The sequence below is a fragment of the Homo sapiens genome, chromosome 8 (genome assembly GCF_000001405.40).
Source record: "Homo sapiens chromosome 8, GRCh38.p14 Primary Assembly".
Taxonomy (NCBI): Eukaryota; Metazoa; Chordata; class Mammalia; order Primates; family Hominidae; genus Homo; species Homo sapiens.
Window position 1 is genome coordinate 121,108,476 of NC_000008.11, and position 72,089 is coordinate 121,180,564.

General features: G+C 38.8%; 2 long non-coding RNA genes and 1 pseudogene across 2 annotated transcripts, besides 4 other annotated features; all 3 read right to left on the reverse strand.

Annotated features, from left to right (window-relative positions):
* Positions 1-4,683: 4,683 nt before the first annotated feature.
* On the reverse strand, positions 4,684-5,460 carry GNPNAT1P3 (GNPNAT1 pseudogene 3; annotated as a pseudogene).
* Positions 31,574-36,568, reverse strand: LOC124902010 (uncharacterized). Its single transcript, XR_007061080.1, has 2 exons — positions 36,302-36,568; positions 31,574-31,819 (listed from the first exon to the last, which is right to left on the reverse strand). It is a non-coding gene; the product is annotated as an uncharacterized LOC124902010 (long non-coding RNA).
* Positions 37,074-37,368: a silencer, noted in NCBI's record as "tiled region #14891; HepG2 Repressive non-DNase unmatched - State 22:ReprW". NCBI's record gives its function as "represses a minimal TATA promoter and a strong SV40 promoter by Sharpr-MPRA in HepG2 cells {active_cell/tissue: HepG2}" and the evidence as "EXISTENCE:reporter gene assay evidence [ECO:0000049][PMID:27701403]".
* Positions 46,543-47,144: an enhancer, noted in NCBI's record as "OCT4-NANOG-H3K27ac hESC enhancer chr8:122167258-122167859 (GRCh37/hg19 assembly coordinates)". NCBI's record gives its function as "activates a minimal SCP1, AML or CMV promoter by ChIP-STARR-seq in primed H9 embryonic stem cells {active_cell/tissue: H9 hESC(primed)}" and the evidence as "EXISTENCE:reporter gene assay evidence [ECO:0000049][PMID:30033119]".
* Positions 47,145-47,745: an enhancer, noted in NCBI's record as "OCT4-NANOG-H3K27ac hESC enhancer chr8:122167860-122168460 (GRCh37/hg19 assembly coordinates)". NCBI's record gives its function as "activates a minimal SCP1, AML or CMV promoter by ChIP-STARR-seq in naive and primed H9 embryonic stem cells {active_cell/tissue: H9 hESC(naive and primed)}" and the evidence as "EXISTENCE:reporter gene assay evidence [ECO:0000049][PMID:30033119]".
* Positions 47,777-53,850, reverse strand: LOC105375731 (uncharacterized). The gene is made up of 3 exons (XR_928596.3): positions 53,508-53,850; positions 52,743-52,859; positions 47,777-50,412 (listed from the first exon to the last, which is right to left on the reverse strand). It is a non-coding gene; the product is annotated as an uncharacterized LOC105375731 (long non-coding RNA).
* Positions 48,507-49,038: an enhancer, noted in NCBI's record as "H3K4me1 hESC enhancer chr8:122169222-122169753 (GRCh37/hg19 assembly coordinates)". NCBI's record gives its function as "activates a minimal SCP1, AML or CMV promoter by ChIP-STARR-seq in naive H9 embryonic stem cells {active_cell/tissue: H9 hESC(naive)}" and the evidence as "EXISTENCE:reporter gene assay evidence [ECO:0000049][PMID:30033119]".
* Positions 53,851-72,089: the final 18,239 nt, after the last annotated feature.

Consider the following 72,089-nt stretch of genomic DNA (forward strand, 5'->3'; position numbering starts at 1 on the left):
AAGCAACACACATTCGTGGCTGGTGGAAATGCAAAATGCTACAGCCACTTTGGGAGACAGTTTGGAGGTTTCTTCCAAAGCTAAACATACTCATACCATATGTTTCAGAAATTGTGATAATTGGTATTTACCCAAAGGAGATAAAGACTAAGTCCGCATGAAAGCGTGCATACAGATATTTCTAGCAGCTTTATTCATAATCACCAAAACTTGGAAGCAACTAACATGTCCTTTGGTAAGTGAATGAATAAACTCTGGTACATCCTGATCATGGAATATTGCTCGGCATTAAAAAAAATATAGCTATCAAGTCATGAAAACACATGGTGAAAACTTAAATGAATATGATACTAAATGAAAGAAACCAATCCAAAAGACTAATATACTGTATAATTCCAACTATATGACATTCTGGAAAAGGTAATACTATGGAGACAGTAAAAAGATCAGTGGTTGCCAGGGCTTAGTGGAGAGAGAGGAATGGAGAGGCATAGCAAAGAGGAATTTTAGAGCAGTGAAATTGATCTGTATGACATTCAAATGGTGAATTCATGTTATTATGAATTTCCTAAACCGACAGAATGTACAGCACCAAGAATGAACCCTAAATGTAAACTATGGATGTTGACTGGTAATATGTCAATGTAAGTTAATCAGTTATAACAAATATACTACTGCAATAGGGGATGCTGGTAATGGGGGAAGCTGTGACTATGTGGGGGTAGGAGCATATGAAAAATCTCTGTACCTTCCTTTCAATTTATTTTGTAAACTTAAAAATGCTCTAAAAATAAAGTATATTTTTAAAAAATTAACACAGCTAATTTCCAACACAATCTCATTACAGATAAAAAATATTTACAAGTAACCACTTCTAAGTCATTTAAAACTCAAATACAAATTCCTAGAAGGGGTAATTTAAACTGAAATATTAACAAAATCATAAGTAGGTTTCATTGCAATGCACCTTTCCTTGACATAACCTGGCCTCTAAGATTTCATAGCAATGAGATATCATAATTATGTATGCATGCATAGATTCTTTTATTCATTCACAGATATTTAATGACTGTGTATTGTCTGTCAAGTCACAGGCACTATACATGGTGAACAAAAATAGGTGTAGTTTCTGCCTTTACATCTAGTGGCAGAGACAACCAATAAAATCATCAAGAAGACAAATGAGAAACTGATGTCGTGAAAGGTGCAAAGATGAAGTAAGCTTTGCTACAGAAGTTAGGAAAGGTGTCCCTTAAAAATGAGACAGTCGAAGAGACGAGATGGAGATAACTGCATTGAAAACCAATCTGACAGCCTCTCATTAAAATAGCAAACACTAGAGGAAGACTAAATTGTGTGGAATGGTCATAATTTTGGTATGTTTTAGACATGTGAGGTATGTTCTGTTCTATACTAGTGCTGGTAGAAATTAACACTCAGATGTGTTTAAAAATATAGTGCATCATAAAAAACAAACCACCAGAATAAGAAAAAGATCTTAATGATTTAAACTATGACAGTTTGAAAACATTCAATAGGAGGATTGCAAAAAGTCAATGAAATTTCCAAAGTATGAAGCAAAAAACAGACATGGAATATACATAAAAATATTAGAATAAATAGAAATAGTCCTATTAGTCAATATACTGTAAATAAAAAGCACAGAAAGAAAAAAATGAAGAAAACAAAAATGAAAGATTTATTAAATTATAGAAAAATTTCCCACAGTTAATACAGAACACACTTCAGATTCAAGAACCCACCTCAGGTCTGTTAGTAAGGAACACTTCTTTCCTATTTGTGATATTTTTTTCTAAGAAAAAAAATTTACTGTTACTCAAAGCTTCCTTTTACCTGTTCCTTTGCCCCAGGGGACATGGAGTAATTTATATTATTGATAACTTTGTGATGATAAAACCGACAATTGCTCAGCTCTGTCTTGCTTTTACTCAGGAGCAAATTCTCCATGTCAAGTTGGCTGGTATCCCCCTTGGCTCCTCTAGGGAGATACTCTGTCACTGTGAGGGGTAGAATAGGTTGTCCCAGTGCAGCAGCATTATACCCTCCTAATTTTGTCTAAATGTTAGGAAGCCACTGGACTCTGATATTAAAGTGCATTCTCTAAAGATGCCATAATACTGTGGCCTGTAACTAGACTTTAAAAAAAAAATCTATTGACTGAGAATCTGCATAGGAAAAAGTGCTATCAATCAGTCTCTTAAGAGACCACAAATTTAAAAAAGACACACATCCCTGTGTACATTCTGATTATTTATCCAAACACCAAAAATTAAGAAAAGCGTCTAAAATTTTGCAGACTAAAATAAAAAAAAAATCACTACCAAAGAAGCATTAATCAGGCTAATATTATGATCTTCATCAATAATACTAGATGTGGAAGTAGATGAAAAAATTTCTTCAGATTTATGAGAAAAAATATTTTCAATCTTGAAATTCTATATCCATGAATTATGAATCAAGTGTGAGTGTGGCATAAAGGCATTCATGATTCATGAAGTTTACTTTTCATTCACTCTTGTCTTAGGAAGTTACTTAAATATAGACTAAAAAAATCAGGAATATAAACAAAAATTCAAAGATATCAGATCCATGTTACAGCAAGTCTAATTTAGCATTAAAGGGATGTAGGTTTCAGGATAATTCCTGTCAGACCCAATAACTCAGATTGATGTAGAAAGATGATGTTATGGGAAAAGGGGTGAAATATTTTAAGAAAAAATGTGGGGTTGAATAAAGTAGAAAGTCATTTAAAACATGGAAAGCTGAAGATTTGGTAAATGCAAATAATGTTCTTAAAAGACAATAGAAATCAACAGAATGAACAAAGAGATATTCAGAAAACGTCATGATTCAAATATAAAGCAAACATAACTTTTAAGTAAGTGTTGGGCATAAAAAAAAACAGTCCTTTGGACATTAATGGTAAAACAAATTTCTTTTGAGTGCTCCAGGAATCATAGCATTGTGTATAAGAAAGGAAATAAAATCCTAGCATATGATGCCTCTTAGCCATTAATAGTAATCTCATACTTATTAATATAAATGTTTTTATGATGTTTTAATACTTAGAGTAATTTCATGGATAAAGTTGAAAGCTTGATTATAGTTGTAAGATGAAGAATAAGTGTCCACCAAGTATAAGTGCAGTTGACGGAGAGTGGAATAGAATGAGTGTTTTTGTGTTGGGGAATGAGTAGGGTGAGAGGAAATGTGGAGGGAAGTAATCTAACATCTTCACCCTGTGGGTCTGGCTTTGGTTGAAAACCCAAGTCTCCTACCAACCAGCCTCTCTGACCTCCAATTTCTTCATCTACCAAATGTCCATGCTATTAATTCCTTCCTCCAGGTTTGTTGTTAAGATTGTATTAGGACAATAATTGCAAAAATCACTATGAATTACAATTTCCTACAGAATTATAGTTATTAGTTACACAAAGAAAAAGCACCATTTTTATATTGCATAATTTTCATCTCTCTGCTTTTCTAAAAGCATTGTTGTAAGCCTGATGGGGAATACAGAGATGAAAAAAAATATCACTAGAAAGAAAAGAGTTCCTATTCAAGAATCTTCTTTCTAGTGATATTTGCTCACAAACTTGAGAGGGAAAAAAAAGTATGAATCAAATGCATGAAATTAAAATTGTTTGGAAAAAGGATATGGATTACTTCTGGTTGAGAACCTCGAAGAAAGCATCATGCAAAAGACAGGAACACTTGAACTATATCCCGAAAGATGTTTGGACATTGCAGAAGTTTGGATTACAGCCAGATATTCCAAGTATAGAGAGCAGGTGACAAAAGGTGCCTCAGGATACTTGAAGGTGAATGGAGAATGTAATTACTAATTCATGAGGGATTAGTAATTCATAAGGGATCTGGCCCCAAGATCCAATCACCTCCCTCCAGACCCCACCTCCAATACAGGGGATTACAATTCAACATGAGATTTGGGTGTAGCCTACAAACAATATTAATACGTTTTTAAATATTGTATTCCACTCATTGATATTACATTTTTGACAAAAGTGTTACTCAGAACAGAGGCTTCAGATGCCCATGAAAAGAAACAGTGGGGTTGAAATACATATGCTGAGATTTGCTAATTCACTGTTAAAAAGTACCTTAGATGTCCCAATATAATTGCTCTTCGGTATTTTTAACAAATGAATAATTATATTTCACAAATAAGAAAAATGGTGCTTTTTATCTACATAGAACTATACAAACTTCTAGTAAAACTTTTAAATTATTTTACTTTGAATCTTGTCAAATGAAGCATTTTCATTTCTTCTACACTTCTTTAAAAGGCTGAACAAGTTTGCCTGCATTAGTATCAACACATGTTGGACTGTGCTATGTTTAGTTGTAATAACTAATTTATCCATCCTCACTTAATATGTGGGAAATGATATAGTCCTAAGTGTATTGAGATATGTTTCTTTGAAACAAAAATATTTAATTTTTTGCATGTGATAAGAAACAGCCTTATTCAACATACACTTTTTAAAAATGAGCAATACAGACAGCAGTCTTATGACTCTTTATTACCCATAATCTTGACTCCCATGAAGCCAAACTTCAGAAAAATACATTCAATAAAAGATTCAAGCTAAAAATATATTCCTTCTGTTGAAAATCATTCCCTTTATAATATTCATTTGTAATCTAAATTCACATACATCCCACCAGCCCAAAATGATCTTCTAAATGTCATTATACTTGTAGTATTGCCGTGTTTTTTTTTTTCAGTCCCATACTTATGGAGGTTACTGGGCTGCAGCAACACATTATTTTAACTCTAAGAAGAGTATAGACTTATAGCATTAGCTCCTTTAACAATTTTCTAAAAAAGATTTTTAGTTTAGAAACCTCCAGCCCGCGCGGTTTTCCTCAGATACAATATATCCAGACTTTTTATACAAACCAACATTTTGTGGTAGAAATTCAAGGGAAATCTTCTAACAGTTCAGTTTCTAGCTTAGCAAAGTAAGAGTTGGTAATAACAACATGCCAAGCTGCTTTTCTCTGCATTCATCACTAATGATAACATCTTCTATTCTTCCTCTCTTAGAACAGGAATGGATGAATTTTTGTTCTATTATCAGAGTTGCTGTAGCAACAATCTGTCCTAGAGTTGCATCTTCCACAACTGCAACATCATAGTCCCCAGATTTCTTTATATGCTCAAAAGATTTCATAAATTGTTCAGGGTTCACAACTCCAGTCTCTTGTCAGCTGACCCCGTATCTTAAAACACACACACACGCACACCTCTATTTAAGTCAGCAGTACAATAGCAGGTCTCAAAACAGGTCTCCTCCAGGACGCGTTGGGGAAATGGCTGGAGAAAATCTAGCTGTATTCTGACTCCAGGCTACTTCTCTGAGTACTCTGGTCAAATACAGGGGTTTCATCAGGTTTCATTTTTGCAGTAAGGTCTTGTTTTCCCATCTTTGTTTGTTTGTTTGTTTGTTTGTTTGAGACGGAGTCTCGCTCTTTCGCCCACGCCGGACTGCAGTGGCGCTATCTCGGCTCACTGCAAGCTCCGCCTCCCGGGTTCACGCCATTCTCCTGCCTCAGCCTCCCGAGTAGCAGGGACTACAGGTGCCCGCCACTGCGCCCGGCTAATTTTTTGTATTTTTAGTAGAGACGGGGTTTCACCGTGTTAGCCAAGATGGTCTCGATCTCCTGACCTCGTGATCCACTCGCCTCGGCCTCCCAAAGTGGTGTTTTCCCATCTTAAGCTCTAGATTACTATTCTCCATAGAGCCCGAACATCATACTAGACAGGTAGCTCTGTCTCCCCTATTCAGCGAATCCTGCCCGTAGAGGCCCTGTAGCCGATGCTCCTGGCCAGGTGCATTGGACTCTATGACTCACTTTTACACGAGGAATATTAGTATTTAAAGCAACAACTGAAACAATGGGGGATGAGTATTATATAACACACGAATTAAGAAAGAAATTACAGACCTCCAATTTTGGAGAAAATAATGAGTCAAACATTGTTTTGTTATGAGCAAAACATACTCTGCTTTATTATTTATTTACTCTTCCTCAACTTGAAACTTTTAAAAGTTAGATAATATATGTATTATAATCATAAAATGTTTATGCTAATTATACTTACATAATTGTATTAATTAATTTTATATGTACATATATATTTAACCCTAGACATACTAAACGCATATCTCTAGGGGTTGGTTCTACTAATTTTTGTTTAAGGAAAACTGAAAACTTCCATGTAATTCTCTGTATTTATGGAACATGACCACAGAACATACTCTAAGAAATTTCCAAATGAACTAAAGAGTTAAATGATATGGATTGGCTCTCTGTCCCTACCCAAACCTCATCTCATCTTGTTAACTGATTTATATTTATTTATTTATTTTTGAGATGGAGTCTCGCTCTGTCACCCAGGCTGGAGTGCAGTGGCGCAATCTCGGCTCACTGCAAGCTCTGCCTCCCGGGTTCACGCCATTCTCCTGCCTCAGCCTCCGGAGTGGCTGGGCCTACAGGTGCATGCCACCACACCTGGCTAATTTTTTTTTTTTTTTTTCAGTAGAGACGGGGTTTCACTGTGTTAGCCAGGATGGTCTCGATCTCCTGACCTCGTGATCCGCCAGCCTCGGCCTCCCAATGTTAACTGATTTATATAGGAGTACAGCTAGTTACGTGTATAGAATAGAATTGGTAGGGGACTTCAAAAAAACAAAAAATTGAGACGTTTTTATAGTAAGGTGGAGATAGACTTTTCTCATTAAAATATTTCCTTTATATTTGTTATAAGGCTGTTAGAAAGCTGGAAAAATAGAAAATAACTAAAGATATTTGTTCAATGATGAACATTAGGATTTATAATCCAAATTTCTTTTAAATAACTGCAAAACACAAATGAAAAAGAAAAGCTTGTTGAGAAATATAATGAAGTCCTAATCCTAGAGCAAGGGAGGAAACAAATCTGACAATCAAAAAGAGATTGACTGTGGTTTATTAGGTGCTATAGATTAAATATTTGTGTTCCCTCCCTGCCCACTCTTCAATTCATATGCTGAAATCTTAACCTCCAAGGTGGTGGTAGTAGGAGGTGGATTCGAGAGGTGATTTGTCATGAGGGCCAAGCCCTCATTAATGGGTTTAAAGCCCTTTTCCCTTTCTGCAATGTGAATACACAGTGAGAAGACAGTTGTCTGTCTGTGAAATGTGAAATGAGCCCTTATAAGATGCCAAATCCGCCTCCATCCTGATCTTGAACTTCCTGCCTCAAGAACTGTGAGAAATGTTTATTGCTCCTGAGGCAGTCAGTCTATGGCAATTTGTTGTAGCAGCCTGGATAGGCTAAAGCAAACATTGGTGCTGAAAAGTGGAGTGCTGCTATAACAAGTATCTAGAAATGCAGGACTGGCTTTGGCACTGGGTAAAAGATCGAAGCTGGAGAGTTTGAGGTGCATAAAGAAAAAGCTTATATTGCCATGAATAGATTCTTAGGGGCAATTCTGATGAGGACTCAGGAGAGGAGGAGGGGTTTGGAGAAAGCCTAAATCTTCTTAGAAAATACCTAAGTGACCGGGCGCAGTGGCTCATGCCTGTAAACCCAGCACTTTGGGAGGCTGAGGCGGGCAGATCGCCTGAGGTCAGGAGTTCGAGACCAGCCTGGCCAACATGGTGAAGCCCTGTCTCTACTAAAAATACAAAAATTGACTGGGCATGGTGGTGGGCTCCTGTAATCCCAGCTAGTCAGGAAGCTGAAGCAGGAGAATCGCTTGAACGTAGGAGGCAGAGGTTGGAATGAGCCAAGATCATGCCACTGCACTCCAGCCTGACAACAGAGCAAGAATGTCTCAAACAAAACAAAACAAAACCAAAAAAACCCTAAGTGACCCTGAACAAAATGTTAGTAGAAATATGGCTGATAAAGGTCATTCTTATGAGATCTCAGACAAAAATGAGGAACATGTTTTTGAATCACGAAGGAAAGGCCGTCTTTGTTATAAAGTACTAAAGAACTTGGTTGAATTGTGTTCGTGTCCTAGTGTTTCATGGAAAGTAGAACTTGTGAGTGAAGAAATTGGGTATTTTGCTGAGGACATGTCTGAGCAAAGTGTTGAAGGTCTTTACTGAATTCTCTTGACTGCTTATAGAAACCTGTGAGAAGAGGGGAAATGACTTAAAGATGGGATTGTTAATCACAATGGAAACAGAAATTTAAGATTAGAAAATTTGTAGCCTATCCATAATATAAAAATCAAGAAAGCATGGTCAGAAGAGAACTCTCAGGGTGTGGATAAATGGCCATCTGATAGAGATTAGTTAGTCATCTGAACAGCAGCCAGAAGTTATTGTTCAAGACAAGGGAAGAATGTAAAGGAGGGACCCCTGTGCCTCTGGGACTTTGGGGACACACTTCCCAGTGACAGTCACATTGCAGGCTTTGCTCCCTTCACTCCAGCACTGTACTCCTCATCCACCCCAGTTGTGGTTCTGGTGAGTCTGGATGTGGCACAGGCCACAGTGGTTGTGCCTCTGATGGGTGTAGTCTCTGCAAGTGTGTAAAGTGCATAAGCCTGGGGGTCATATGCAGGAAGACAGGTTCCTGGGTGATCTTGGCTGGCCCAACCAATCCCCTTCTTGCTTGCAACTGTTGGGCAGAATATACTGAGAATGCAACATCCTGAGATAAGAAGGAAGAGTTCAATACAGCCTGGACTATCTTTGCATCCCTCCTGGAAGAGGACCTCCTGCAGCACTTTAGGCCAGCAATCCAAGTAGCCCCTAGGGTATAAAAACCCAGAGCAGAATGGTTTCAGGGTCTTTCATCTGTAGTGCAAAGCAGCGCACTTGCAGACAAGATCTCATCCATCTTGGAAAGCTTTCCTGAGCCTTGGGGGAACCAGTTTACCATGGATCCTAGGCTTTCCATTGATTCTTATTGCCTATCTGTGAGTAATAAAGTTGCTTTGCCTGATGGGCTGTGTAAGTGTTCTGTCTCACTGGATTTATACTCTGCCAGTTGGGTTTGTGCAAAATCTCTGGCAGCTGCATTTGTATAAAACCTTCTGCCAGATCTAAGAACTTTAGCAAATATTGGTCAAGTGTTAAGAGTCCTCTCCTGGGATTGATCATTGGTGCTTGGTGTTCTTCTCCCAGGGATTGATACTGATGCTTAACTGCATGGCTAACTCCACCTAGATATAAAAGGACAGTGCCTCCTAACTAAGCTCTGGGCTCAGGAACTCCTGCCCTGGATAGCCTCTGGAGCTAGGCACAGAGCTACTGCAGGGGCAAAGCTCCAGGTAAAGAGCTGCTACAGGGTCATCTGCCCAAGCTGTGGGGAGTGGGCTGGACAAAGCCATGGGGACAGGGTTGCCAGACCCTTGAGGGCCTAACTCCTATCTGGAAAAGCTGTGGGGGCAGGATCACCATCTCAGTGTGTCTATAAAGAGGGACTTCTGGCACAGTAGGATTGGAGGGCCGAGCATTGAGTCAAAAAAGATTATTCTCAATTTTTAATGTTGTTTAAGGTTTAATGTTGTTGCCCTGTTAGATTTTGGACTTACTTGGGATGAGTCACTCCGTCCTTTCTTTCCTCCTTTCTGTTAGAATGAGAATGTCTGTCCTGTGACTGTCCCATCATTGTATTTTGGAGGCACATAACTTGTTTGGGATAGCAATCCCATTATTGAGTATATACCCAAAGGAATATAAATCATTCTATTAATATTATAAAGACACATGTACATGTATGTTCATTGCAGCACTATTCACAATAGTAAAGACATGGAACCAACCTGAAACCCCATCAATGGTAGACTGGATAAAGAAAATGTGGTACAAATACATCATGGAGTACTATGCATCCATAAAAAAGAATGAGACAATGTCCTTTGGAGGGACATGGATGGAACTGGAGGCCGTTATCAGTACCAAACTAACACGGGAACAGAAAACCAAATACTGCATGTTCTCACTTATAAGTGGGAGCTAAATGATGAGAACACATGGACACATAACGGGGGACAACACACACTGGGGCACATCAGAGGGTGGAGGGTGGGAGGAGGGAGAGGATCAGGAAGAATAACTAATGGGTACTGGGCTTAATACCTGGGCGATGAAATAATCTGTACAACAAACCCCCATGACACAAGTTTACCTATATGACAAACCTGCACTTATACCATTGAGCTTAAAATAAAAGTTAAAAAAAATTGCCTCAAAATGAATCATACCTAGAGACTCACACACATCTAATCTAGGTGATATTCACATGAGACTTTGGATTTGGATTTTTGAGTTGATGTCATGTGACAACGACATAAATTTGGTGGGGGTTGGGGGGAAAGGGAAATAATGCCATACACTGAAGATGTCCTCCCAAAATTCAAGTGTTGAAAACTAAATCTCAATTTGATGGTATTTGGAGGTGGAACCTCTGGGAAATAATTAGGTCTTGAGGGTGAAACCCTCATGAATGGGGTTAGTGCCCTTATAAAAAAGGTGCCAAAGAGATCCTTTACCCCTTCTTCTATGTGAGGTCATAGCAAGAAGACAACTGGCTATAAATCAGGAAGTGAGTCCTCACCAGACACCAGATTTGCTGGCACCTTGATCTTGGACTTCATAATCTCCAGAACTTTGAAATCTGAATGTTTGTTGTTTATAAGCCACCTAGTCTATGGTAGTTTGTTATATCAGCCTGGATGAACTAAGACAGATGTTAAATGTCTATCGCAGGCAGAAGAAGGCTTCAAAGGTGGAAGAAGATGTGAGCCTGGGTGATTGAAAAATAGATGTGCCATTACCCTGAAATAGGACTTCTTCAAGGCAAAGGCTGATACAGTGGTGGCTACAGTCTATGTTGTGATTTGATGGAACTTTTCACTTTTCACCATTCAAACCAGTATCCAGAGGTACAGTTGCTGCATAACTTCCTCATTATCCATAGGACCAAACTAAATGTCTCTGGTTTGAAATTTTGACTAGAAATTATATACATCTGCCAGCAATTATTGTGGGTGTAACTGAAGTGCACACTGCTCACTGCCCCTCAATAACATCATTTTCAAATAATAACATTGGAAAGAGGTACTTTCCTAAAACTTTCAAGTGATCTACAATCTCCCAGACTACTTTTACAATGGATTTTTTTTTTTTTTACTAGATGTGTTATTTCAATTTTGGCCGCTAACCAAAAGGCAGGACATTGCTGGTGAATTTAAGCTGTTCAATTATACACAAAAAAGAATCTGAGCAATGATTTTGCTGTTTTTGTTTTGATCTTTGACACAGAGCTGCAAAATGTCCTCTTTAGTTACCTAGCAAAGCAAGCATCCTGGAAAAAAAAAAAAAGTGTGGTTGTGCAATGTTTGAATGGCGTGATATCCTCTGCAGATGCATTAGGAGAGGCAAGAGCAGCCTCCCACATGACTAGGGCAGAAAACACTTCTCAGCATGAAGGCCATAACGTTCTTATTCATAATCAAGCACACCGTTTTATTCAGAAAAATATTTGAAAATAGGAAAACCTAAAAATCAAAAATCAGTTGCCCCAAATAATGTCTCAGGTATGTATTTTCAAAGGATATCTGGAAACGCTATGTAAAGATTAGAAACAGTCTGTGTGTAGTCCATAGACTGGATATTATGTAACATTTATCTCAGCCAATGATGTTATCAGAGCTATGCTAGTTGGATGTCACAAGCAGATTCATAATTTAGTTGCTCTCACAAATTTCCTTCCCTTGGCTGACTGTGTTCCAGCTGGCAGGTCATAAAATGTGTAACCCAAGCCAGCACAGCATCATCACTTGGCTGGCCTACTAAAAGCTTCATGGAGAAAGTAATACTATGCCAAATGGGAGATCCCCAAATTTCAGTCTAACAACAAAACTTGTGTCTTCTCCTTAGATGAGAGGAAACATTTTATTCTGGAAATAGCAAAGCTTTTGGAGTCAGACCACTGTAAATCACAATTTCCAGTGAAATGTATATAATGATACTTATAATATTGCTTTAATAATCAGACAAAATGAAATGGAAAGCCTTGCTTATACTAGAATTTCAATAAAGTTTGTAAGCCCTGTGTCTTAGTCCATTTTTGCATTGCTATAAAGAAATACCTGAAACTGGGTAATTTATAAAGAAAAGAGGTTTAATTGGCTCATGGCTCTGCAGGCTATACAGGAAGCATGATGCTGGCATCTGCATGGCTTCTGGGGTGGCTTCAGGAAGCTTACAATCATGGTGGAAGGCAAAGGGGGAGCAGACACATCACACAGCAAAAGCAGGAGCAAGAGAAAGTGAATGGGGGAGGTGTTACACACTTTTAAATGACCATGTCTCATGAGAACTCACTCATTATCAGGAGGACAGTACCAAGCAGATGATGCTAAACCATTCATGAGAAATCCACCCTCATGATCCAGTCATCTCCTACTAGGCCCGCCTCCAACACTGGGGATTACATTTCAATATGAGATTTGGGTGGGGACACACATTCATAGTATATCACCCTGTGACTTTGGGTGAGTTGCTTTTAACTACTCTGTGCCTCAGTTTTTTCATCTATAAAATGGATATCATACTACTTAGAGAGTACAGTGAAGATTGAATGATGTAATAAATGACAAGCTCTTAGAATAGCTGAATAGTAATTGCTCAACAAATGTAGCCATTGCTGTCATTATTATTCATTCTCTGTGTGCTAATAAGATATTCCACATGAAGATAATAACATGAGCTCGGAGGATGTAAGGTATTATGCATCTTTTTTGTTCAGGGGATGGTGGATAAGTAGGAGAATAAAGCTGAGGTGGGAGGTGCACAATACTCCAATAGTAATAAGGAGAACAAATAAAAGGACTGATGAGAATACTAATAAAGCAGTTTAGATTTCAACTGTGATGGATCTTGAAGATTATGTCAACTAAATTAGGCTTTTTTATTAGAAAAGATGGAAAACCAGTAAGGTCTTAACTTAGCAAGTCATACTGACCGTAACTGTATTTTGAAAGATGACTAGAGGGGATGTGGATAATTACTAAAGGAAGGCGGTGAGAAGCAGAGAGGTATTTAGGAAGTTATTGCAGAAGGTAAGTTACAACAAAGGAAAGACAGCAGGATGGAAAAATAAAAACAGCTACAGGAAATGATGCAGGGATGAGATCAATCGGTTGGTTAACTGGATGTAGGGGCTAAAGGAAATACCTAAAGCTGTTTGGAGGTTTCTAATTTGTGAAAATGGCTAAATGATAGAATCAGGATGGAGACTGCGAAAACAGGATAGGATAAGAGATTTTATTTTATTTTTTTTGACACAGAGTCTTGCTCTGTCGCCCAGGCTGGAGTGTAGTGGCGCGATCTCGGCTCACTGCAAGCTCCACCTCCTGGGTTCATGCCATTCTCCTGCCTCAGCCTCCCGAGCAGCTAGAACTACAGGCGCCCACCACCACACCTGGCTAATTTTTTTTTTTTTTAATTATACTTTAAGTTTTAGGGTACATGTGCACAACGTGCAGGTTTGTTACATATGTATACATGTGCCATGTTGGTGTGCTGCACCCATTAACTCATCATTTAACATTAGGTATATCTTCTAATGCTATCCCTCTCCCCTCTTCCCACCCCACAACAAGCCCCAGTGTGTGATGTTCCCCTTCCTGTGTCCATGTGTTCACATTATTCAATTTCCACCTATAAGTGAGAACATGCGGTGTTTGATTTTTTGTCCTTGTGATAGTTTGCTGAGAATGATGGTTTCCAGCTTCATCCATGTCCCTCAAAGGACATGAACTCGTCCTTTTTTATGGCTGCATAGTATTCCATGGTGTATATGTGACACATTTTCTTAATCCAGTCTATCATTGTTGGACATTTGGGTTGGTTCCAAGTCTTCGCTATTGTGAATAGTGCCGCAATAAACATATGTGTGCATGTGTCTTTATAGTAGCATGATTTATAATCCTTTGGGTATATACCCAGTAATGGGATTGCTGGGTCAAATGATATTCCTAGTTCTAGATCCCTGAGGAATCGCCACACTGACTTCCACAATGGTTGAACTAGTTTACAGTCCCACCAACAGTGTAAAAGTATTCCTATTTCTCCACATCCTCTCCAGCACCTGTTGTTTCCTGACTTTTTAATGATTGCCATTCTAACTGGTATGAGATGGTATCTCATTGTGGTTTTGATTTGCATTTCTCTGATGGCCAGTGATGATGAGCATTGTTTTCATGTGTCTTTTGGCTGCATAAATGTCTTCTTTTGAGAAGTGTCTGTTCATATCCTTTGCCCACTTGTTGATGGGGTTGTTTGTTTTTTTCTTGTAAATTTGTTTGAGTTCATTGTAGATTCTGGATATTAGCCCTTTGTCAGATGAGTAGATTGCAAAAATTTTCTCCCATTTTGTAGGTTACCTGTTCACTCTGATGGTAGTTTCTTTTGCTGTGCAGAAGCTCTTTAGTTTAATTAGATCCCATTTGTCAATTTTGGCTTTTGTTGCCATTGCTTTTTGTGTTTTAGACATGAAGTCCTTGCCCATGCCTATGTCCTGAATGGTATTGCCTAGGTTTTCCTCTAGGGTTTTTATGGTTTTAGGTCTAACGTTTAAGTCTTTAATCCATCTTGAATTAATTTTTGTATAAGGTGTAAGGAAGGGATCCAGTTTCAGCTTTCTACTTATGGCTAGCCAGTTTTCCCAGCACCATTTATTAAATAGGGAATCCTTTCCCCATTGCTTGTTTTTCTCAGGTTTGTCAAAGTTCAGGTAGCTGTAGATATGTGGCATTATTTCTGAGGGCTCTGTTCTGTTCCATTGGTATATATCTCTGTTTTGGTACCAGTACCATGCTGTTTTGGTTACTATAGCCTTGTAGTATAGTTTGAAGTCAGGTAGTGTGATGCCTCCAGCTTTGTTCTTTTGGCTTAGGATTGACTTGGCAATGTGGGATCTTTTTTGGTTCCATATGAACTTTAAAGTAGTTTTTCCCAATTCTGTGAAGAAAGTCATTGGGAGCTTGATGGGAATGACATTGAGTCTATAAATTACCTTGGGCAGTATGGCCATTTTCACAATATTGATTCTTCCTACCCATGAGCATGGAATGTTCTTCCATTTGTTTGTATCCTCTTATTTCATTGAGCAGTGGTTTGTAGTTCTCCTTGAAGAGGTCCTTCACGTCCCTTGTAAGTTGGATTCCTAGGTATTTTATTCTCTTTGAAGCAATTGTGAATGGGAGTTCACTCATGATTTGGCTCTCTGTCTGTTATTGGTGTAAAAGAATGCTTGTGATTTTTGCACATTGATTTCGTATCCTGAGATGTTTCTGAAGTTCCTTATCAGTTTTAGAAGATTTTGGGCTGAGACAATGGGGTTTTTTAGATACACAATCGTGTCATCTTCAAACAGGGACAATTTGACTTCCTCTTTTCCTAATTGAATACCCTTTATTTCCTTCTCCTGCCTGATTGCCCTGGCCAGAACTTCCAACACTCTGTTGAATAGGAGTGGTGAGAGAGGGTATCCCTGTCTTGTGCCAGTTTTCAAAGGGAATGCTTCCAGTTTTTGCCCATTCAGTATGGTATTGGCTGTGGGTTTGTCATAGATAGCTCTTATTATTTTGAGATACGACCCATCAATACCCAATTTATTGAGAGTTTTTAGCATGAAGGTTGTTGAATTTTGTCAAAGGCCTTTTCTGCATCTATTGAGATAATCATGTGGTTTTTGTCTTTGGTTCTGTTTATATGCTGGATTACATTTATTGATTTGCATATGTTGAACCAGGCTTGCATCCCAGGGATGAAGCCCACTTGATCATGGTGGATAAGCTTTTTGATGTGCTGCTGGATTCAGTTTGCCAGTATTTTATTGAAGATTTTTGCATCGATGTTCATCAAGGATAGTGGTCTAAAGTTCTCTTTTTTGGTTGTGTCTCTGCCAGGCTTTGGTATCAGGATGATGCTAGCCTCACAAAATGAGTTAGGGAGGATTCCCTCTTTTTTTATTGATTGGAGTAGTTTCAGAAGGGATGGTACCAGCTCCTCCTTATACCTCTGGTAGAATTCAGCTACGAATCCGTCTGGTCCTGGAATTTTTTTGGTTGATAAGCTATTAATTACTGCCTCAGTTTCAGAGCCTGTTATTGGTCTATTCAGAGATTCAACTTCTTCCTGAGATCCATCAGTGTGCTGTATTCAGGAAACCCATCTCACATGCAGAGACACACATAGGCTCAATGTAAAGGGATGGAGGAAGATCTACCAAGCAAACGGACAACAAAAAAAGGCAGGGGTTGCAATCCTAGTCTCTGATAAAACAGACTTTAAACCAACAAAGATCAAAAGAGACAAAGAAGGCCATTACATAATGGTAAAGGGATCAATTCAACAAGAAGAGCTAACTATCCTAAATATATATGCACCCAATACAGGAGCACCCAGATTCATAAAGCAAGACCTTAGAGACCTAAAAGAGACTTAGACTCCCACACAATAATAATGGGAGAGTTTAACACCCCACTGTCGACATTAGACAGATCAACAAGACAGAAAGTTAACAAGGATATCCAGGAGTTGAACTCAGCTCTGTACCAAGCAGACCTAATAGACATCTACAGAACTCTCCACCCCAAATCAACAGAATATACATTCTTCTCAGCACCACACCACACCTATTCCAAAACTGACCACATAGTTGAAAGTAAAGCACCCCTCAGCAAATGTAAAAGAACAGAAATTATGGCAAACTGTCTCTCAGACCACAGTGCAATCAAACTAGAACTCAGGATTTAGAAACTCACTTAAAACCGCTCAACTACATGGAAACTGAACAACCTGCTCCTGAATGACTACTGAAGCATAACGACTAATGACTACTAGTCATAAAGCATAAAGCATAATGACTACTGAATGACATAACGAAATGAAGGCAGAAATAAAGATGTTCTTTGAAAGCAACGAGAACAAAGACACAACATACCGGAATCTCTGGGACACATTTAAAGCAGTGTGTAGAGGGAAATTTATAGCACTAAATGCCCACAGGAGAAAGCAGGAAAGATCTAAAATTGACACCCTAACATCACAATGAAAAGAACTAGAGAAGCAAGAGCAAACATATTCAAAAGCTAGCAGAAGGCAAGAAATAACTAAGATCAGAGCAGAACTGAAGGAAATAGAGACACAAAAAAACCCTTCAAAAAATCAATGAATCCAGGAGCTGGTTTTTTGAAAAGATCAACAAAATTGATAGACCACTAGCAAGACTAATGAAGAAAAGAGAGAAGAATCAAATAGATGCAATAAAAAATGATGAAGGGGATATCACCACCGATCCCACAGAAATACAAACTACCATCAGAGAATACTATAAACACCTCTACACAAATAAACTAGAAAATCTAGAAGAAATGGATAAATTCCTCGACACATACACCCTCCCAAGACTAAACCAGGAAGAAGTTGAATCTCTGAATAGACCAATTTTTTTTTTTTTTTTTTTGTATTTTTAGTAGAGACGGGGTTTCACTGTGTTAGCCAGGATGGTCTTGATCTCCTGACCTGGTGATCCACCCGCCTCTGCCTCCCAAAGTGCTGGGATTACAGGCATGAGCCACCACACCTGGCCCTGGATATGAGATCTTTATGGATCATACAATGGTCAAAATCATTGGTGTGAGACATTGACTAGAACTATTGCTTAGGAAGGAAGAGGAAAAAACAGAGCACAGAACTTTGAGGACTTTTTACATTTAACAGGAGGTCAGAAAATAAAAGGGGTCATGGAACAGCACTGAGAATACAGTCAGAGAGGCGGAAGAGACAAGCAGACTGGAAATCCAGTAGCAGAGTGGAAATTCAAAAGAAACAGCAGGCCAATGTTATAGTTTTAGGAATATTTAATAGTCATTAATAGACAGGTATTCTATTCAAAATGTGTATTTAGTACTGAAAATAATCTGATCTTTCCATTTTCTTTTCCTGTGTTCTTTCTCCTTATTCTTCAGAACACCTCATAGACTTTATAAACTCACTTTTCTTCCTCAGTTCTCTACCAAGCCGTTCAGTTTCTAGACGATGCAATTATCAAAGGGAAGGCTCTAAAACAATATGTGGGTGACGTAGGTGTATCTGAGTCTCATGACTCCTGCCCACGATAATTCAGAACAGATCTCTGCTGTGTAGTGCTGCATATCTGGGCACAAACTGAAAATTCAGTCCAGTGACTAGAGATTTGTGTGTGCGTGTTATAAGTGATTCTTATTTTTTAAATACTTGAATCACTCAGTGAATTGTTTCTCTGTTTCAAAGTTGCGGGTCCTATGAACATAATCCTCAGGAAGAACTGCTGAATGCACAAAAGTAAAAGTCTTGCATGGTTAATTCAGTGTATTAAATGTGTGGTACAATCTTATGCCTAAGTGTGATTGCTTCTTAATTTGTCTTTCATCCAACTTGCTTAACAATCTGCCTATTCTTTAGTTACTTGAAATAATGTGATAAGCTTTTGTAAACTGTAAAATCCTACGTATCTAAAATGTCCCTACTCTTTCTTGTTTTGTGTTACAAATAAAGTCATGTTCACATCAATAATCCAAAGTATTTTAACTTAGTCTATACCACTAAGCTTCCTACCTTAGCATGTAGAATCTATTCCTTGGCATGTATTCAGCATACAGGATCTACTAAATCCTCTTTTTTTCAGATTTATTGTGGGCTGCTTATCTCATTGCCACTGCTTTTGTGCCCATGTGAGAATAACAGTGACCATGCTTGGAGTGCTATCTCCCAATTACAGAGTGACTAGACCATCAAATGCCAAAGTGGTGGTAGATTCAAAGTAGAGGTGACAAAGATGACTTTTTTTCCACTCTGTGCCAAGATTTGTCAACTTGGCTCTAGATGAACATTGTTTTTGACGAGAGTCTCCAAAAAATGTGTCTCAGCATAATATCTTCTCTGCCCACACCCTTCTAAATACTAGGGAGGCAGGATAGTAGTACAGGGGCTGGAAAGGGGACAGAAACCATTTCATACTTTTGCTTTTTAGTATCTTTCTCTCTCACTTCCCCTCTTCTCCTGGCCCTGTACCAAAATCTTCCTCTTTCTCTGGTTATAAACAAAAGATTTATGTAACCCACTGGTCTCAAAAAATATTCTTGGGACCAGGCTTGGTGGTACACACCTGTAGCTACTTGGAAGGCTAAGGTGGGAGAGTTACTTGAGCCCAGGAGTTTGAGGCTGCAGTGCATTATGATCATGCTTGTGAATAGCCACTGTGCTCTAGCCTGGGCAACATAGGAAGACCCCATCTCTAATGATAATTAATAATAATAATATTCTTGGGGTGAGGCTCTCTACACTAGCAATGCCAATGTCCTAACAATTTGTTTAATATGCCCTGTTATACTTACATAAATATAATTTTGCTATAAAATATAGATAGATAATGATGATACAGATATAGATGTTTATCTCTTTCCACTGAGGCACCAAAGCCCAATTCAATGGGTGCCAGGAACAATCCCATAAGTTGGGTGCATATGCTCAACTTCTTGTTCATGGCATGCTAAAAGAATTGCAAAACATTCTGCCCACCCTTATCCCACTCATTCTTGGCTGCATGTTAAGAAACTGATAGAAGTAAGCAAAAGGGACAATTCTGAAAAGCATTGCATCTGTTTTATTTCTTTTTGTTCCATGTTCATCAAGGAGGGAAGTGTTCTTTTATCTTACCTTAAGCCAATGAAAAGAATTTCAAGGGGACCACTTAGAGTGGTTCACAAAAGCCTCTTGGAGTTTGGTAAACTTCTGCATTATGTATCAAGTCTAAATGTCATAAGATATGACTGGATTTTCTTAAGAGCAGCATTGGGACCAACCTGTATTTCTACAATGAAAGGGAGCTGGCCTAGGTCAACTGTCCAATTTGACTGTCTGGAGGTTCCATATGACCCCAACAGGAGGGGAAGAATTCTAGAACCCCAGTTTTGTAAAAGGAGTTATAAAAAGCTTCCTAAGGGGGCACATTGACCATATCATGGGAACTGCAGGAAGAGGTTCCCAGTAGAGGATCTTCAAGGAGCCTGCACAAGCAACCAATGAAACAAAGAGCTAGTAATTGTGCATCTGACATTAATGGGCATCAATGCCTGAAGACAACTCTGCAAGTCTGTAATACAGTGCTTTTCCTCCATGAGCCTGGCTAGGTAGAAAGCAGCAGCTGTAGATATGGGGAGAAGGTAATAAAGAAGCAAATTGAAGTCAGTCATATACCCATCTCCCTTCCCACTCCAAGTTTCTAGGCCTGTGGCGGGCATAATTAGGGAGATAGGAAAGGTTAAAATTGAATATCAGTTAGGAATGTTGAGAATAAACTCATAGGGCATATACTTTAAAATTACTTAAATTATTAAGAAACTGGAAAACCCTATGTGGCCTGACTAAGATTTCAACCAGGGAAGAGAAGAACAAATTGTACAACATCATTTGACAAGAAGAATGTGGTAGACAGAATAATGGCCTCCCAAAGATATTCATGACCTAATCCCTGGAATTCATAAATATGGTGTATTACATGGAAAAGAGGGATTAAGGTTGCAGATGGAATTAAGGTTACTAATCAAACGACCTTAAAATAGGGAGACCATCCTGGATCATCTAGGTGGGCCCAGTGTATTCACAAACATCCTTAAATATTTGTGAGAGAGGCAGAAGAGTCAGTGTCAGGGTGATTTGGTTTAAGACTCAACTGACCAATTCTGGCTTTGAAGATGGAAGGAAGACGTGGGCCAAGGAATGTAAGCACCTTCTAAAAGTTGTAAAGAGCAAGAAAATGGATTTTTCTATAGTTCCTCCAGAAAAAAAGAGAATATGCAGCCCTGCTTGTACAGAAAGGCCTATTTAGAACTCCTGAGTTTCAGAATTTAAGATAATAAATGTGTGTGTTTTGACCCATTAAATTTGTACCAGTATGCTAAAATAGCCTTAGGAAACTAATTCAGGAAATGAAGAAAAATAACAAAATTGGTTACTGCCACTTCTTACTATATCTAAGCTACATATGTGTTAAAGGACCATATGGCCTGTGCCAGTTGGGTGAGAGAAAAAATTCTGGCAAGGGATATCATCTATTATACTTTACCATTTGGCGAACTTGATTTATCTTCTAAGCAAGCTTCTCCGTAATTCTTACAAAATGGATTGGTCTGTTTGCTTTAAAATTCGAACTGCTACTAAGGAAGGAATCCTCCCCTGACATGGTCGACCTCATTTTGTTGAAGTTTCAAAACAATTCTCCAAGCCAAAGGCATGACAGAGGAGAAATGAGAATGCCCACTATTAAATTGTTTTTGGAATGGCGTCATCCCTCTTTATGAGGCTGGCTGATTTCTGCCTATTTGTAAAGGAGAATGCTGAAAGGATCTGAGTCCTGGGAACTAAAGACAACCAAACCTCTGGGTCCAGGTTTCAGAGAGGAACAGTCCGTTAATTTACAAATTTCCTGTGGTTTTCTTCTGGAGAGAATGAGCATAACGGCAATTGTTAACACTAGAATGCCAGAAATAGCTGGTGATTTGGTTAAAAATAGTGAATTATCCTTAGCCCTCCCTCTGACAGTCTCAGTTTAGAATTGCCACCAACAGAATAAATGAGGAATTTCTCTTACATTGTTTTCTTGGGAAAATATTTATACAAGATCCTCCTTGGTCCTCCTGTGTGTCCACTTCTTATACAGTACACATATCTTTCCTATATTTCTAAGTTCCATTCTCTTGACTCAGTGCTTTGCCTTTTGATTGCAAGTGTCTGTTTTGGCTAGTAAAAATAAAAGGCTACTTTTTCCTTTTTGCATTCCTATAGAAATGCTAATTCTTGAAGTTGACTTGCAGACACGTCCAGAAATGTGAGAAATAAAGAAAAGCACAAAAATAATACTTCCAAGATTTTTTTCTTTCTATACAGAAAGTTTTAGCAGTTTCTAGCATCTCTGGCAATTAACACCACCACCACCATCACCACCACTAACAGAAACTTAATTCTCTCATGCTTTCTAGAAAATATGGGCTCCAGTCCTCACGTTTTCCTCAACAACCATATAATCTACAACCTTCTATCCATAATATGGTCAACTCTGCCCATTGGGGTGGTCTAGGGTTCAGGTACCATGAGTAAGAGTGGGTTCCCTAAGATAGTTTCTTAAGATTCCAGTAGCCCAATCCTAATAATTACTGAACATTTATATGTTTACACTTGCACTCTCCTAGGAGCACCAGACACCTCCTTTGTTTAAGTTTATTTACAGATCCTATTGTAAAGTGTCCTGAATTTGCTGTTTCTGACTTATTTCACATGGTTCTACAGTCTCCATGGATATCTCACCATATCAAAATAAAGAGTTTTTACTATTTTTTATTCATCCACTATTTGCACAGTTCAACGTAGCAGATGTTGGAGCAATCAGCTTCTTTCTACTCTATCGCTATACCCCGTTAAACCATATCACAGGTCTGAAACATTTAACTGTGTGATATATTTAGTTAAAAGCCTTGCACGTGATAAATATGCAGTAAGTGTTCTCTTTGATTATTTTATCTTCTTTATAAATTCTTGACAGTGGGAAGAGGAGCTTCAGCCTCTTCTCCATATAACTTGTAAGTTGCTGTAAGGAATTCTTACCCCAGTTGAATGGCATAAAATAAACACAGTGGAGGTGTTGCTGAGCACAGGCTCAGCTGCTCGATGTTTGTAAAGCTGAATGACAAGGATGAGAAGTGGTAAGAACAAAGCAACTTTATTCCAGAGCTTAGCATTGGGGAAGTGGCCAGTTTTGCATCCAAAGGAACCACTTCAGATTTCTGGGCAGAAAGCAGGGGCTTAAGAAGAGAAATTTTGGTACACAGGGCATGCAGGAGGGGTGAGGAGGTGTGGGGTCTACGTGACTGGCTCTAATGGCTTATCTTAGTAATGGGCCATCTGATGGTCTGGCCAGCACCACTGCTGGCAGAATTGGGTTGTAAAATTATTATTGTAGTGAGGCAATCTCTTGGTGGGGGAGAATTCTGGAGGGTGACTGGTTTGTTTTAAGATTTGGTCCCTGGAACTTCTAAGCAAACAGATAATTAGTTGATCTCGCAGTGCAGGGAGTGCCTGGTGGAGAGGAGGTAAAGGTTACAATTGCATTTCTAAGGTGCTAAGTAAGAGGTAGGTGAGTGCACAGGGGAAAAGAGAAGGGGTAAAAATAATTTTTAGGAAAATGGTGTATTTGGTTACAAAGGCTCATTCCTTATTCATGTAACAGAGTTTCTGGTGGGCTTCCACAAGATTGAGAGACCTACACTTGTTCCATCTTGTGACTAAGTTGTCAGATTGGGTCTTCTGCATTTACTTGGCAAATGGGGAAGAAGAGGTAGAGAAATGATATCTACTTCTCACCTACGCTGACCTGAGCTACCACGTCTTCTATTTCTATTCCATTGACAGAAGCTAGTCACGTGACACCACCTAGATGCAAGGAGGACTGGAAATTTAGTTCCTGGATATGGAGCCACTTCCTAGTAACAACTCTATATATTAAAGGGGAAGCGTGGATCTTTGGTGATCCTTTATAGCCTCAGCCATAGAATTCAACTTACATTTGTTCTAAGTATGTATGTGTATATAAACATAAATACACATCACACATCAGATCTTTTATACTTTTTTAAACCTCATATCAATATAGCAAAAAGCAATGTGTTTTATTTTACAAGCATTGTATAAAACCTTGAAGCTCATCCAAATCTGTAATTATCTGTTAAGCCATTTTCCTCAATTCAGGATATAAAATATGCTCACATCTGTTGTAGATTCAGTTATTGGCTTTGAGTTTTTATGCTTTTGCCATGCAAGTTTTTCTGTTCCTCTATGGAAGGAATACACTTTTCTGCCCCATCCCTTTGAGCTCAGCCACAGGGCTTCACGGCTAATAGGAGGTTAGAAAACATAACACAAGTAGGGTCTTAAAATATACTTGTGCATTTGAATCTCCCCTCTGGCGCCTCTACCACTACTATTTGAGGAACATGCCATGGCTAGCCTGATAGTCCAAGAAGGACGTGAGGCATGTAGAATAAAGCGGTTTCAGCTCACCTGCAGATCTGCAATGAGAAGCAAAGTGGCCTAGCTGTGCTCAGCTTAGATCAGCTGAACTCCAGTGAGCACATTAACCTGTAAGAATGCTTATTGCTGAATGCTATTGAAATGCCATGCACTGCACAGCCTTATTGTAATAATAACTAACTGATCCAACCTATTTCAGTTTTAAAATTTTTGCTCAAGAGCCAACATTCCCACATTATCACAAGAATCATCTTTTCCTCTTCTAGAGGCATTCTCCACTTTCAATTTCCCGAGAACACCTGGACTTATATAGTTTAAATGGTATTTGATTAGTTGTCCTTCAAATGCAAAGTAATGAGAGATTGGAGAGTGAGATCAGTCTACTACTGCTGTAGTTGCCACTAGGTGTTGCTGCTGAAGACTGTCTAGCACAGTTCTAAAAGTATCTATGATAGCACTGTTGATGTAGATTCCTGCACTGACCATAGGGTTCTTGAGATTTAGGTTTTAACAGTATAGATTATTCTATAATTATTCATACTTACCTCCTTAGCCGCTGTCTCTCAAGCATACCACCATGTCAATGTGGCTACAACCTCAACACACTGTGTTGTAATTGGCCTGCTCTCAAAACCCTTGGTCCCATGTTTGAGAGCAGGCCAACAGCTAAGACTCCTTATGCTCCTTTTGGCCTTTCCTGCCAGCCAAGTCCATCTCAAACCATCAGACATAATCTAATAATGGTGAAGGTCAAGGAAAAGACATGCTGATAGTCATCTTCCTTGAAGTGATTGTCATCTCTGCATGTTTCTCCAGCTTTCTCTGAATTCCAGCACTATAAAAGCAAACAGTATTTTAAGAATTTGTATTTATTCAGGCCACAAAAGTTTTGTTACAACCTTCCTGCAATGCATTCATATATTTACTACTACTCAAGTAAATGCCCCATACTAATAAGTCAGCTCTTTGCTAATGTGATATCTCCATCTGTGAGCAAAAGGCTGACTAGTGTGATTTATAAAGTTATATCTCACCTTTCATCATATTATATGGAATATTCTATTCTAAATATTGATCAGTTAAGGGGAAATTTTTCAGGGGATAAAACTGTAGCTGGGGGAAACTAAGGTTTTTAGAATGGCAGGGCTTAAGTTATCGCTCAGCTTACAAACTGTCAGCTAAAGCCAGTCTTCGGATAAGGAGCTTGCAGATAGATTTTGCTGAGCTAATAAATGACTTTGAGTAGGACATGCCTTCTCAGTTTTAAATCCCTGTCATATCCAGTTGTCTTGTATCAGACAGTGCCTCTAGTAGTTTCTCCTTTCCTTTATCTATGGGTATCAAACGACATTTGAATTTAGGATCTCTATTATAGATCAGCACTCTCATTTCACAGAGGAAGAAAGTGAAGTATATCTTGATGATGTAGTTTGATGACTGGTGGAGTCCACCTCTGAACTCTGAGCCTTGGATGATATAATGGAATTCAGAACTCATACACATTGAAAAATGAGTTGACAAGAATTGAACTCAGAAGCTATTATTTTCATTCCAAAGCAAAAATCAGTGCATCCAGGTGTCAGGCAGATTGGAGTGCAAGGATGATGGAAAAGTTATGGCCAGAAAAAGGAAGAACAAGCCAATGGGAAAGAAGAGCAAGACTTCATTTTTTTCCTCTAGGACTAAACAGCTGCTGAGACATGGTAAATGTTTCCTTTCTGGAGCTAACTCTGAATTAACTAAAGGTGCCAAAAATATACATAAAAGGAAAAACATGTAGACATTAAAACTGACTCTCTTTGCCCAAGTAAAACAGATGGCTGGAAAGAAGTCAAATAAGCTGTGTTGAAGACTGAATGGGTGGTCCCAGGAGAGATGGAGACATTGTCTTATTGACTAGTGCAAGCTTTGGAAAATAATCAGCTATTAAAAAAAATTGATTCAGTTTGCTCTTCCCAGGAGGCTGTTATCAGACTGGCTGAATAAGGACCTAGGGAAAGAGATTGTCAGTGGAGCTAGTTACCAGAAAGAAAGCAAGGAGAATAAATAACAGGGCAATGAAAATGGAAAGAAGAAACATATAATACCTTACATCAGGTATTATAGGTATATCAGGTATTCCTATTTGATAAGAGAAAGAGGAGAAAAATTTGTATTAATGGCCACACACCAAGTGTGAAAGAGAGAAAAGAAGAAATTGAATTTGCTCAGATCTTATAGTGTGCACATGAATACCATGCATTTTAAAGGTCTCAGTGGAAGGTAGGCTGGGAGAGAGAAATAATCTGTGAATGGAGAGGAATATTGATATTAAATAATTTGCAGCTGGGAGGAGAAGGAGGGTGAAGAGAATGAGAGCTAGCCTCTAGGACAAGGTGCTGAACAGGGATGGTTGGATAGTTAAGATATCAGGAATCCATATTAGTCAACTCAGGTAAAGAGATACAACTTGTACTTATCAATTAAAAAACTAAAATTAAAAAAGCGGGGTTCCAACTTCAAATGAGAACTGGATTTATCAGAAAGGACTGGGACAGCAACCTAGATACTGACACTTGCCCTAAACTACAGGGTTTAGAGCATAATTGCAAACTGGTGACCTCTGGTGAAAATTGGCTTACAGATATATTTCATTTGGAACCTAGGATTTTAAAAATATATGAATTATGGATTCTGAGTGGATTTTGACTGTTCTCACACAAAATTATAAGTGTGTGAGGTGATGCATATGTTAATTAGCTCGATTTGATCATTCCACAGTGTATCCAGATTTCAAAACAACATGTTGTACCCAATTAATATATACAATTTTTGCTTGTCAATTAAAATAAATAAATTTAAAATGTTTAGAAAAAGTTCAGTTTATAGAAGGAATGTTCCTAATTGTTCCCAAGCAATGTTCCGAAGCAAGTTCTTCATTAAATTTTTTAAAGAGAAAATAAATGCATGAGTTATTTTGCCAACATTTTGGAATCGGAAGATTTTTAAATATAAAAATCTGAACTTTTATTTAGAAATTAGAAAATCAAGCAACACCAGTCACATGATTTGTGGGGCCCAATAAATAGCACCCCTGTTTTCCTCACTTGAGTTTACGAATAGACTAAAAAATTAGAGAAAAAAATGATTAAGGCCGGTGAAGATCAAAATATCTCATTTACTATGGACAAAGTCTAAGACAAAAGACATGGCTTAAATGAGCAGAAACAATGGGATTCTTAATACCAAATCCCAGAAATAGGCTTCTTCAGCCAGTCACAGGCAACACCAAACAACTGCAGGCCTTCTTATGTGGCCTGATTCTGTAACACATACCGCATAGAGGAGCAGACAGGTAAATGCCAGAGAGAAAGAGCAAGAAAAAGGCTGGGATATGAAGTCCAGGTCCTCCTCTTAACTTGAGAGGCCCGATCCTTCACTTATCTCTGGGTAGGAGTGGATGAGAGCATGGAGAGAGGCTAGTGTGTCCCTCTATTTAAAGAAAAAGGAAAAGAGGTTTCCTCCCTACCCTTGATCTACATTCCCTCTGTGACAGTCACTCCTGGCTCTGCCGTCATTGAGTGCAAGTTCTCTTCACCACATCCAGTCCCCACTACTCATTATTACATTTTAGCCAGCATGCTTCTCTCACTTACATGACCTGCCTTGCCTCTCTAGTATTTGCTTGCACCGTTATTATTGCCAGGTGTTGTAAAGGTGGCCATCACACCACACAGCAGGTTAGTGAAGCAAAGTGGTTCCAGCTTCAACTTCTTGTTGCTAATGGATCCAAGAGGTAGAGAATAGAGGCTGTTTGTGGCCTTCAGTACAGGCAGCTGAAATGGACTGAGCAGAGCAAGAGTATGTGAGAGTAACTACATTTCAAACTCAAAACCCACCCATGTTAGAATAATTAACTTTGCTGGAAATGGGAGCTATAAGCATATTGGAGAAACATACAACTTTAAGCAAAACAGAATTGAGAAGAAGAAGGAGAAATAAATTGGAAGACTCAAAGGCTCATAGCCCTGTTTACTTGCCTCTGATTGCCCTTACCTCACTGCATTCCAGTGGTCTTCACATTTATCTCATCCATGATTGCATTCCTTATGGCCTGCAAACAAAAGACACTCAATCAATTTTTATTAAACACACAAAAAGTCACGAAAAATGTCTTAAGGAAGAGGCTGTTTGGGGTAAGTACTAAAGACATGTCTTATCAGTCAGGAGGCTATTGTTGATATTGTACAGAGAGGGCAGAAGTACTCCCTTCAGAACATAGTAAGTTTTGAACAAGCTTCAATTCCTTTGAGAAAGCTTCAATTCCTTCGAGCAAGCTTCAATTCCTTCATAAAATTTTCCCTGATCTTTCTACAATCTAAGCCCAAAGAGCATTGATCAAACCCTCATCTATCATCTATGACACCATTGTTGCTTACACCTTATGAATATTTATCATGTTGTAAAATGTACTATAATAGACTAAATGATGATTTAGATATTAGAAACAAACATACTCCTTTTTAAAAAATTTATGTTTAAGAGGAGGGAGATGAATAATACACAAACAGATGAGCATAGACAACATGGCAGGTTGTTACAAATGCATTAAGGCAGTGCTGTAGACTGAATGTATACTCTCGAAATTCATATGTTGAAAATCTTACCTCCAGTGTGTTGGTATTAGGAAGTGGGGCCATTGGGAGGTTATTAGTTCATAAGGGTAGAAACTTCATATGAGATTAGCGTTCCTATAAAAGGGAATCCAGAGAGCTTCCTTGTCCATTCCATGAGGAGACAGTGAAAAGACAGTCATCTGTGAACTAGGATGCAGGCCCCCATCAGACACTGAATTTGCCAATCCCTTGATTTCCCAGCCTCCGGAACTGTGGGAAATCTATTTTTGTTCTTTATAAGTAACCCAGTGTATGGTTCTGTGATAGCATCTCAAACAGACTGAGAGAGGCAGCATAAAAGAAGATATCAGACAGAAAAATAGTATTCTGACTTGCTCTGGATAACCTGTTGAATACAGGTGTTAGGAAAAAATGATTGGAAGCTGATATGGTTTGGCTCTGTCTCCCCACCCAAATCTCATCTTGAATTGTACTCCCATAATTCCCACATGTTGTGGGAGGGACCTGGTGGGAGATAATTGAATCATGGGGGCAGTTTCCCTCATACCATGGTTTGATAAGGGGAAACTCTTTTTGCTTGGCTCTCATTCTCTCTCTTGCTGTCGCCATCTGAGACATGTCTTTCATCTTCTGCCATGATTGTGAGGCCTCCCCAGCCATGTGGAACTCTAAGTCCAATAAACCTCTCTTTCTTTTGTAAATTGCCCAGTCTCAGGTATGTCTTTATCAGAAACATGAAAACAGACTAATCCAGTAAATCGGTACCAGCAGAGTGGTGTGTTGCTGAAAAGATACCTGAAAATGTGGAAGTGACTTTGGAACTGGGTAAAGGCAGAGGTTGGAACAGTTTGGAAGGCTCAGAAGAAGACAGGGAAATGTAGGAAAGTTTGGAACTTCCTAGAGACTTGTTGAATGGCTTTGACCCAAAGCCTGATAGTGATATGGACAATAAGGTCCAGGTGGAGGTGGTCTCAGATGGAGATGTGGAACCTGTTGGGAACTGGAGCAAAGGTGACTCTTGTTATATTTTAGCAAAGAGACTGGTGGCAGTTTGCAAGTAATTTGTGGAACTTTGAATTTGAGAGAGATGATTTAGGGTATCTGGCAGAAGAAATTTCTAAGCAGCAAAGCATTCGAGAGGTGACTTGGTTGCTGTTAGAGGCATTCAGTTTTGTAAAGGAAGCAGAGCATAAAAGCCTGGAAAATTTGCAACCTGACAATGCAATAGAAAAGAAAATTCCATTGTCTGAGGAAAAATTCAAGCTGGTGGCAGAAATTTGCATAAGTAACAAGGAGCTGAATGTTAAACCCCAAGACAATGGGGAAAATGTCCCCAGGGCATGTCAGAGGTCTTCACTGCAGCCCCTCCCATCACAGGCCGAGAGGCCTAGGAGAAATGGTTTCATGGGCTGGGCCCAGGGTCCCCGGGCTGTGTGCAGCCTAGAGACTTGGTGCCCTGTGTCCCAGCCACTCCAGTTGTGGCTGAAAGGGGCCATGGAGCCCAGGCCGTGGCCTCAGAGGTTGCAAGCCTCAAGTCTTGACAGCTTCCATGTGGTGTTGAGCCTGTGAGTGCACAGAAGTCAAGAACTGGAATTTGGGAACCTCCTTCTATATTTCAGAAGATATATGGAAACGCAGAAGGCCACCATCCTCCAGACCCCAGAATGGTAGATCCACTGATGGCTTACACCTTTCACCTGGAAAAGTTGCAGACACTCAACATCAGCCTGTGAAAGCAGCTGGGAGGGAGGCTGTACCTTGCAAAGCCACAGGGGTGGAGCTGCCCAAGACCATGGGAACTTACATCAGTGTGACCTGGATATGAGACATGGAGTCAAAGGAAATCATTTTGGAACTTTAAGATTTAACTGCCCTGCTGGATTTCAGACTTGCCTGGGCCTGTAGCCCCTTTGTTTCAGCCAATTCCTCCCATCTGGATTGGCTGTATTTACCCAATGCCTGTACCCCCATTGTATCCACAAAGTAATTAACTTTCTTTTGGTTTTATAGGCTCATAGGTGGAGGGGACTTGCCTTGTGTCAGATGAAACTTTGGACTGTGGATTTTTGGGTTAATGCTGAAATGAGTTAAGACTTTGGGGGACTGTTGGGAAGCCATGATTGGTTTTGAAATGTGAGGACGTGAGATTTGGAAGGGGTCAGGGGTGGAATGTTATGGTCTGGCTCTGTGTCTGGACCCAAATCTCACCTTAAATTGTACTCCCATAATTGCCACATGTTGTGGGAGGGACTTGTTTGAGATAATTGAATCATGGAAGTGATTTCCCCCACACTATTCTCATGATAGTGAATAAGCCGCATGAGATCCGATGGTTTGATAAGGGGACACCCGTTTTGCTTGGCTCTCATTCTCTCTCTTGCTGCCGTCATGTGAGACATGCCTTTTACCTTCTGCCATGATTGTGACGCCTCCCCAACCATGTGGAAGTGTAAGTCCAATAAACCTCTTTTCTTTTGTGAATTGCCCAGTCTCAGGCATGTCTTTATCAGCAGCATGAAAATGGACTAATACAGAAGCTGAGTAGGAAACTGTTACGAACAATGATGGTGGCTTGGACCATGCAGATAGTAGTGGATATGGGTGAGAAATTGTTGAATTTTTTAATATGTATATTTTTTGATGAACATAAGATTTGCTGATGGTTTGAATATGGTTTATGAGAAGCAGAAGATGGTCAAGGATCCTAAGATATTTAGTCTGATTATATGATTGAGTGGAGTGCTCTATTACTAGGTGGACAAAGAATGTGGCTGGAGTGAGTTTGGGTGAAAGGAAATACTATTTTATCCATGAAATCTAGCACAGTATTTGACACAAAGGATATATTCATTTATTTTCTTAATGTTTGATGAATGAACAAATTACTTGAAAACATAAAATTTTTATTTCTTGTATTCCACAATAATATAAGTTCCAGTGGAGACATAGATTTTTCTTTGTTATCACTGAATCCTCAGCATCCAGAAAAAGCCAGGACAAAATGTTGAATGAACAGATTCTTGTTCTGTTCTTCCTACTGATACTTCTGGTCTCTGTATCTGGTTCTGGTTAGTCTGGAGGAAATATAAAAGCAAATTAAAATGTATTTTTGGCATTTTTTTCTTGTCACTTAATTGAAGAAAATTTGCTTTGGAAAAAAAAATTGATATTTCTTCTCTCCACTTGATAGTTGTTAACACTGGCAAATGTAACAGTTTCATATATCAAAACCTCTCCCTGAACTCTTGATCATTACGTGTCTTTTTTTCCATTTTGCTAGAATTTCATTTAAAAAGTCACTAGAATGTCAGGGAATGCTTCCAGGCACTCAACTGTGTTCTTGCAGTTTAAAATAACAAATTGCTAGCTCTGTATTTAAATCTTATTATGATGCTAAACAAATGATTTATTGAACTGATTCTAATTTTCTGTAGTTTAAAAATCACTTTTAAGCATCCATCTTTGTCCTGGACAGTTGCCAAAGCTAGCAAATGCATCTCAGCTGGGGAACAAGTTGCCACTTCTTCCTTCAGATCCTCTTTCACACAGGAGACCTGGCTCACGCATGGCCAGGACCTAAAAGTCAAACCTGTCCTTGAGTCTTCCTTTTGTTGTAAGGCCGATCTTACTAAATTGCCTTTTTCAGAACACACAAGCTGTGAAAATAAGTTTTGGAAATTGTAGTATACTCCCCCTGAGCGATTAGTAATGTATTTCAATTCCCTGTAGTTAAAAGAAATCAACTTTAAACCCAGAGCTTCCCCAAGTCATGTAACTACAGAATGCTTTCATAATGCAACATCATTAATAAATTCTGAGAAACAGATAGTCATAAAATTCAGGTTTGTGAATGCCCTTCTAGAGACAAAATTCTGGTTTGTGAATGCCCTTCTAGACACTTAATGCCCTTCTAGAGAGCTGAGACTATAGAAGACCCTTCTTTCTCATTAGCTCAAGGTTTTGGAACTCCTTCATTTTATTCACTCTCCCCTGGGGAAAATGAGAACTCTAGATTCTCTTGTACTGAGAATTCTACCATCTACAAAATGGAATAGGGGGAAAGAAACATTGGTTTAAAAAATAGAAAGTTAAAATTTTTTCTTATTTCTGTCATTTGCTACTTATGTGATTTTGGGGCAAATGTTTTATATTATCTGAACCTCGGTTTTCACATTTTAAAAACTGGGAATGGACTGGGCGCGGTGGCTCACACCTGTAATACCAGAACTTCAGGAGGCCGAGGCGGGCAGATCATGAGGTCAGGAGATTGAGACCATCCTGGCTAACATGGTGAAACCCTGTCTCTACTAAAAATACAAAAAATTAGCTGAGCGTGGGGGCGGGTGCCTGTAGTCCCAGCTACTCCAGAGGCTGAGTCAGGAGAATGGCGTGAACCCGGGAGGTGGAACTGGCAGTGAGCGGAGATCACACCACTGCACTCCAGCCTGGGTGACAGAGCCAGACTCTGTCTCAAAAAAAAAAAAAAAAGCAAAAAAACAAAAAAACTGGGAATGGTAAACTATACCCTACTCACCACACATGAAAATTCAGTGTATACCATATACAAAAATTAACTCAAGATGAATTAAAGACTTAAATGTAAAACCCCAAACTATAAAAACCCTGGAAGACAACCTAGGCAATACCATCCTGGACACGGGAATGGGCAGAGATTTCATGACAAGGCACCAAAAACAATTGCAACTAAAGCAAAAATTGACAAGTGGGATCTAATTAAATTTTAGAGCTTCTACACAGCAAAAGAAACTATCAACAGAGTAAACAGACAACCTTCCAAATGGGAGAAAATATTTGCAAACTCTGCATCTGACAAAGGTCCAATATTCAGCATCTATTAAGAACTTAAACAAATTTACAAGAGAAAAACAAAGAACACCATTAAAAAGTGGGCAAAGAACATGAACAGACACTTTTCAGAAGAAGACATACATGCAGCCTACAAGCATATGAAAAAAAGCTCAATATCACTGATCATTAGAGAATGCAAATCAAAACCAAAATGAGATACTATCTCACATCAGTCAGAATGGCTATTATTAAAAAGTCAAAAAATGACAGATGCTGGTGAGGTTGTATAGAAAAGGGAACATTTATACACTGATGGGAATGTAAATTAGTTCAGCCACTAGGGAAACAGTTTGGCACTTTCTTAAAGAACTCGAAGCAGAACTACCATTTGACCCAGCAACCTCATTATTGGGTATATATCTGAAGGAATATAAATCATTCTACAATAAAGACACATGCATGTGTATGTTCATTGCAACACTATTCACAATAGCAAAGACATGGAATCAACCTAATGCCCATAAATGACAGAATGGATAAAGAAAATGTGGTACACATACACCATGGAATACTATGCAGCCATGAAAAATAAGATTATGTCTTTTGTGGGAACATGGATGGAGATGGAGGCTATCATCCTCAGCAAACTAATGCGGGAACAGAAAACCAAATACCACATATTCTTACTTATAAGTGCAAGCTAAATAATGAGAACTTATGAATGCAAAGAAGGAAACAACAAATACTGGGGTCTAATGGAAGGTAGAGGATAGGAGAAAGGAGAGGAACAGAAAAGATAACTATTGGGTACTGGGATTAATACCTGGATGACAAAATTATCTGTATAACAAACCCCCATGACATGAATTTACCTATGCAACAAACCTTCACATGTACTCCCAAACCTAAATTTAAAACATTAAAAAAATTAAGTGTATACTAGAGAAATCTATAAACTGCTAAAGATTAAACTCAATTATAAAATTTCCGGAAAGGTTTTCACTTGTTAAAAAAAATTATTTATGACACTTGTTAAAGGTGGTAAGGCAGATTTTATTCAAAGGGTGTAATGGCCATAGATGTAGGAACTTCTACAAAAGTGTCTTGCAATGGGAGAGACAGATTGGGCTCATTTCTGACTCCAACAAGAACAAGTGGAGATTGGTAACCAAGTTGCAGGGTGGAGGTCAATGGTAAGAAAATTTCTAAAATGAAACATCAAGTGCAAGTGGTTTGTGGCTAAACTTACTTGATGCGATTATTGCAACATCAGGTTTCTGTTACACTCCATAAAGAATGTTCTAAACCAAACCCCACTCCCAAGCTAGATTACATGATTCCATGAAACTGTTTTTCCCCTTCTATCTAGTATTCAATTAAATATCTTTTATAATTTATTTTTCAATGTCTGTTTGTCTCTCTAGCCTTTACCTGTGTAAAGGTAGGTATGTCCAGGGCATGGTATGTAATGGGTAGAAACTAAATAAAATACTCAAAACTGTCTTTGCAAAAATTGTAACAGTGAGAGAATTATAGAAGTGGAAGAGATCTCATCTAGCCCACCCCATCTTGCCTTTAACCTCCAAACTGCCCTTAATCATTCCTGGCCTTGTTCCAAGCTAACTTTGGGAGAAATTTAGTTTATAGTTTAAATAATAGCCCTTCCCTCAAACTAAAACACCTTTGTAAAGCTAACGAAAGACCACCAGGTTAGGAGAATGAGGGGACCTGAATTCTGCTAAGGTGTAGAAGTAATTACCAGCCATTATGCCAGAGGTCACAAGATTTGCAATTTCCCCAATTACTCCTGCAGATAACATCACTATTGCAGAATTTAAGATAGGCCTTTTGAGATGTCTTTTCAGGTTTTTGCATTTCTGACTACCAATGGCTCCACCCAGACCCACTAATTGGTCCTATCACCCTATCCAGAAGCAGACTCAGAGCATGCAAAGGCCGATTTTCATACCCCTTTGATTGTATTCCCAACCAATCAGCGGCACCCATTCCCTAGCCTTCCACACTATACTTGAAAAACTCTAGCCTCTGAATTTTCAGGGAGGCTGATTTGAGTTATAATAAAATTCCAGTCTTTGGTTCAGCTGGCTCTGTGAGACTTAATATCTTTCTGTATTGCAATCCCCTGTCTTGATAAACTGGCTCTATCTGGGCAGCAGGCAAAATGAAACTATCAGGTCATTACATATGCATTGATTAAAAACAAAGGAAAACTTTGAGCACAATCTCTTGGCAACATCTATCATTCACATATTCCTTAATTATTTCTCATCCAGCTATCCTCTTCTGTGACAATATCCTGCCTAGTTTTACACACGTTATGTGTGGTTTTCTTTTGTTGTATTATGTGCAAGCTTGCAGCATCAGGCCTGGCACATGGGGGGTGCTCTATAATGATAGATTCAGTTTCTTTATTTTTAAATAATGGTAAAAGATAAATTTAGCCACATTAAAATTTTCAAGAGTTTATTTGACTAGACAGCAATTCATGAATTGGGCAGTTCCAATTTGACCTCAGGTGGTTTGGGGCTCCACTGAAGAGGTGTGAGGGGAACATTTTTATAAGGTTTTCACAGAAGCAAGACAAAGAAAATGTGTGATTGGTTAAGGTAGGACAGTAGTTTTAAATCTCTAGTTACAAGTTATATTAGTCAGGGTTCTCCAGAGGGACAGAACTAATAGGATAGATGTATATATAAAGGGGAGTTTATTAAGGAGTATTGACTCACCTGATCACAAGGTCCCATAATAGGCTGTCTGCAAGCTGAGGAGCAAGGAAGCGAGTCTGAGCCCAAAAGCTGAAGAACTTGGAGTCCAATGTTCAAGGGCAGGAAGCATCCAGCACGGGAGAAAGATGTAGGCTGGGAGGCTAAGCCAGTCAAGTGTTTTCACGTTCTTCTGCCTGCTTTTATTCTGGCCATGCTGGCAGCTGATTAGATTGTGCCCACCCAGATTAAGGGTGGGTCTGCCTTCTGCAGTCCACTAACTCAAGTGTTAACCTCCTTTGGCAACACCCTCACAGACACACCCAGGAACAAACTTTGCATCCTTCAATCCAATCAAGTTTGACACTCAGTATTTACCATCAAAGAGGTTAATTGGCAGTTTCTGATTGGTTAAACTTAAGTTTTGTTTTCCTAGGCTATCACAATTCTTTCTGAGTTGGGTTTTGGTTTACTTATGTAGAAACTCAGGATGCTGGAGTACCTACAATCTAATGACCTCCCAATGAGTTATTTTAACAATTCTGATACACAGAATGTTTAGATCTTCTGGGATTTGAGTGCTGCTGAGTTATTTAAAGGTCCCTGAGTTTTTCCCAGGGAGGCAAAAGTAGCCTCCACAGTTGTAGCTGGATGTGGAGTCACAGACTTTGAGAGAAGATTCAATGACCAGGTCAGGAGATGTTCTCTTGTAAATTATAGGCAGCGTTGCTGACTTCTGTAGAGCTGTGAATGCCACAAGGCAGCTTAGAGATTCCTCTGGACATGGAACTAGGCAGCATGGCTTCAAAAGAGCTTTAGGCAAGGCAGTGAGTGACCCTTGGAAGGCCCCCTGACACAATTTGCTAACATAATTTATTTCAGCAGCAGGAGGTATGTGGGTACTCTTGAGATATCTATGCCAAAATCTTACACATTGTTTGAAATAAAAGAAACTTTATGAGTCATTCAGTCCTGAGATTGCAAACTGGCAGCCTGTCAGCCTGTGGGCAAGGATTGGACACACAGAAGGGTTTTGTTTGTCCTTTATGGTATTTTAAGAATTGCTTAGGGCCGGGTGTGGTAGCTCATACCTGTAATCTCAGCACTTTGGGAGGTCAAAGCAGGAGGATCGCTTGAGCCCAGGAGTTTGAGACTAGCCTGGGCAAGATGGTGAGACCTCATTTCTACAAAAAATACAAAAAATAACTTGATGTGGTGGCAGGCACACCACTCAGGACACCAAGGTGGGAGGATCTTTTGAGCCCGGAAGATTGAGGCTGGAATGAGCCATGATCATGCCATTAACTCCAGCCTGGGTAATAGAATGAGACCCTGTTGATATTGTTTGACTGACTCCCCACCCAGATCTCATCTTGAATTGTAGCTCCCATAATTCCCACATGTTGTGGGAAGGACCTGGTAGGAGGTAATTGAATTGGAGGGGGTGGGTCTTTTCCATGATGCTCTCATGTTAGTGAATAAGTCTCAACAGATCCAATGGTTTTATAAATGGGACTGCCCCTGCACAAGCTCTTCTCGCCTGCTACCATGTAAGAATTCTCTTTGCTCTTCCTTTGTCTTCCACCATGATTGTGAGGCCTCCCCAGCAATGTGGAATTGTGAGTTCATTAAGCCTCTTTCCTTTATAAATTACCCAATCTTGGGTATGTCTTTATTAGCAGCATGAGAACAGAGTAATATACCTGTCTCAAAAAAGAAAAATAATTAGTATCATATAAGAATACAGATGGCCACCCTTTCTTGAAAAATTAGAACAGATTTTGTTGTCATATGGCAGCAGTAGGCCACCGATGAGAGTCCTCGCCTCCTGTAGACAGGTGTCTCATGCCCTGGTGGAATACTTGGAACCCAATCAGTTCTTTTTATTTTCTGACCCTTTTTCTAATCCAACCACTTTATTTCATAGAAGAGGAAACTATCCCTTTTCTAGCAATAGTTGTGGGGGCAGAGACAAAGATGAGATGAATTGGTCAAAGTAACACAGCAAACTAGGGGCAGAGTTGGGCCTGCAATCCAAGCCCATTGCTCTTTCTATTATGTCATATTGTGAGCATCCCTGTTAAGTATCTACTGTAATAAGGATGGAATAGCAAAATGCTCCCACTCAGTTATTTCTCCAGGAGATTAAATACCATTCTCAAGGTCATGCTGTTTATAAATGGATAAAAGTAACTGGTCTTTTAATTATTTCTACATTGCACATAGTATCAAATAGTGCCAAGAAATAGTAGTCAGAAATTGAATTCAGTTAGATTGAATACTCTGTGTAAAGGTGTTTTTTTTTTTTTTAATATCACAAAAGCTTTCTCCCTGTTCATTCTTTTCATTTGGTTATATTGAATCCAGACACACACATTAACCAGATGAGCAGAGTTATACGTTGTTTTCACAGGAAATCTTCCCTTCCTCCTTCAGTTTACCTAAAAGGATGGGAAGCTGGGAAGGGCATTTGCCAGTGTATATACACACATTGATGTATATATTTATTCAGCACACATATCCATACATATATATGTCTGTGAAACAATATGTGCTAGCTTCAGCATCTGGCTTTCTGTGAAGTCTTGACCTCTGCTCCCTTACAGCTGGGTTGGCTCAGAGTTTACAGCAAGACTTGCAAGACTCCCTGAAGAACATATGTTTCTCAGCAGTCCCCTGTTCTCTATCCATTTTTTTGCGGGGGGAGTTGCAAAAGATTACCACCTAGGACCTCGTACTAGTAGCCCTGCTTCCCTGAAGAATTTCTCATGGCTTAAGGAATTGTCTACTAAAGACAGAGTTGGTGTGAAAAATCATGCTGTATAATCCCCCTGTCTCCCCCTCCCTCCCCAGCTCACCCACAAAACCACTGGCAATATTTTACTTTTTAACTGCTTGTGCTCTTGTTTGTAGGAAGCTACAAAGCTCACTCTTACCCAAAGTCAGCAACCCTTTTTACATGCTTTTTCAGGTACCCGGCAAAGCAAATGGGTTGGTGACTTTGGGCAAGAGAGAGCTTTTTAGCTTCCTTGTTTCAAAGTAGCAGACAAATAAAATCAGTGGTAGTGCAAGATGCTCAGATCTGTCTTCAGTACTTGGCCCTATCACTTCCATAAGCTCTGTCTTTACAGATCTGGATTTGGCTTGGATTTGGGGAGGTCCATTCCCATTTAAAATGGTCTGCCAGCTTTACTTGTTATAGCTCCTACACACAGGTGGGAATTAGACAGCAATGAAAAAGAAAAGGGTGCTATGATTCGTTTTCTGTTTTTGTTTTAGGGGAACATTGTGTACTTGATGTTCTAAGGGCCTACATGATAATATAATGTTTAAAAATTAAAATGCATATTTAAGACAGTGTGCTTTAGAAAGGCACAGCTGGGCCTGGTTTTATAAAAGAGTTTTTATAAAAGGTTTTATAGAAGAGTTTTTATAAAAGCTTTTATAGAAGAGTTTTTATAAAAGGTTTTATAGAAGAGTTTTTATAAAAGGTTTTATAAAAGAGTTAAATTCCTGTAACATTGCTGGACGAGGTTGGATTCTACCAGCTGAAAGCCAGGTCATAATGGCAAGGGAAGGGAAGTTAGTTCATCAATTCACATCCACAGCTTGTTGGATTCCTCACATTTAAACTATCTCCTTCCTCTACTCCTCCAGTCTTTCCTATCTCAGTAAAACACTTGGAGGGTTCCTTAATTTCTGTTTCTCTCAGAAACCATAATGATTTATAAAAATTTCCAATTGGCTTTCTCTGCAAAATATAAACAGACTCCAGTAACTTCTAATGAATATTTCCACTCTACCTGCCTGTTACCACAAGTCTGAAGAAAGAGTGAGAAAGGAGTAAGAAACAGTATTTAGCCTGGACCTCTTATGATCACACCCTAACTGCTCTTGTTTTGAAGTTCCTTGCTTAAAATATGTTCTTGAAACAGTAGCTAGAGGGATTCTTTTAAAGTATAAGGCAGATCATGAAGTCTTTGCCAATGCCTGTGTCCTGAATGGTATTGCCTAGGTTTTCTTCTAGAGTTTTTATGGTTTTGGGTTTTACACTTCAGTGTTTAATCCGTCTTGAGTTAGTTTTTGTATAAGGTGTAAGGAAGGGGTCCATTTTCTGTCTTCTGCATATGGCTAGACAGTTTCCCCAGCACCATTTATTAAATAGGGAATCCTTTCCCCATTGCTTGTTTTCATCAGATCTATCAAAGATCAGATGGTTGTAGAAGTGTGGTGTTATTTCTGAGATCTCTATTGTGTTCCATTGGTCTATATATCTGTTTTGGTACCAGTTCCATTCTGTTTTGATTACTGTAGCCTTGTAGTATAGTTTGAAGACAGGTAGCATGATGCCTCCAGCTTTGTTCTTTTTGCTTAGGATTGTCTTAGCTATACGGGCTCCTTTTTGGCTCCATATGAAATTTAAAGTAGTTTTTTCAAATTCTGCCCAGAGAGTCAATGGTAGCTTAACAGGAGTAGCATTGAATCTAAATTACTTTGGGCAGTATGGCCATTTTCACAATATTGATTCTTACTGTCCATGAGCATGGAATTTTTTTTCCATTTGTTTGTGTCCTCTTTTATTTCCTTGAGCAGTGGTTTGTAGCTCTCCTTGAAAAGGTCCTTCAAGTTATATTATTATGTATTTTATCCTCTTTGCAGCAATTGTGAATGGGAGTTCACTCATAATTTGGCTTTCTGCTTGCCTATTGTTGGTGTAAAGGAATGCTTGTGATTTTTGCACATTGATTTTGTATCCTGAGACTGCTAAAGTTGCTTATCAGCTTAAGGAGTTTTGGGGCTGAGACTATGGGGTTTTCTAAATATACAATCATGTAATCTGCAAACAGAGACAATTTGACTTCCTCTCTTCCTATTTGAATACACTTTATTTCTTTCTCTTGCCTGATTGCCCTGGCCAGAACTTCCAATATTATGTTGAATAGGAGTGGTGAGAGAGGGCATCCTTGTCTTGTGGCAGTTTTCAAAGGGAATGCTTCCAGCTTTTGCCCATTCAGTATGATATTGGTTATGTGTTTGTCATAAGTAGACCTAATGACTAAAACACCAAAAGCAATTGCAACAAAAGCCAAAATTGGCAAATGGGATCTAATTAAACTAAGCAGCTTCTGCCCAGCAAAAGAAACTATCAGCAGAGTGAACAGGCAACTTACACAATGGGAGAAAATTTTTGCAATCCACCCATCTGACAAAGGTCTAATATCCAGAATCTACAAGGAACTTAAACAAATTTACAAGAAAAAAACAACCCCATCAAAAAGTGGGCAAAGGATATGAACAGACACTTCTCAAAAGAAGACATGTTTGCGGCCAACAAACATATGAAAAAAAGCTCATAATCACTGGTCATTAGAGAAATGCAAATCAAAACCACAATGAGATACCATCTCACACCAGTTAGAATGGCGATCATTAAAAAGTCAGGAAACAACAGACGCTGGCAAGGCTGTGGGAAAATAAGAACACTTTTACAGTGTTGGTGGGAGTGTAAATTAGTTCAACCACTGTGGAAGACAGTGTGGTGATTCCTCAAGGATTTAGAACTAGAAATACCATTTGACACAGCAATCCCAATACTGGGTATATACCCAAAGGATTGTAAATCATTCTACTATAAAGACACATGCACACACATGTTTATTGTGGAACTATTTACAATAGCAAAGACTTATAACCCGCCTAAATGCTCATCAGTGATAGACTGGGTAAAGAAAATGTGGCACATATACACCATGGAATACTATACAGCCATAAAAAAGAATGAGTTCATGCCCTTTGCAGGGACATGGATGAAGCTGGAAGCCATCATTCTCAGCCAACTAACACAAGAACAGAAAACCAGACACGCATGTTCTCACTCATAAGTGGAAGTTAAACAATGAGAACACATGGACACAGGGAGGGGAACATCACACATTGGGGCCTGTTGGTGGGTGGGGGGCAAGGGGAGGGAGAGCATTAGCAGAAATACCTAGTGCATGTGGGGCTTAAAACCTAGATGACAGGTTGATAGGTGCAGCAAACCACCATGGTACATGTATACCTATGCAACAAACCTGCATATTCTGTACATGTATCCCAGAACTGAAAGTAAAAGTAAGTATAAGGCAGATCATGCTGTCTTCTATTCTGCACCCTTTTCTGGTTTCCCATATCACTCAGTGCAAAAATCCAAGTCCAAGTCATGGCTTACACGGTTGTAGGTGACTGAGCCCCCATTTCTTCTTTCCTTTCTCCTCCCAGATGTCAGAAGGACTTCCTCTTTTACTTCATTCTTGTCACTGCTAAAATACCACCTTATCAGAAAGATCATCCCTGACCCACCAACATTAGTTCACCCTGCCCTAGCTCTGCATAGCTCCGTCTCTGCCTTATTTTGTTTACATAGCACTAACCACCTCACCATCTGATATATATTCACTAGCCTACTTGTTTACCTTTTTTTTCTTCTCACCAGAAAGTATTTCTTATGAAAAGAGAAATTTGTTTCATTCACTGCTTTATACCTGGTTCCTTACATACTGACTGGTTCATAGTAGTTGCTTAATAGATAAGTATCAAATGGATAAACGAATTGGATAGGCTGAGACAGGTAATTCGGGGCTCACAGCCAAGGCAGATTTAATGGGAGAATATGCAGGATCCCCCTTAGCTCAGGTTTGGAGAATAAAAAAGTGGACTAAATGGCTGAAGCTGAGACCTGGAGAGGTTAAAACTGTTAAAGTAGGACCAATTTAAGTTACCAATTCAAGAACTGCAAGGTAGTACCCAGAATATAGATTAAAACTCACATGATGTTGAGCTGACTTTTATTGGGTACTTATTATTCACTTGTATTGATTTTCTTGGGCTGCCGTAACAAATTACCACAAACTTCATGCCTTAGAACAACCGTTTATTCTCTCACAGTTCTGGAGGCCAGAAATCTGAAACCACGGTGTTAGCAGGACCACACTCCTTCTGGAGGCTCCAGGGAAGAATTCTTACTTGTCTTTTCCAGCTTCTGGTGGTCCTTGGTGTTCTTTGAGTTGTGTCAGGATAGCTCCGATCTCCACCTCTATTTTATACGGCCTTCTCTCCTTCTCTGTGTGTCCTCTCCTCTTCTTATAAGGACAGCAGTCACTGGGTTTAAGGCCCATCTTAAGCCACTATGATTTCATCTTAATTGTACCTGCAAAGAGCTTGTTTCCAAATAAGGTCACATTCTGAAGTTATAGGTGGAAACAAATTCTTAGGGAAACACTGTTCAAACCACTGTAGTATTCAAACCCTTTTGGGTTTAAATTCTCATAACAACTCTCTAAGATACTTACTATTATTATTATTATTATTAACTTATTTTTTCAGATGAAGTTTCACTCTTGTTGCCCAGGCTGGAGTGCAATGGTGTGATCTTGGCTCACTGCAACCTCTGCCTCCTGGGTTCAAGCGATTCTCCTTCTTCAGCCTCCTGAGTAGCTGGGATGACAGGCATCTGCCACTGTCCTCGGCTAATTTTTTGTATTTTTAGTAGAGACGGGGTTTCACCATGTTGGCCAGGCTGGTCTTGAACTCCTGACCTCGGGTGATCCACTCACCTCGGCCTCCCAGAGTGCTGGGATTACAGGCGTGAGCCACTGCACCCGGCTGATACTTACTATCATTATTGTGGATACGCACAAATATTATTGGCAATATTTTACAGATATACAAAACTGAGACTCAGATAACTTAATTGCCTAAGGTCATATAGCTTAGTAAGTATATTCAAATGCAAGTACAGTATATCTAACTCTACCCATCTAGTTTAATGTTTTAACTATCCCATGCTGACTCCAATCCTCACCACGTATCTGCTCAGAATAACTTATTCACTGTATAAATTTATTTGTAGTAAGAATACATGAAAATTATACCCTATCATGTTTCTGTTTCTGGATACTTTAAATAATGTGCACTGTAACTACAAGCAATATTTTTCATGATTTCCCCCGTGAAATACACTGCAACTTCCCAGCCTGGGAATGCATTTACTTGTGTAATCTAAATTTTCTCCTTGGTTTGCATTCTCTTTTACCAAACCCCAGGCCTAGAATTTATCATTAGTGGAAAGCCACCTAGTCAACAAGGGGGTTTAAGAGTTTAAGTCGTTGTTTTGTTTTCCCTTTCTAGGAATTTAAGCACAAAATTAGACCTTTAAATTTTCTGAGCTGGTATCTATTTCTTTCTACAGCTTCTCTCTTCTCTTCCCTTCTACCTCTTCTTCCTCTGGCCTGGCTCCACCTCCTCCTCCTCCTCCTCTCCTTCACACTGTCTCTTTCCTCATTCCTCCAGTTTTCTTTCTTCTCTCTCTCCCTTTCATCCCAGCCCCCATAATCTCTCTTTATCTCTGTCCCCTATCCCTCCAGCCTTTCTTAATCATTTTGATATTTGTCAAGGCCGTACCAGGAAAGCAAATATAAGCTACCTTTTTACAAAGCAGGGAAGATGTGAAGCCATAGAAAGTGAGATGTCATTATACTAAATGGACTTTAAAACAAGCAGGTAAATGCCTTAGCAGCGTCAGCGGAGCATGTGAAACTCCCCCAGGTGGGCTACAAGAAGAAATTGTGCCTTGGACCAGTTCATGGCAGAAAGAAATAAAAGAGAGAGTATGTATCTGCTATGAAAACACTCTCTGGGTTTACAAGGCTGGGAACTTTGGGAAACAGAATTGTCATAAAAGTAATCTGCCACCATGGCAATAGATTTCAGTGATGATGGGGGAGCGTGAGAACATAGGAACATATGTACATGTCAGTGGTTCCTATCAACAAGGATTTTATGTAAACATCATGTGAATTTCTAGACATACCCAATGGCGGGTAAAACAAGTGCTTTTACACGACCTCAGGGTTAGGGTCATTCACACATGTTCTGGCTGCAGGCACAACACTCGGCTCATATATTAATCTACTAGGAGGAGGGCTGCTGATTTTCCAGCTGGAGCTGCTACTTCTAGAAAGGTTATGACAGTATCACATCTTGGATTGGAGGGCTCCATTTTTAAAGACTGACTGGGGCTTATCTACCGCTGTGAGGAAGAGACTGTGGAGTAGGAACTTGGGCCTTTGAAGGAAACCCATCAGAAAGAAGTGTGTATCCAGGTAAATTCATCTGTGATGACCCTAGACAAATCTTCATCTTATCTTCTGTTATGGTGCTGATAGTTCATTTGCATTTTTGTTTTTCTTTTATTTTAATTGGAGTTTGTTTACTGACACTGGGCATCTAACATTAATCCCATTCAGCCTGGACACCTATAGCTTCCCACACATCTGTGCTTGCTTTTGCTGTTGAGAACATTTATCCTGAGCTTTAGCAACAGCTTAATTCAAGGCTGGATATCTGAATGTGCTATAAAATCAAAACAGGATCCTCCAAGTTAAAACATACGCAATGTTAATCCACCACTCCTTGAAACGTTCCCCCTTGCTGCTATCTGTTTAGCACGGTAAAGCTTGATTATCTTAAACCAAACAAACTAAACTGTTAATTGCCTAGATTTTTTTTTCATATTATCTGAAAAAAGCCAAACCAAGCAAATAAATTAATTTTGGATTTATTTTAAAAAATTAGGATGGACCTTGGGACCTGTTTACATGAAGCTCAAATATTTACATCTTTTTCGTAAATAATTTGGGGTCACATACTTCAAAATTACTGATATTCAGAAAACACCAAAATAAAACTTCAAGCCTTAAAGGAGGGAAAAAATGTACTGCAGTTTATTGCTTAAGGCAGGAAGTTCAATGACTCATTATTTAAACAAAGGAAGAAAGATTATTATCTAAAATAAATTGAGAAAAAGGTTTTCTAGTTAGTCCTTTATTGACTGGGAAATATAGATAATGGGAACTTTTCATTGTAGAGTATTTTGTTCAAATATTACTCTATCCCATCATCCTGAAGCTGATTACATTCAGATTTAGCTCATACTTTAAGAGCATTTCCAATGTCAGGTTCTGAGCTAGGTGCTTTCAACTCTGTTATGTATTAATCCTGAGAACAACTTTGAGAGGCAGCCACTGGATGGAGAAGCACAAATTCAAACATGGTATCTGATGACACAGTTTAAAGACAACTGGTCTTAAAGTTAGAAAAACTTGATTCCAGTCCCATGTAGACTACTTACAGCCTATGAATGTGTGGGTGATATTTCAACCTCTCCCTGTCTCAGTTTCCTTGTCTGTAAATTCAAGGGGGAAATATTGTTTGCAAATCTATCTTTTAGAGTTGTTTGGGGATTAAATGTAAATAAATATAAATTAATAGGTAAGGGATTATAAATAACACATTTTTCTTACAAAAGTGAGTTGATTTTAACTTATTCCTCTATCTTCCTTTCCCAAAGGCAGCCAGTCATCTTAGATAAAAGCAGTTCCCTCTTTTCCCCGGTATTATCAGCACTGCAGATGAACAAGAATGGAGCATAGAGGGCACTCGGCAGGAAAAGCCAATACTGAGATGAAAATAGATTGGATGCTGATCTATTTTAAGATTATGTGTCTATATTGGCTCTACATTATTCCCTATCTAAAGAATCCTTCAAAGATAAACTCAAGCCTTATATCTAACAAACTGCAGCTCTGGGGCCCTGATTTGCACCCACTCTAAAGAGGGACCTAGATCCTTTAGGTCTGTGTAAAATGAAGTGCTCAATGCATTTAAAGGAGCAATATGCACAACAGCTGCAGCACAGACTCACAGCACTTACTGTGTGCCAGAACAAGTCCTGACCCGTGTAACCCTCACAACAGCCTTCTGAGGTAGCTTCTATTATGATGCCCATTCTACTTTGCAAACCAAAAGTAAAATGCAAAGGTCGCCCTTCAGCCATCTAAATGGACTCCCTCCTCTCAACCAGGACACTCCAAATTTAACCTGAAAGACTGGTTCAGATTGTGGAGGGCAGTGGGAGGTCGGATGTGCCTTATTATACCCTCCTTCCTTTTGGAATTCAGGAAAAGCCGCAAAGCCTTTCACATCAACACAGACCTTAATTCTGTTAAGAAACATTTACAATCTATTCTCTCTAAGGCCTGCTACCTGGAGGCTTCATCTGCATGATAAAATTTGGTCTCTACAACCCCTTATCACAACCCAGACATTCCTTTCTATTGATAATAGTTCTTTCAACCAATTGCCAATCAGAAGATTTTAAAATCTACCTACCCACAACCCAAACACCTCCCATGAGGCCCCACCTTTCAACACTGCAGCATTGGAGATTAAATTTCAGCATGAACTTTGATGGGGACAAACTAGCCATATGCAAACCATAGCAGGATAGTCAAGTTTGATGCAGACACACAAGACACAAAAATTAATTCAAGATGGAACATAGACTTAAGCATAACAGCTAAAACTGCATAGCTTCTAGAAGCAAAAATAAATATCTTCACAAACTCAGGATAGGCAAAGATGTTATGAAGCGAACATAAAAAGTACTAACCAGGAAAGTAATAAAATTAATGAATTAGACTTTATTAAATTAAAATCTTCTTATCAGAAGACACCAATAAGAAAATAAATAAGCCACAGATTTGGAGAAAATATTAATAAAACATATGTGACAAAGGACTTTTCATATCAAAAATACTTCTAAAACTCAATAATAAAAAGACAAATAGCTCACATAGACACAACATATATGTGCGTATATATGTATATATATCAGCAGAAGACTTCAACAGATATGTCACAAACATCTATATAATAAATATGTAATATAATAGATTATATGTATATGCGTGTGAATATGTGTGTGTATGAATGACTAATAAACACATAAAAAAGTATTCAGCATAAATATTTACAAGGGAAAGGCAATTTAAAATCACAATGAGATACGTACCCACTAAAATGGCTAAAATAAAAAAGATTATCAAAGCCAATCCTGTCATATGTATGGAACAACAGATACACTCATATATTGCTGGGGGAAAGAAAACAAATAATATTGGTTTTTGCCATTACTTTTAATGGGAAAAACTGCAGTTAGTTTTGCACCAACCTAATATGACCACTTTGGAAAACTGTTCAGTAGTTTGTTTAAAAAGCAGTTTACTGGCCGGGCTCGGTGGCTCACGCCTGTAATCCCAGCACTTTGGGAGGCCGAGGCGGGCGGAGATCCAGACCATTCCGGCTAACACGGTGAAATCCCGTCTCTACTAAAAATACAAAAAATTAGCCGGGCATGGTGGCAGGTGCCTGTAGTCCCAGCTACTCTGGAGGCTGAGGAAGGAGAATGGCGCGAACCCGGGAGGCGGAGCTTGCAGTGAGCTAAGATCGCACCACTGCACTCCAGCTTGGGCGACAGAGCGAGACTCCGTCTCAAAAACAAAAAACAAAAAACAAAAAACAAAAAACAGCAGTTTACTTTAGCAGTTAAATGTACATCTACTAGTGTGGCAGCAAATCAACTTCTGAGTATTCAAGAGACATAATACGTCTACAGAACCTTGTACAAGACTTTTCATAGCAGCATTATTCATAATGCCCAATCAGTCGATCTAGAGGAAAATGGATAAACAAACTGTAAAATATTCATGTAATGGAAAACTACTTAGCAATAAGACAGAACTTCTATTACGTGAATCTCAAAAACATGCTAAGTGAAAGAAGCAAGATACAAAATGAGTAATTTCATACTTATGATTCCATTCTGATGAAATTCTGGAAGAGATGAAACTATTCCATGGTGCAGTGGCTGCTTTTGTGAGTGAATGGGAAGCAAGGGTGGGACTGCCTGGGAAGGGGCATGAGGTAACCCTCTAGGATGATGAAAATGCTCCATATTTTGATAGAGGTGTGGTGTCTACATTTACCAAAACTGATGGAATTATACAGTTAAGACTTGTGTATTTTGACTTTATGTAAATTATACCTGAAATGATAGAGATATTGAGTTTAAGTAATTGCAGGCTTGTGCCAGGTTCTGAGAAGAGAGAGAAAGTGTGTGTGTGTGTGCGCGCACACACGCGTGCACGCTTATCTTGGCAACCGTGGGAGAATTATGGTGATTATAGAACCATGCCCATTTGGGGGAAGAGTGAAGAAAGATAAAAGCCACCAAATAAAACAATTCTCTTACTTTAGAATTTGTCCTAAACACCTAAAACACCTTAAAAACACAAAATGTTTTCACTAGGAATACATAAATATAATAATATTGGTTTTTACTTCAATCTAGATGCTTACCTAGCAAGTATATGAACGTCAGGTGTAGTAAACATGACTAGGTTTCCCTACATGATGGAGATTAATTGCTTTTCAATCATTTGAAAAATTTAAACATTCCAAATATAGCATCCTGGGCAAGCCCAAAATATCGATGCCATCTTGCTATCCTACAACCCCCAAAATAAAAATTCACAAAATATTTTTTGACATGAATGTAATCACAATCATGTAGAGATGCTAAAAAAAAGTTTCAATCAACTTGTCTGCTTTGGTGGCCTGAACAGGCATAACAGAGTTGGTGAAAACCCTAAGTGTCAATAAATTATGTTCTGAAAACCTTTTGATTTCTTCCCTTTAGAGTACTAAGATCTAGGGCTGGCTGTGGAATTATTGCTGTGCTTGCATTGATGTTGGTGGTTTACCATTAGTGGAAGCATTCACATTTCTGTGGGTAGACTTAGAGAGAGGATGGCAACAGACAGTGTGTGGTTAGTAAAACAAAGCCAAATGCTGTTCAGTGGAAATCCAAGCATAACCAAAATAGGTCCTTCTACAGAGAAAGTGAGTTTTTAAGCCTCAGCTGTTATATTTAGTTGATTCTGCAAGATATCAAGGAATAATGCTTGTATATATTTAACTGTGGTGAACATTTGTGGCATTTTTTTCTGGCTGAAGAGATAACTTTTTTGGTACTTGCTTACCAGTATTATGAGCTCAATTAACTGTGGGTTCTGGTTGTGGAATCGGAATGTTGGTAGGACAGGAATTTTCAATGAGAAGCAGTCATTCAGAGCAAATATTAGGTAAGAAAGTTTACACATTGATTGATTGATTTTGGCAGCCAAAAGACCATGATGAATATTATTCATTGCTTGATTATTGTCAGTTCATGGCATTATGCATTTGGACCATGTCTGCAATGGAAAATTGAAGAAAATATAATTAGAGCTAATTCTGAGTACGTTGGTGATGTCTCTGTAAAACTCTAACATTTATCCAGTGTTCACATTATGCCAGGCATAATAAATTCTGTATAATATTTGCTCTTCTTTGCAATACTCTATGTGCTTTATAAACTATATACATGTGAGAAAATGAAGGCTCAATTGGTTTATACCATGTTCTATATCTAGTAAGTGACAGATTGGGAATTTAACCCCAGGATTTTTGGTTCCCAAACTTATGAGACAATGGAAAGCAATTCACTGAAAACTGTAGCATGCTGACGGTAACTTGGTTGTTTGGCACACACACAAAACAACTATTGAGTTATTATAGTTATCATCAAAGAGCAATTTAACTACAGTAAGTGAAATGTACTTCAGTCTAAACAGATGAATCAACTATATCTTTTTGTCACCCATAACTATTAATTATTATAGCAATTGACCTTGGTACAACTTTTAAAAGTGTTTTTACAAACACTACATTCCCTTCTGAATATTAGCAATGCTGAGCTGAAAATAGGAGAGACATTATTATTTTCATATTATTTTCCCATTTTATGGATGAGGAAACTTAGGTTCAGAGAACTTTAGTAACTTCCCAAGGTCAAATAGCCAGTGAGCAGAAGTTAGAGGTGAAAATGAGTTGGTCCCACTATCCTCTTTCCAGGATGCCTCTTTGAGAAAATCACTATCTACAAAATCTCTAGCTGTTTCTTCCTCAGGGAGGGAGAACTACATTGATAATCCCCACATTACTGCTTTTGGTAGATCCAATGAACTCTAATCTCCAGGATACGCCCTTATCTCGCCTATTGTCAATAGTGGTAATGAAAAATAGGGGCTGTTTCTTGCATTCTTGAATTTGACTGTGGCAGAGCATTACGAAAGATCATTTTAGTTAACAATAAATATTCATTTGGATACAGTTAGCTCAGAAAATAACCAAACATTTCACAAATCTGGACATTGTTTAAAGGAATTAAGATGAGTTTATAGTTGTTCTTTAAAGACAATCGAGATAGTAACTATCCTAACCATCCTAACCAGTGAAAATAATTACTAGGAGATGTCTCCGGTGCTAGGAAATTATTTAAAGCTATTTTTATCCTGCAGTTTCATTTAGTGTTTCTCTATTGAGTGGATTATTTAAAACTGTCAGAGTTTGGTGAAACCCACTAGGCTTTTAAGAACCTTTTAATCATATAAATTGTAGATCACTACAGTTTGCCAGATTATAAAATAATTTTTAAAAAATCCTCAGGAGGCCGGGCGCGGTGGCTCAAGCCTCTAATCCCAGCACTTTGGCAGGCCGAGGCGGGCGGATCACGAGCTCAAGAGATCGAGACCATTCTGGCCAACATGGTGAAACCCCGTCTCCACTGAAAGTAAAAAAATTAGCTGGGCATGGTGGTGCTTGCCTGTAGTCCCAGCTACTCGGGAGGCTGAGGCAGGAGAATTGCTTGAACCTGGGAGGCGGAGATTACAGTGAGCCGAGTGCGCGCCACTGCACTCCAGCCTGGTGACAGAGTGAGACTCTGTCTCAAAACAAACAAACAAACAAACAAAAATCCTCAGGCAAGAGGACCCAAGATATGAAACCTTTGCCACTCCACTGCAAGAACTGGATATTATGCCAGAGACTCATTTTTAATAAAGCTCCCTTAGTTACCAATCACCAGTCAAATAATGAAGCTTCATTATCATACAAGCCAAATTGATTCCTTCCAAAGTGAAGGTCTTATTTTTTTCTCTGATTATTTATTCGCTTTGTAACCTGTCCTGAAGTTCATCTCATTATCCCCATCATTATTGAAACCACATATTGCTGATGGGCAAAAGAGTTACAAAGAAAGGAAAATAGAGAATAGATTACTTGGAACGTAAAATAATATTTGGTTTTGTCTGCTCCTCCCCTTTTTTTGGTTTCATATATAATGATCTTGTTGATTAGGTCATTTCCTAAAGGGAGATCAATTGATGCCAGAGATTCGTTAGAGATGTGGTAGCGCATTCAAGGACAAGAGGGTTTTTTCAAATGAAGAAATTGAGGACATAGGGAGGGCTAAGGAAAAGAGGAAGGGTACTGTTGATTAATGTAATGTTTCAAAGAAACCATCAAAGACCCAGAGCAACACATGGCTTAAGCACATTGATCAGCCATTGGTAGGCACATTGCTGAGAAAGAATTCAAATACTTCTTATCCTTTGTGGCAATCATTGTCTTATTTATTTTCCTTCTGGAGTAAATTAACTGATTCAAAACACATGTATTAATTACTCTAAATAATGCCACTTACTTCTTGGAGATTACAGTGTGCTGTGCTGTTTCCTCTGCAGCAGGGCTTCCCAACCTTGGCACCTTGGCTATCATCACAGGGCACCCTACCCTATTACCACAAAGGTATGAATGTATTCTGGGAAGAAAAAAAATCAATATCTAAACAACACAGGTTGTGATTCCTTTCAATGGCTTTAAAGAGTAGGGTTATCATTGCTTACAGATGAGGAAATTGAAATTCAGGGTCTAAGTAATTGACACCAAGTCACAAAGCTAGTAAATAGCTGAAACAAGATTAAAAATCAGGTCTGTTTGACATCAAAGCCTCTACTCTTTCCTGCGTGTCCCTTGTTTTTATATTATATATTTATAGAAGTTTCTAGTTTCCCATTTATTTGACCAATCTCAATCAATAAAAAGGTGTTTATTGAGGGCCAAAGTGAATGTACCATAAAGAAATCAGTAGATAGTTTCAGCTCAGAGGAATCCACATCCTACTTGGAGAGATAAAGTTAACCATGAAGAAATAAGAAAGTAGGATAAAATCCTAACTTGTATGATACATTTGGCCAAAAATCAAACAGCATGTATATTAAGTTACTGGTTGCATTGTAAAAAGAACCTAGAGAAAGGCAAGGCTGTTATAAATTAGCTGTATTAGACAAGATTATAGAAGTGGGAGTTGAGGAAATTAACACATACATTTTAAATTTAAATTTATGCTAAACAAGTTGTATTAGTTTCCTAGCGCTGTCATAACAAATAACGGAATTTATTCTCTCACAGTTCTGGAGGCCAAAATTCTAAGATCAGGGTTTCAGCAGGACCACCTGAGATCAAGACATCAATCAGCAGGAGTGCTTGATTTATAATTTTCTAGTCCAGAGGCTCCAGGAAAGTTCTGTTCTTTGCATCTTCCCGATTCTGATGGCTGTCAGTGTTCCCTGGCTTGTGGCCATGTCACTTTTATCTTTACCTCAGTCATCACATGGTCTCCTCTGTATGGGTTCATGGGTCAAATCTCCCTCTGCCTCACAATATAATAATGCTTATCATTGGAATTTGGAACTGCTCAGATAATCCAGGATGATCTCCTCATATCAGGATCTTCAACTTGCTATATCTGCAAAGACTCTTTTCAAACAAGGTAATATTCATAGGTTTCAGGAATTTGGACATGAATGTATCTGTTGGGGGCCACCAGTTAACTCATTACACAAGATTTGGTGTGCTTGTTAGCTTTGTCTTATAACACTTGATTTGTTTATTGGAGAAATACAACCCCCAGACTTGGAGGAAGATACACTACAGTCATTAAGTCCACAAATTCTGGGGTCAGAGAGTGAGTGAGTGAGTGAGTGACTCACAATTCTGACACATTCAAATCATGTGTAACTGGGTTATTAACTTCCCAAAGACTCAGCATTTCATATATAATAGATGGAATTATAATGCTTATTAATTATTCATACATTTCACACATCATATTTAATTTCAAAAGACATTTTTTGAAGCATGTCTTATCATTATTTCTATCTCATTGATAAGAAAATTGAAGCATTATTATAGAGGTTAAGTATGTCCAGAGTCACATCTAGTAAGTGGCATCAAACCTTTATCTAGGAGCTACAACTGCCTTTACATTAGGTTATAACAATACTCAACTAGAAGATTGCTAACTGTATTAAAAGAGATATCAGAGATGAATTGTCAAGTGCTAAGAGTCCCTTAGCAAATAATCATTATTAAAACTGAATCATAAAATAACACATACATGAATTAAATAGAAAAGAAGAATTATTCTTCCTCTATTGAGTATCTTTATTATATTTAAGATTTTCCAGTGTTCTAGTCAGTGCTTGAATGTTCTTATCCTCTTAGTGTGTTTGGGTACATATTAGTAATTCTCTTCATAACTGGAAAACCCTCAATTATATGCTGCACAGATTCATTAAAACCACCAGCAAAACCACAGTTCTTCATAGGAAAAATTGTACATCCAGAGTTTATTTCAACAAAAGTGGCAGTAAACAATACAGAATTGCTTTTCCCATCCCCTTTCCACCCATGTGACCTCTTGGCATGTTGCAAGCTTATGTTATTTCAGTTGTCCTAGTAATTCCTTGTGTGTGTTTAAGAATTGCCTAATGTTTATTGCTAAGTATAGGTTACTGTGTTGAGTGACTATGCCTTTATTTTTATGCTGATATAATTTAAAAATAGAACAAGTAAGTAAAGCATAATGGTTTGAATCAAAGGTCTTTTAAACATAAAACACTACACAGTATTGTACAGCCGTATTTATATTTTATGGGATAATTTAATCAACTAATTTGTTTCAGAAGTATCGATTAAAACATAAAATTTCCACTATAGTCTGAAGTTTGCAAGTGGCCAGTAAGTTAAATTAAACCAGTAGGTTAAAAGCATAGTTACTGGAATCAGGGAGTTCTGGGTGATTCTGCTAGCTTCATTGCTTGCAAGCTGCCTCGCCTTAAGTAATTACTCTATTTGAGCCTCAGTTCCCTTCTCTGTCCAGTGGAGTTCTTTATATCAAACTCATCCTCTTACCATAGAACAGATATAAAATATGGATAAAATACATAAAGCAAAACAAAACTGTAGGCTTCAGAGTACAACCAAGGCAGTCAGGACTTGAGGGCAAAAACCCTGAAGCAAGCAGAGAGCACCCTCAGTCTCGTGTTCTCTGCGGCTTTTCTGTTATGGCATTTGCTCATTAGCACTGTGGATCCTAAAATCTAAGCAGAAAATGGCAGCCAAGCATCCCCACCCCTAGTGATTAAGGAAAAGATTGAATACAATGCATGCATAACCTCGGCACAGAGTCTGAGATGTGATTAGTACTCAATATGTGTGTAAAAGGACTAAAAAAAAAAACAAAAAAACCCCACCAACATTGATGTTCCCTCATGTTCCCACTGCCTTCTTTGTCCCACTTTCTTTCTCGTTTGCTATCTAATTCCCTCATTTCATAAACTTTGACTAGCTGATAAACCACAAGCTTCCAAACAATGTAAAAAATGTTCTGATGTGTATTGTGATTGTGTAATGCCAAGGACTCTAAGCAAGGGACATGTAAACAGGAAGGATGTTCAACTGTGAGTGTGGGTTAAAGTTGGCTAAATTGCTGCCCAGCCAAAACCTCAAGGCCAGGTACTCAAGTGCCCACTATCCTATAAAAACCCTGACTGCTTCAGTTGGAAGCCACCTGGTCTTTAGGAGCTCCATCAATAAAGTCTTTCATCTCTATTTGAGTCACAGGAATCATTTTCTTTTGACAAGTATGTCTTAGGTCAGTTCCAGAAATAGGCTGTGAGAGACCTGCAAGCAGGAAGTTTGTTGGAGAGTGCCTATAGGACAAATACCTCTGGGGTAGTAGAAAGAGGTGGATTGGTCAGAGACAGGAGTTGAGCTTCCATGTAGTTGCAGCAAGGGCCTCAGCCAGTGCCATATAGAGCGTGCTCCACAGAATGTGACCTAGAGCAAAGTGGCTCTCTTCAGCTTAGGGCAATTCCTGGCGAGGGACTCAGGTTCCAGCACTACAAGCAACTGAAATGGATCTCTCATTCTTGCAGTGGGGACCTGAGGGAGGACCATAGCATCCAATACACAGTGGCGGCTGTTATTTCCCATATGTTTTTTATCACCTCTTTCATCTCCCTTCAGGATGTGTTTCATTAGCCGTATTTTACAGGTTTGCCAAGTCCACACTGGTGGTAGAGTTAAGAATTCAGCCTAATTTAGGTAGGGTGCCGTGGCTCACATCTGTAATCCCAGCACTCTGAGAGGCCAAGGCGGGAGGATTACCTAAGGTCAGGAGTTTGAGACCTGCCTGGCCAACATGGTGAAAACCCCTCTCCACTAAAAATACAAAAATTAGCTGGGCACTGTGGTGTGTGCCTGTAATCTCAGCTACTGGGGAGGCTGAGGCAAGAGAATAGCTTGAACCCGAAGGCGGATGTTGCGGTGAGCTGAGATCACACCACTGCACTTTAGCCTGGGCTTCAGAGTGAGACTTCATCTCAAAAAAAAAAAAAAAAAAAAAAAAGGAATTCAGCCTAAATTTGATATTATCTGCCCCCTACCTTCTTGCCAATGTTGCTTTGCAATGAGATAACTCAATTTACATTCCCAAGAATTTATCAGATATCTGTCATGAGCTCAGCCTTGTGTCAAGAAACTCCTGGGGACACGTAATTTGTTCCTTGGCTTGACAGGAAATGAGAAGTAGCTGGCAGAACCTTTATATTGGCTGTGCAGATGCTGGGGTTGACCTTTGTCACCTTGTCATCAGGAAGCCACTGCCCTGGAGATTCTTAAGGAAATCATCCGGGGAGGCTAACCAAAGTCTGAGTTAACCAGTCTTGTTTGCAGGTGAATAGAGCAAAGTAGCTTAACATTAGCACTTCTAGAGGTTTTCCTGCTTGACCCTCATGGAACAGGGTTCATTTTTTAAGCTCCAGTTTAGTTTAAGTCAAGTCCCTTTTACTAGGCATGTTTGATTTACAAGGCATTGTGCATGTTGCTGTGGGAATTAAGAGCTGAATAAAACAGAGGACCTTCATTCAAGGTGTTTATAACTCGATGTTACTCCTCATCCTGAAGCTCAAAGAAGCCTATCTGCTTTATTTTTATTTTTTTTACTTTTATCAGGGGTAATTTTTGTGGCTAGCTCTGATTATTTTGGAGGGAAGGGAAAAGTGAGGCAAAAGACCTCAGAAAATGGACTCTTAAAAAAAGCCACCTATGTAAGAAAAGTATGAACAAAATCTCACCTGGTATCTGTTTTATGCTTTGGCACATTATTAGCAGGTCCTTCCTCAGGTCCTTCAGCATTCATGGCCTTTGGGGTAAAATAAATTCAGTACAATGTATACAATGTATAGCTTTGAAAAAATCAAAATGGATTTGAGTCTAGCTCATAGCTCAAGTGTGATAAATATGTTTAAACTTTCTTCAATTCATTTTAAATTTTATTTTAAGCACTCATTTCATGGGGAGGGGTGGGAACATCAATTATGCCTCAATTAATTTGGGGGTTTTCTTTCTTTGCTTGATGCTACTTTATACTAAGGCTTAGGGACATTTGTTCTCAATGTCATCCTTGCTATACAGTATGACAACTCTCTTTTCATGCCATGCCACACTGACAAGCAAAGAACTCTATTCTGTTTCTTTCAAGCCACTGTGGGACCTAGACATCCCCTTGAGACTAATTATAACACTGTCTTTCCACACTGACTGTGTATCCATTCCCGCTTAGGGTATTCCTCACTCCCGAAGGCTGGGTCTGGTAAGGCAGTGCACGATGAGTGTTCTGTGTCTAGGGCCGTCACCATCAGAGCCTCTTTCCTCTGCTTTTCTCTCATTTTCCTAAGCCAGGAAGGGGGATGGCATGAAGAACCTGTGCCCTGCCAGGCCCTTGCAGCTTCAACACTTGTCATTGCCCCTTGATTCCCCAATGTTCTAGCTTTAGAAGATCAAAGTAGGGCAGGCTGTTCATTTTTAACCCAAAATTTTCCTCTCATGAGACAAGAGCTCAGAATTGTTTAGATCCTTTAACAGAGGAAGTAAGTAAATGGATGGGAAGACTAACAGACTCTATATTTTTTAATTTAAAAAGATATTATCATTAGTTATGAAACTTTCTTCTCCTTTGTTTTTATCTCCTATCTAGCAATAGGCTTGATGTTTAGAAAAGGAATTAAATGTTTATAATACATAAGGAATTATGTATACATTTATGACAGGACACACTAGGCTTGGGGGTCGGGTTAAGGAAGCCCCGTGAATGCCACTTGGAAGCTCTAAAACATGTTTGTAATTTTCTTGACACTTCATCAGTTGAGAAGTGAGGTTCCTCTCCTTTCAATTTGGGCTCACCTAAGTGACTTGCTTGTCACCAGTATCAGAAATGACACTATGCAGCTCCCAAAGCCAGGTCAGAAAAGGTCAGAGTTTCCACTTGGTTTTCTTGGAACACTGACTTTGGAACCCATAACCAGAATGGTAGAAGTCTTCTATCCTGAGGCTTCCATGCTGTGAGAAGCTACGTCTCAAGAAAAAGCAGCCACTTGTTGGTGACAGACCCAGCTGAGGTCCCAGCTGCCAGCATCAACCACCAGGCATACATGAAGATACCTCCTGATAATTCCAGCTCCAAATGTCCAGTCACCCCATCAGCCATCGAGTTGCCTCAGCTGAGGTCCCAGACATTGCAGAGCCCTCTCTCAATTCCTGACCCTCAGAACCTTGAACTTACTGAAATGGTTATTTTACATCGAAATGGTTATTTTACATCAAAATGTTTTGGGATAGTTTGTTATGGAGCGGTACTTACAGGAATAGTTACCAAACTTCCTTTTTCCCTCTTTCTAACTATTGCCTTAGAAATAGGTTAGGTGCTTTGGGAAGAAACTGAATTATTACCACACACCAAGAGGACATTTATATCAGGGATCAGCAAACTCTTAGTAGTAGACCTTCAATTAGGATTAAGCAAATACCATGAATGGTACCATGGGTTGTAGGCCAACTTAGGAGCTGAAAAGGAAAAAAGAAGGCTTGAATACCTCTGTCACAATTTTCCTCCTTACTATATATCCTGCCAATACTCTCAGTGACTCAAGCATCAGTGACCCATCCAACTCTAATCTAAGGCATCTTTACTATCCCAATATTCCACTTTAGTTATCCATATCCTAAAATTGTTATCTGGAATTGGCTCACATCAACCTCTTTCAGTTTTCACATCTACTTGCTTTTCCTTACTTTTTTTTTTTTTTTCCCCCTTTTGTGGGCCGGGGGAAGAGGTCTCACTCTGTCATTCAGACTGGAATTCAGTGGCATGATCTCAGCTCACCACAACCTCCACCTCCCAGGTTCAAGCAATTATCCTCCCTCAGCCTCCCAAATAGCTGAGATAACAGGCGCATGCCACTACTGCCCGGCCAATTTTTGTGTTTTTAGTAGAGACAGGGTTTCACCATTTGACCAGGCTGGTCTTGAACTCCTGGCCTCAAATGATCCACCCACCTCAGCCTCCCAAATTGCTGGGATTACAGGCGTGAGCCACCGCACCCGGCCATCTACTTGCTTTTCTACCTTGAGGAACCATCTATTCCTTGCCCTCTATTGTTTTTCTGTCTGTCCTCTCTTGGCTTTATTTGCATCTCTACACAGCCTGGACTTCATGGTTAATCAGTGCCACAACTCAAGCACCAGCAACATCAATTCTTGCCTTCTTTTATTTCTAAAGCATCTGCCTGGCAAGCCAGGACCCTAGATCAATCCTCCATCTGCCTTCTTACCTCTTACAATCGTGCTATTTAAGAAAAACTGCAGAAAATAATCACTATACTATATGAGTTGGTGCCACTATTAATGTAAGATTTTTTTAACTTCATGTAGACATTCATCTCAGCCAGCGAACCCATCTTTACTTGTATCTTTAGTCATGATCCTTTTTCTTCTTCTCAGCAAATATTCCAAAATTCACTCCTTTTCTAAACTCCGCACGTACACTCCCTTGCTCAGCTGTCCTTACTTTCTATATTACCACTAAAATGCACACATCCTCACTTTTATTCCCTTGCTTTAACCTTGCATCTCTTCTGTCTTGTCCCTCCTTTAGGGTTTAGAGAAGCAGTTATCACTCTGTGCATGGGTCAAGTCTCCATCTGTACTCTTAATCCTTCTTCTCATCTCCATTGAGACTAGCACTATGTATAATTTCTTTTTCTTCCCTGTCTTAAATCACTTTAATTCTACTGGCTTTTTTCTCTTCCACACTTGTTTATCTTACCCTAAAAAGAAATTATAAACCTCCCCTTGACTCGGGGTCCCTCTGCACAAACACTCCTTGTACTCTCTATTTCTTCCAGATTAAACTTCTTGTGAGTTTTGTACCATCACTATTTCTATTTCATTTCCCATTCATTCTTCCACATGTTCCCATTAACATATAAGCATACTATTTTTCTCCTGTTTTAAAATACAAATAAACTTTTCTTTACACTACTTGCCCTGTAAGCCAATTTCTTTATAGCTATTGTGTAAATGGCTATAAAGAAATCTTTGCAGCCATTGTGTAAATGCTATAAAGAAATCGGACAGGCTTACAGGGGAAGTCTAGAGCACCAAAAGGTACTGGCCTTTGGTGTTCCTTGAAAGAGTTGTTTTCAGTCAGGATCTCACCACCACCCTTCCACTGAAACTTTGCCTGTCAGGTCCACTAAATTACTACCATGTTATTAAGTCCAGTTGCAAATTTTTAGGCCACTTCCTGATCTGTTGGTAGCATCTGACACATTGGATCCTTCCCTCTCTCCTTCTACGTGTATTTTGTACAGTCAGGCTCTAGACCACCACACTTTCTTGGTTTTCTTCCTACTTCATTGGCCACTCTTTTCCTATCTTTATTAATGGTTACTCTTCTCCCTAAACTCTTGGTGATGAAAACTCCAGGCCTCAACCAATGGTCCCTTTCTGACCTACTCTTGCTTTTTTATTATTCTCAGCTAGTTATAGAGTTTTAAGCTCCCTCTGTGATTCCAACAACTCTCAAATGTATCACCCAAACACCAGACCTACATAACAACTACCTTCTTGAAATCTGCTTTTGAATATATAAGACTTATCTCAATTTTAATATGTCCAAAACTCAATCCTGAACTTCTACCTAAAACCTCCTTTACTCACAGCCTCTTCCATCTTAGTCGATGCATTCAATTCTTGAAGTTTTCCTGGCAAAGATACTTGGAATAATCATTGACTATTCTCTTTCTGTTATATCCTACATATAATTAATATAGAACTATTGGAACTATGGCTCTGCCTTTAAGATATATTCACAATCCAGCCAATTCTCACTTCACTTCCTCCAGTTCATCTTATTCTGAGCCATCATTATCTTAGTCTGAGCCAACATTATTTTTCACCTAATAGTGTTCTAACTGGTTATTCTATATCTGTCTTTGCCTGCCCTATAGCTTATTCCAAACACAGTGGCCAGAGTATTTCATTCCTTTGCTTAAAACCCTGAAATAGTATCCCAGATCCCTTAGAGCAAAAGCTAGAGTCAAGACAAGAGACTTTAAGTCCCTGCATCATCCTCTCCCATCACTTCTTTCACCTCATCTCTTTCGGTTCCCACCCTTGCCCACTCCACTCTGGCTGTACTGACCTTTTGGTCTTCCTTGAACTTTCCAGACTCCTTCTAGGGACTTTGCCCTGATTGTTCCTTAGGCTAGAGATGATGTTATATCAGATGCCCACATAGCTGGCTCTCTAAATCCTGCAGGTCTTTGTCAAAGGTCATCACCTCAATGTAGCCTGATCTAAGTGACCGTACTGTTAAATAAAGTCTCTATTCCCTTTACCTTTCTGGCCAATTTTAAAGCCTCCCTATTTTTGCCCCTTAAGTGTTAGAATTTCTCATGATTTCATATTTCCCTATTTATTTGTCTTCTCTTTATGCAATTTCTGACTCCCAGATGTACATCTCTAGCCTTGACATCTCCCCTGTGTTTTAATTTATGTGCTAAACTTACGGAAAAATCCTAAGGGAGAATTTGCTTTAAACATTCATCCCTCTTTTCCCTTCTTTCATGCCCATTTTCTGATGTTGGACTACGAACAACCAATAGTCCTCCTCTCAGACAATTTGTATCTAACTTATCTAGTGAAAATCATTCTTCTTAACACAGAGACTCTTCTGAGATGCACTTAAGACTGTGCATATTAAATGAAAATCCTTATCTTTGTGGACATTTGGTAGTATATTGAGGCCACAAAAATACTGTAACTTTGACATATATACATAGAACATAACTTATTCTCAGGTGCTATTGAAAATGTCATTAAAATGCTATTAATATATTAAAGTTAACACAGAATACAAATATTATGCCCAAGGTTACTCTGAGAAAAATATTTATTTTCATTTTTTAGGAGAACTTCTCTGAAGAACTTCTTTTCAGAGCACTTCTCTGACAGGCTTACGGTATTATTACTCCTGCCTGGAGTAATATGTATTGTAATTTGGGATTCCTGTGGGACAACGTATCTTTGAAACAACAAGAATTAACTCCATGATAAAGAATTTCAGGTACCACAACCACAGATAAGAGATTAAAATTTGAGATTTTTTTTTTTCTTTCCACAAACAAAGGACTCAATTCCACCTCTGAGCATGTATAATTGAGACCCAGCAAAGATAAAATTAATTCGCAACAAAATAAAGTCTTAGAAAGAATCCTGAATCCCTATACCCTCTTTTCTATTTCATTCACACCCTCCAATATGCAGTGATTGAAATCTGGCTCTTTGGTGTCTTGTGTCTGTCCTCTCCCCTCCAGTTGTTGCAATCTGAACCCAAATGCTCCTAGATCATCCCTGAAACACTGCAGTAACCTCTAATGTTTTCCCCACTTTCTGCCCAATGTTATCTGATCTAATCTATTCTCTACATTGACCCCCAAATAATTTTTCTAAAATGTAAATCTTATCATGTCAAGCTTCCTTCAAAGGTTTCTCATTATGTGCAGTATTGATCAAAACACTAGTTTCACATACATTTGCACCATGTCTTGCCTCTGCTGTCTCCTTCACCTCATCCGTCCTTGCTTCTTCATATACCTTCCACTTCAGCCACAATGCCCTGATTCAGAGATCTATGGAGGTGCTGGGCTGCTTCTCATTTGATTGACAATTCACATTCTATTCATGCTGCCCAGATGTCCCCCGCTTTCCCCTCTCTCCTATCACGTCACTCTCACACATTTTTCATGATTCGTATCAAGCATTTCTCCTTTTATGATACTAACTTCTCACTCTGACTTGCTGTGTACTCTTACAGAATCTTGTACATACCTTTATTATAGTATATATTACTCAATTCTACTATTGTACATGATTCTTATTTTTACGCTCTGGATTGAGAGCTAAATGAATTCAGGGGCTACGATTTTTATCTTTGTCCAAACAGTCTTCACTAGTATAATAGCTTAAAAAATAGAGGGACCATATGTTTTAAGGAAGAAGAGGCAAGAAGGCAGGAAGGAAGCAAGGAAGGGATAGAGGAAGGGAGGGAAAAAGGGAAGACAGAAGAAAATGATAAGGAAAAGTGTTTTATTATAGAGGTAATCATGGGGATAACACATTTTTCTTTTCTGAGCTGGGATTTTCCTTCTTCAGATATTTCAGGCTCTTGTCACTTTACTACTTTGGAATGAGGATCTTTATTTGGACACTAGGGCAGCTGCAAAAAATTTTTTGGCTTTCGTGGTTATGGTTATTTCTTTCTAAACGTGTAGGAGAGACTTTAGCTAGCTGCTGCCTGTGGTGTCAGCTGCACTGTTTGAAGTCCCTGGTGAAGAGACAGCTGGATGCCACAGTGGCAGTCTGGAGGCCACAAAGGATTGTTAAGTGAACTTGATGTTCTAGTTGGCAAGTTTAACACATACTCTACTCCCACAAAATTGGATAACATTTTGATCACATCATACCACCAGTCTTGCCACTATTATAGAGGTACTCCTTCTTGGTAAGAAGGCATGTATAGCTTCCTTACAATTATGATTTCAGCTAGACTAGCTTCCCTTTCTCTTAGGCTTAAAGTTAATTGACCATTGAAGTACTGACATTTTTGAGAAATTCATTTCACTTGGATTTTTTTTTCCATGTTTGATATTACTAGCTTCACATCAGCATAAAGAAGTACTCATTCCTTTAATTCATATTCTTGTTTTTGGAAATATAGTAGGTCTAAAATCACTTCGTTGTCCAAAATATCTTAGTGATATGAAATATGCAGAGAAAACACTCATCCTTTTGTTTAGAGTGAACCAGCTGAAAGAAATCTTGGACATTGTCTCGTTCAGGCTTCTCATTTTCCTTTCCAGAGAACTGGAAAGCAGAGTGGTTCAGTGACTTGCCCTCAGTTGTACATTAATTCGTTAGCAGTAGAGCTTCGATTACATTTCCCAAGCCAGCACTCTTTTCAGTCCGTCGTGTTGCAGTCAAAGCTAGTCTAAAGCACTAAATGTATTCTTTTTTTTCAAAATGAAAATAGGTGTAATTTTTTCATGATCCAATGATGAAAATCATTCATTCTCATTGTAGAAAGATAGTAACACACCTAAAAGAGTGGAGTCAATTTTGAAGATGAATTCTGTTGATATAAAACAGGGTTTCAGTAGTTCTAGTTAGCTGTATTGGCATTACCTTGTGTAGTAGTCTGTTCTCACACTGCTAATAAAGACATAGCTGAGACTGGGCAACTTATAAACAAAAGGGGTTTAATTGACTCACAGTTCCACATGGCTGGGGAGGCCTCACAATCATGGCAGAAGGCAAAGAGGAAGCAAGACACGGCTTACATGGTGGCAGGCAACAGAGCGTGTGCAGAAGAAGTCCCCTTTATAAAACCATCAGATCTCCTGAGACTTATTCACTATCATGAGAACAGCATGAGAAAGACCTGCCGTGATTCAGTTACCTCCCACGGGTTCCCTCTCATGACACATGGGAATTATGGGAGCCACAATTCAAGGTGAGATTTGGGTGGGGACACAGCCAAACCATATCACCTTGGGTGAAGGCATAGAAGGATGATGATCAAATATGTAGAAAATATTAAACTGGGAGAGAGTCATATACTCTAAGTGAGGAATCAAATAATGTTTGATAAGAATCTCCTATGAAACTAGATATAAACTAATCACCAAAATCGTTCTATGAGGTAGCTATCCTATATCACTCATAGCCCAGGCAGAAAACTAGAACCATATTAGGTATTTTGACAGAAAGGTATTGAGAATTGGTTAATTTGGGATTGGAAGCCTGAAATTGGAGAAAAGAAAAAAAAAACACTGATGTAGTATAAGAAACAGAAGAAACACAAGAAAGAGCTTCCATCCCTCGGCTGGAGGAATAAAAAGAGCTGGGGTTTTCAGAATCTAGAAACTCAAATGAGAGATTTTGCAGAGCTAGGATGCAGAACTTGGAGGAGAGGAAGCTGGCCGGCTGGTCATTGTACTCAGGAACATGCAGTCGTCCCTGGGAGCTAAGGACTCTGGCTTCTAAGGAGGGAGTGCCACCTGGCTCATGCTGCTACCTCAAGAGCTTGGAGGAGAGGCTTCGAGGAGTTAGGGCTCAGACCTCGGAACAGGAGGTGCTGTCTAGCTGCTGCTGGTAGCTCTGTGGGGATGCAGTGAGGCCAGTTGTGTCAGTGTCAAAGAAGCTGGAGACTAGAATCAACTGTTGCTGTTGGGAGAAAGGTTGTGGCTGATGTGACGCTGGATAGGAAGAAGCTCCTTCTCCCCTCCTCCTGCTTTCCTGTTCCCTCTAGTGTCCCTCACTGACAAAACCCAATAGGAGGAAAATAAAGCTTACAGAGTCTCAGCCTCACATCATGATATAAAATATAGATGGGAAAAGTTCTGTCATTCATTCAGACTTTCAACAAATGTTGATTGAATGCCTACTGTGTGCCAGGAATTATTCCAGGCCCTAGACTGCAATCTCAGGTTCCTCTTCTGTGAAGTGGGGATAATCATGCCTACCTCAGAGAATTAAGATTAAATGAAATAAAGAATTTGAGGACTTTTCACAGTTCTTGTTAATGTTTATCTACTGTAGTAAAATGAAGCATGCCTTCAATTATATCAAGTATTGCTAATACTCAGATGAGACTTGGTGTGTTCAGGGTGGTATGGCTGTAGACCATTGCTGACATTCAAAATACAGTAGACTTTGACCTTATTCCATCATGCTGCTTTAAAGTGCTGTGATTTTTGAATTTTATTAAGAGGACACTCCCCAGTTTTCCACAGTCTCCACCTCTCCATACTGCTTACATCTTAATATTTCACATATTTAAGGCTAGATCTTGAGTGTCTAAGATCTGTTCTAGAATGTAATTTTATACTTATTCCCTTCTCTCTTAATTAATTTCATATTTTAGCAGCTTTGGGTATCAATTGTTAAAATTACTTACAGATAAAATCCTTCCATTTCCACCTTTATCCTTTTCAAGCAGTGAAAAACTAAAGAAATTTCTACTGTCTTTAGCAGAATAAACCAAAACCCATGAGCATAAATCCTTTTGACATTATTTTTTGAAAGTTTTGAAGTAAAGAAGCAGGCAAATGATGACTACTGCCTTTTTCTTTAAAGTATTTTTAAACATGAATTTTACGTGATTGGATTTGATTATGGTAGTAGCTTTGGGGAATTAAATCCATCTCAAGAATTTTTTTGCAGGTGTACTCTCCTTAATCTTTGCCATATTATCAATTAGTATTTAAATACCACCTGGCTCAAATACATCAGTTTTATGTCAATCTATTTGGGAGATGATCTTCCTAAATTCTTGGCCACTGAAATCATGCTAATAAAGAACTGCATAGATTTGTTCTGTTCTTGTATTTTTAAAAGTTTTTTCTGTTAGTTATTTTTATTTAGGAAACATTTTCTATAGCAATGAACCATAGAATAATCAGGTGATGTGTGTTTTTCATGGAAAACAAAAATGCTTCCAGATGATGTTAAATATGTAGAAAAGGATGTGTTAGCCAGCCTACACAGACTGTTCTTAAACAGTCAGTTCTGGTTTCTGCAAGGCAGTGTTGCTGTCTGTCAAAGTTTAAGGGGGATAGACTTACAGAGTATGAAGTGTACTAGTATTGGGAACAGCTGGGACCAACTAGATGCTGTTAACATAACAAATAAAGTAGACCTATGTGAGAAGAAGCCTGCTGTAAGAATAGGGTAACCAGTTCATAAATCAACTTGTGGGAGAATCAGGTGTATACTATAGTTCTCAGAGGCTCATGTTATAGAGGGTTTTTATTTACTTTGTAGAGGTTTCTACAGTCTTGAGCCTCTTATTGGATACCTGGAACAATCTCTCTTCGACAATGTTACTGGCTACAATGTACAAAAATAACTTTTCATGGAAAGAAAATAAAACCCACATTATCAGGTATTGCAGAAATAGGCAAATCAAATGGTATGAAATGTTGTAAGTGTACGTTAAATCCCATGCCTTTAGGTTAGCTGGCCTGTCTCCATTCCTTAAAGACTACACCCAGTTTATTAAGAGTGGGGTCCTCAACGATGCATGCCCTTTTCAGCATTGTCTCTGTTTTAATGGTTTCTCTCCTTGCAGTTTACTCTGATTCCTGACATGTTTTGGCTTTCTCAACTCCTCTTTCTTGTTTAAACCTTCACTCCTCGGACTTAATCCTGGGAATTTCTCTGGCTCCCACCTGTAGCTTCTTTTCTTAAAACTTACTCTGCTTTTTATTATTATTATCATTCCAAGCACCGAGGAAGTCGTTTAGCCCAGTGCTGCCCATAGGACTGATGTTCCAAACTAAGGCTCCCATAATCATATTCCTCCTGGGTTAGCTTTGGCCTTAAAAAAAGAATTAAGATTTTTCCATTTCTGTATTACTTTCAGGCCTTGGATTACACAGGTGCTTACCGTACTTCTCTAAGCCCAAGTTTGTAGAGCCATCTATAGACAATTCCTTTGCACTGCTCCTGCTGGTGAAAATCATCTTGAGTCAGGTTGCTTCAATTAGCCTTCCATAGGTTGTTTCTCTATCTATATATCACTTTGGTCTCTTGACCTGGGTCACTCTATGAGCACTTTGCATTGTCTTTTTGGTGTCCACTGCTGTCTTCAGCTATCTGCATGCCTCATGTATTATTCTATAGAAATAAATTAGTAACTACATCTTTAACAGACAGCGATTTGAATATTCAGTAAATCTCTTTGCTTTTAGCCACAAAGAGAGGGAGAGTGTTCTCTTGAACAGCTACCCTGCCATTCTGCACCTCCACTTCCTTTATATTAGCCAACCACTTTCAGAAGTGGATTTTTTGCATTCTCAAATAAATATTTCCTACCTTTCCAACGTCAATGGTCATTTTCTCAGGTGACCATCATTAACAGCTTGTTTTCCTAGGTACTAATACAATAGCCTCCCCTATCCATGGGGGGATATGCTCCAAGACCCTTAGTGGATGCTCGAGACTACGGATGGTACCAAACCCATATATACTATGTTTTTTTAGTATACATAATTCCTATGATAAAACTTAATTTATAAATTAGGCATAATTTGATATGAATAACAATAACTAATAGTAAAATATAACAATTTTAACAATGTACTGTAATAAAAGTTATGTGAATGTGCCCTGTCTCTTTCAAAATATCTTAGTACTGCAGGTAACTGAAATTGTAGAAAGTGAAACCACAGACAGAGGGAACTACCGTAGAGTTAATGATTCTTTGATCCAAACTTGTGTACACTTTCATTCACTCTAGAACAGAAATTGAAGAAGAAAGGAAGATGAAAAAAGAAATATCCAGTTCATATAGGGAAAGTTGGATAGACAGCAACAGTAAGACCAAGGACTCCTGCCCTGTCCTTGGTGAAGTAGCAATCAAAATGTAGTCTTATGGTCCAATAAACTTCTCTGTCAAGAGTTTGTTTTGAAAAGATAAGTGATCAAAATTCTGTTCTAACTCACTAGGATGGAAAGAAAAAAGGGTGGAATTATCTTGAGTTCATAAGAATTCCCTCTTTAAAAGAGTTTGAACTATAGCAAGGATTGAACTTTTTCTTTGAAGAGGCCAGGTAGTGAGTAGTTTAGGCTTTGCAGCTGTATAGTTTGGTCCTAACTTCTCACTTTTGTCCTTGAAGCACTAAAGCATCTGTAGACAACATGTAAATAAATGAGGGTGGCTGTGTTCCAATAAGATTTTATTTACAAAATAAGCAATGGGTTGTATTTGACCCATGGAAGGATCTGAGAAAATGTACTTTCTAACTTGTTCCTGTTTCTTTTAGCTTAATCTCTATCTTAAGTAAAATTTGGACATAAGCAACCAATTAAGTTGACTTGATTGACTTAATCATTTACTCACATATGTCATGACTCCTTTATGACCTCCATTACATGAAGGCTGAAACTAGATGAAAGAGGTGAAGTATCTGGACCGAGGTCTTTCTAAATTCAGTGCTCAGAACTTTTCCAGTTAAATCACGATTTCTTTTCTACCTTATAGATACTTCTATAATTTGCAATTAATTCTTGCAGGTTAAGAAAGCACTTTGTACTCCTCATTTCCAAGGCATTGGATGAATATGTCCATACAAAAGCATACTCATACCTATTAAGAAATTATTCTATGAATAATACATATAGGAATGCTTGTTGAATATATTTTGAGGTTTTGCTTTCTGTTTTAGTATAAAATTGTTAAGAATCCAATTTATTTTGCACACAATTTAAGAGGGGAAATTAAATGTATATAATTTTAATAAATTTAATTTTCTCTATAATTTCCTCTGACAACTCATCAGCAACTTTGTTTTCCAAATACGTTGATCTTACTTTTAATATTAGAGTACACAGTTTAAGGCATATATGAGGTAAGGATGGTATAGTTTTCCAAAATGTTACATTTTATGGAATCTTAACACTGTAGACTGACTGAGCCAAACATTCCATACTGAGTTTAAATCTTCTATTTACTTATGGAAGAAAAGGGATAGTAGGCTAGGATTGCTATCAGATTTTTGTCTTCTCATCACATTATTCCAACTTCTTTCTTCTAGCCAAAGTGTTCCTTTTCTTTTAAGAATTTTTCTCCACATTGTGATGTGGCCTGTGTGAGACTGTCACTTATCCCTTTTAGGCTCCAGCACAGGGATGTCTTGTCCTTTAGCATGGATTAATCATAGCACCCCATCCTGACACAATGATTATCCCAAAGGATAGGCATGGATTCTTTTGTATGTTATTAAGTGACTTCTAGGGGGGAAAATCTTTCTGCTGATATTGCTGCACTGGAGGCTATGGAATTGCATGCTGGTTACCATTTTCAATGATATTTGAATAAAGCCACGCAGAGACAGAGATCGGATATAATTGAATGAGAGTGAGACAGTTCTGATGAACTGGGTCTCCTGAAACCATGTCCTGATCCCTGAAGCTCTTTGATTCTCTGTGTGCTATTTTGGTATTTTTCCAAGTCATACATGTATCCCCTTGTTAAATTGAAACTTGTTTTAATTAGATTTTTAGAACTCAAAATTGAACATCTTGCCCATCATGAGATGAGATGATTTTTTAGAGGTATGTTGGTAGGAGTGGGTAAGTTTCTCCCTTAGTAAAGACTCTAAGATTCTAGGGCAGGAGCTTTAAATCTTTTCTCTGTTGAAATACAAACGACAGCTGATGTGTTTTGGTGAGACATATTCCTATGCATATGTTCCAAGTGAATAGTACTTGTTATTCCATTTATTTTTCTCCTATCTTGAAATTCTATTAAAACGCTGGTGTTCTGGTTATCTACAGTTGCAGAGAAAACCACCTCAAAACTAAGTGTCACAAAATAACAAATATCTTATTAGTGCACATCATGATGTCATGTCCATCTCTGGGACCTCGACTGTAAGGACACAAATGGCTATTTGTGTAAATGACTGTAAGAGTGACTTGCATGGCTGGAGCCTGGAATAATTTGGCAGCTTCTGCACTCATGTCTTGCTTGGTAGGTATGGCGGAGTGAATGGACTCTACTGAGACTGTTGACTAGAATGCATACAGCTGGTTACTCCATCATGGTAGTTTCAAGGTAATCTGACTTCTTACACAGCAGTCAAGGCTTGCAGAGAAACTGTTCCAGTGAGCTAGGAGGAAGCTGCATGACCTTTTAAGATCTAGGTTTGGAAGTCATGCAAAAACTTTTCTGCCACATTCCATTAAAAGCCCACTCAGAAAGCAAGCAGGGACTTTGGGGACTCAGGGGGAATGCGTGGAAAGAGGGTGAAGGATAAAAGACTACAAATTGGGTCCAGTGTATACTACTTGGGTGATGGGTGCACCAAAATTTCACAAATCACTGCTAAAGAACCTATTCAAGTAACCAAACACCACCTGTTCCCCAAAAACCTATGGAAATAAAAATTTGAAAAAAAAGAAGACAAGAGATTGTTTGTGAAGATGTGAAAAAAAAAGGGAAACCTGTACACTTTTGATGGGAATGTAAATTAGTATAGGCATTATAGAAAACAGTATGGAAGTTCCTTGAAAAATTAGAAATAGAACTACCATGTGATCCAGAAATCTCACAACTGGGAATATATCCAAAGGAAGTAAAATCAGTATATCACAGAGCTGTCTGACTCCCATGTTCATTGCAGCATTATTTTTAATGCCCAAGAAAAAGAATCAGCCTAGATGACCATCAACAGATGAATGGATGGAGAAAATGTGTTGTATGTCCACAATGGAATACCATTTAGCCTTTTAGAAGAAG